This window comes from Lissotriton helveticus, chromosome 6 (genome assembly GCF_964261635.1).
Source record: "Lissotriton helveticus chromosome 6, aLisHel1.1, whole genome shotgun sequence".
Lineage (NCBI taxonomy): Eukaryota > Metazoa > Chordata > Amphibia > Caudata > Salamandridae > Lissotriton > Lissotriton helveticus.
This window is the reverse complement of record NC_136067.1, coordinates 182,196,829-182,268,917: the sequence shown is the minus strand read 5'-3', so window position 1 is coordinate 182,268,917 and position 72,089 is coordinate 182,196,829.

The following is a 72,089-nucleotide window of genomic DNA, read 5'->3' as shown; positions in this document are numbered from 1 at the left end:
TCACCACTGGGCTGACTCATTCTGTCTTCTGGAACCCCCCGGCCTGTCACTCAAACTCCAGACAAGGAATACACAACCTAGAAGAGGCAGGCTTGGATAGTTAGACAAGAAAATACCTACTTTCTAAAAGTGGTATTTTCAAACACAGAATGTTAAAACCAACTTCACTAAAAGATGCATTTTATCAATCTGAGTCCAGGCATACTAAACGTGAATTTCTACCATGTTCCCTGATTCAGTTAGGATTATAAGATTTAATAATCTAACTGCCCATTCTGGCCTACGGAGAACAGGTAGCCTTGCAATAGTGAAAAATGAAAATGGCTGTAATTCACTATTAGGACATGCCACACACACCAGGTCATGTCCTAGCTTATACTTACAATGCACCCTGCCCTTGGCCTACCATAGGGATGTCTGATATTAAGAAAAGGAAAGGTTTAGGGACTGGCAAGTGGGTGTACTTGCCCAGTCAACATGGCAGTACCAGACTGCACACAGGATCTGTAATGGCAGACCTGGGGCACACTTTTACAGTCTGCTTCGGTGGGTGGTACAACCAGTGCTGCAAGCCCACCAGCAGCATTTGGTTTACCAGCCCTGGGCACCAAAAAACAGAAATACCCCCCAAAAACACATTTTGCAACTCAATCCAATGCCATTCATGCCCTAAATGATGTTTAAAATAAATTCAACATACACCAAATAAACAGTTGCTTCCTCATGCACCCACCCATGACTAGCTCTGGGCCTACTGGCTACCCACAACAATTTAAAAAATAGATAATGATAAGTACCAAAATTGTAGTTGCAGCAACTGCAATGCCCCAATCAAACACACAACAACAAGACCAACTTACTTGTAAAATATTAAATTCAAAAGTCCACAAATCCAATGGTAATGATGCAGCAGACACAAAGAGTGATCATTCCAGCTCAAAATCCAAAGGCAGAATGAACAGGAGATGGACAAAGCACTGGGAGGAGCCTGCTGGACAGGAAGTTAGAGACTCTGTGGCACTTCCTCCCTCTCCCCCAAAAAGATTATTTTTTTAAAAAGGACTCCTTGCACAAAAAGGACAACCAAATGTTAATCTGAGGAGTTTTTTTCATCCAAATCATCATTTACAGAAGGTTTTATGCTGCTAGAGATATTATTCTTCTCCAGATTGAACATTTTGCGTGTTCCGGGTCACGAACTTCACCACACTTCCGCTGGATGTTGATGGCGCATCCAAATGACGTGTTCGCTATCTCACGCTCTCTCTCACGGTGGAGAATGACGTGTCTGACAGTGAGGAGAACGACGTGATCGCGATCAAGAACTCTAGCGGGATAGCGCAATCGGCTACCAACATCTTGTGGAGCACACAAACGATCGGAAAACTCGTCAGCGAACGCAGGGATCCCTGTAAGGCGAGCGTGCGAGAACACATTTTCAAAGCGCGAACATGAAAAACAATTCGACAATCCCGCGATCTCTGCGGAACGCAAAAATGTCAAAATAACGCAAATTCTGCAAGCGGAATTTAATTTGACGCCCACCCTTACGGATTACAATGCGACTGAACACTGTTCTGTCAGTTTCGCCTTGTTTCCTAAGAGAGCTCGTGTGACGCCTGACAGCCGGCCGCAACACAGGTTCCTTTGGGAAAATGGGGTGTGTGCGCAAAACCCTGCACCCTGTCGCAGGCATCCCACGGTGCCTGCCACACAGTGCAGGGTTTTCCAAGGACGTCCCTTAGGTACCTCCTAGGCCCCCAACTGGAAGCCGCAGGATGGAGGGAGCCTTGCCAGGGGCCACCAAAGTCACTTTCTGACAGCCTTTCCATGTTGGACAATTAAATGTGGAAAGGCTGTTGGAAATCGACATCGTAATCCCGACTACAGAAACGCTGGCCATTGGGGTGTATGATGCATTTCCGACCAACACGAATAAACCGTGATTCGGCTAGAACTGAGTAGGAATGACCACGTGGTTTACGTTTCGACCATGAATATCGTAACCTAGCGGTCAGAATGTAACCCGACTGAGTCAGTCAGAAGGACTTTGACGCTGTCGGGGAAATTCCGACTGACGGGAGGAGTCTTTCCGCTCAACATTGTAATGAGCCCCACAGTGTATTAACAATATTGTGCCATAAAGAAACTGCAAATAGAATAAAAAGGGAAAACAAATAAACATACAATCATAGGAAAAGAGAGAAGGAGGAAAGTGGAAAGAAAAAAGAAAATAGACAGAAGAAAAAGAGGAAGATGAATAGAATAAGAAGAAAAGGATAAAGAGACAGATCAAGGATAAAAATCCAGATCTGAAGTGAAAGAGAAGATGGCTGCAGACTGACAGAGCTCCGCGGCGGCTCGGTCGGAGTGTCGACTTTTGCACACTCCCAGAACCGCTCAGCAACATACCTTTGGAGTTCTTCTTGATGTGAAGATGAAGAACCCCGGAGGTCTTCTCTATTACGACGCCGGTGAGTGTTTCCTACCATTTGTTGCGGTGGGCGTGTTTTTCTCCTCACTGGGCTCGCACCCGCCATTTTGTTGTATGTGTTTTTCCCTACGCACATTTCAAAACACTGCAATGCTTCATATTTCAGCTCCCAGCTGCATTTTAATTTGTATTTGAATCCAATAGCTACACTTTTTGTTAAGAAGGGCTGCATCTGTTTATGGAAATACCTTGACAGCTATAATAGCTGTTCATTTTATAATACTATATAGCAGCAGCGGTGGTAAATAATATATTTTTATCTGTGTGAAGGTGCAGCTAATTTGAGAAACTGGGCCTATAGAACTAAAGGTGACGATTTGGAGTCTTGTAATGCTTGATTCCTCAAGTGAAAATATACGTTCACTGCAACTAAAGGTAGGATTTTTCTACCCATTTTTGTGTGTCAATCATATTTCTAATGGAGATGGATGATAAAGACACGCGTTCTGGCTTCTCGATATACACTTAATCTGCATTTGCTCTGTCTTTCTTTTTTTTAGGGAATGTTTCCATTATGCTGAGTGCAGGCTGAATACTTTTTCTTGGAGAAGCTCTACATCTTCTTCAATACTGGTTCCCTCTCCACGTACAATATTTCTGCTTACATATGATTTTTTACGGTGGCTGTACTCTCATCATCAGAACGTTTTTGGCTGAAAGTTAATGGGGAGAACAAAATCTAATGGAGTTGGATGATAAAGACACACGTTCTGGCTTCTTGTTATACACCCAATCTGCATTGGCTCTGTCCCTCTTGCTTTTTGAGGGAGCTTTTCCATTATGCTGACTGCAGGCTGAATACTTTTTCTTGGAGAAGCTCTACATCTTCTTCAATACTCTCTTGCTGGTTCTCTCTCCACGTACAATATTCCTGCTTACATATAATGTTTTACGGTGGCTCCACTTTCATCATCAGAAAGTTTTTGTTTGAAAGTTTATGGGGAGAACAAAATGTGCAGTAAATCTTCAGCGTCCTCATCTTTGGTGGATCGTAATCCTTTCACTATCCTTCAAACAGCTATGGAAGACTCTGAATGCAACACAATGTCCCCTCTTGTAGGTCCAACAGTGCCTAATATTCCATTCTCCACCAATAAACTTTTTGGAATATACTGACTTACGGAAGTTCTGCAAGCAGCCAAACTTAAGAGACAAATTCATTGGCAAGGGTCCTCTTTTCTTTGCTCAAGATTACGCTAAAGAAACAGCAGATAGAAGAAAGACATTTTGGGATATGAGATCAGCACTTTAAAATCTGAAAGCCAGATTTGGTCTCTTTCATCCATGTCTTTTTAAATTTACTTAAAACAATAAAACCAAGACTTATGAAGATCCAGTTTAATTATGTTTTTTGGATATTGCAGAGAAGAAGATATGGATGTCTCCAGGCTCTCTAATGTTTAATCAACATTGTATTGATTGTTTTAGCATGCTTTGTTGTCCTAGTGGTTTCCTGTCATTTCATATTATATTGCTTTGGCGTCCCTATGTGTTATTTATCCTTCATGTTTTTCTCTTTTTGTTAGGTGGGGTTTTTCGTACATGATATTTGTAACCTTTTACACATGAACTTTGTGGTTCCTGGTCTGCATTGGATGGTTTCCTCCCTCCCCCATCCGCCCTGGGTTGCCTGGTTAGTTATCTTCCTTATGTGGCTTCACCACACTCGTCTTGTCCATGTTAGTTGTAGTTGTTTAATCTGTTCTCATAAACTATGGTTTGTATTCCTCCTTTTTTGTCCATATCTCTCCTTTCCTGTGTTTCCTTCTCTGTCTTATTTCAGATATTCCTTTTTCCCCACTATGTATTTTTATTTTTCTTCATTTTTCTACACCTTTTCTCTTCAATGTATAACCTTATATTGATTTGCTATATTTTCCTATTTCTTTCACTGTGTTATTCAGATGTTGCTGGTATATTTTTGTAAGTTCTTTATTAACTATTATTGCTTATTCACCATTATTGACTCTCAATTGCAATGTTTTATATTATTCACTATTTATATTATTTTGATCATTAAATGGCTTTAAAAGTTATTTTCTAGAATGTTAAAGGTTTGAATTGTGATGTAGCTTTTTTTACAAGAAACTCATGTAATTTCTAAACTCAAAAGACAATGGGTTGGTCACGTGTTTGCCTTTCCGGGTACGGGGATACGTAATGGAGTAACCATTTTATGTCATAAACTTCTTGATTTGCATGTTGTTATACAAAGTACTGATTATTTGGCTAGGTGGGTTTCTGTTTCTTTGTTGATTAATAAGATTCCTAGGACTTTATTTAATCTATATTCACCCACTGCCCAGACACTCTTTTCTGGCCCTCAATTTTATATAAATTAATGTCCTTTCAAGATGAATAGTTATTAGTTGGTGGTGACTGTAACATTGATTATGACCCCATTATTGATTGCAATTCTAAATCTAAATTCATCCCCTCCCAGATGCACGCTCAGTTTACATGTACAACACCGATCTCTGATGGATGCTTGGAGACTATGTAATCTTATACTTTTAGAATATACCATCTTTTCCCCTGTCCAGCTATCGCAATCTTGCCTATACTATCTTTTTATCTTGAAAGCGCTTACACAGCATATTACTCATTCATATATTGGTTCTATACTTATTTCTGATCATTCTCCTGTCACTTTAGTTTTGGATCTTCTTTTGCCTTCTCAAGGTACCCAAAGTGGAGATTTAATAATTCTCTGGATTCCAATTTCAACCAAACATTTGAAGTTTTCATGACTACTTTCTTTCTTGAGAATGAAAATCCGTCCTTGTCTCCACCAATTATATGGGAGGCCTCTCCCATTATCTCTTTTGTATCCCATAGAAAGAAAACTTCTCTACATAATTTAAAATCACTAACAGCACACATTAAACATGTAGAACAGTCTTATTACACACAAATTCTAGGACCTGTCTTGATATGCTTATCAAATCTAAATTTAAATTCGATCAATTAGCCACAGAAAATGGCAATTCATTTTTACTTAAATCCTCTGCCAAATATTATGGTGGTCAAAATAAGGCACAGAAACTTTTAGCTAACTATCTCAGAGTAAAAAAAGAACCCACTACGATTAAATCTATCTTAACCTCAGCATGGGCTTGTGCATGGGCTAGGGCGGGACGGGGCGGGGCGGAGCAGGAGCAGCCGCTCCTCTCCGACAAACCATGAATGAAAACACTGAATCCCACGACTAGATACCGAGCAAATCCGGGACAAATGGATATTTAAAGACATCGGAAGGACTCCCACAGCCAACGAGAGTAAACTCATGAAGAACACCGCAGCAACGAAGGAGATCTGAGAGGCTCCCTCCTGCAGGCCGGCTCCAGCGAAGGAAAACGGCGCTGCAGGAGCAACCCCACTAACGAGTGGGACCGCGATCAGCCACACTGCTCACACGGTAAGAGCCGATCGCTCCAACAAACAGACCATGCAGGGCCTATGCTCCCCCACACCCCAGCCCCAGAGTCATAGTACTCCCAAAGGCGAGCAAGCAAGCAGACGAGTACCGGGAGACGGAGAGGGGGAGGAGCAGCGACAGAGCACAGAGCCCCAAACGGCATGCGCCCAAAATAAGTGGCACAGAAACAAGGGAGCAACAGATGAAAGAAACATCGGCCCGGGCCCGTGGCGGGAGAGATGAAAAGGGGAGCCGAAAAGCCCGCATATTTGATTAACCCCTAACCAAAACTGAAACCAGGCACGACTACACAACAAAGATGCGCCTCCATTTTAGAACTTAAAACCACGACCAGCGAGAGGAGCTGTGTCAGCTGCACCACACAGACGGCGAGAGGCGACAGTCGCATAAAATGATTCGCATGGCGCCTAAGAGCCTCCAGACCCCTGCCAGAAGCGGCACTCCCAGGGGTGATCACACGAGAACCGGGGGATGTAGAGAGACAGGAGTGGGGCAGGGAAAAAGCCTAGTGACACTAAGAACCAAAACGAACTGGAAGCAGAACAACAGAGCGCCACAATTTTAGACCTGCGATCAGACAACCGCGCACGGAGAAGGGAGAGGGCACTAGAACAGCACACAAACTGCGCAGCCCCTCAGCTCCCTAGTACCAGAAGCACCACCTACATTGCCCCATTACCCCACGTCTGCAGCAGCCCCTGCAATTCTGGGCCAGTAGAGAGGGCCAGTGCGGAGCAGCCCTCGGGGCACACACACCCCTCCTCAAACCAAAGCAGCGGGGCCATGAAAAAAACCAGTTGTAGGCAGCAGCCCTGCAGCCTCATTTGAATGAAAGAAACTACGTCACGGACTCTCCTGGACTTCTTTACTTTTTCTTTTGTGCTGGTCGCCATTTCGCTGCTGCTCTCGGCCGCTTTACTCTGGAACCTGACCCGTCATCTTGCCCATTCCCTCGTCCATCAACCCTTTTCCCTCGTCCCCCCCTGCCCCCCCCCTGGACGATCCTCAAATGTTTCTTCCCTTTTCTGATTTGCCTTTTCTCCATACCCGTGTATCCCTCCCACCCTCCCTTGGTGCTGTGACTGCATCCCCCCTCCGACCCCACTTAATAGAACTCTGCTTTTCTGTATATAGAGATAACTCTAATCACTAGTATATGCAGTAGACCTTTGTACTCTCTACCATTCCTATGTTAATGTTAATGTTATTTTGGAATTTGTAGAGCGCAAAACTGTCGCTCCGAAAGGAGCATCCTGGCGCTATGGAGGTGGGGGATTGAACAGAAGTGAGATCTAAATGGCAGCCAATACATAAGCATCTGACAGATTGAAAAACCAGGTTTTAAGTTGGTTACGAAAAGGAGCTTCTCGATCATGTAGCCTCAGCTCCTTCGGCATTCCATTCCAGGCCTTAGAAGCCAGGACGCTGAGGGTTATTCCTCCTTTAGTTTTGTAATGAAAAACGGGGATGTTCGCTAAATTGCCGCCTGCTGATCTTAGCGCTCTGGTGGGACAGTAGCGTGAGTATCTTTTTGAGAGATACTTAGGGCCGATGTTATTTAATGCTCTGAAGGCGGTCAATAAGATTTTGAAAATAATCCTTTTATGTAGGGGGAGCCAGTGTAGCTTCCTAAGAGCCGCAGAGGCTGAAGAATTTCTGGGCAGTTTCAGTACCAGGCGAGCCGCTGCATGTTGGACACTTTGCAGTTTTTGTAATGTCATTTTTTTCTACTCCGGCCATTAAACCATTAAAATAGTCTAGGCGGGAAAGTATAAGGGCCACAGTCAAAGACTTTCTTGACTCAATAGGAAGGAAGTCAAAACATTTTTTCAATGATTTGATGATATTAAAACAACTACCTGCTAGACTCCTCACTTGATGATCAAAAGATAGCGCCGAATCAAAAATAATGCCCAGATTCCTGGCCGTTTCCACCGAATTTGGAGGCGGGGAGGCTCCCCTGGGCCACCATTCATTGGGGCTGAAGTTGACATTTTTCCCAATGGGCAGTATCTCTGTTTTTCCAGAATTGCATTTAAGACAGTTGTCATTCATCCATTGGAAAACTTCGGTAAGGCAATTCTGGAAGTTTTGTTCAGCCAATCTGACGTTTTTGTCCAGAGATACAATCAATTGGGTATCATCATCATATGATGTTACCATTATCCCTTAGGATTCAATTAAATAGATGAGGGGCACCATATAAATATTAAAGAGTAAGGGACTCAAGATGGAACCCTGCGGAACTCCTGAGGTGACACTTTTCTCCTTTGAGCGAAAAGACCCTAAGACGTGAAACTTGACATCGCATTACCAGAGCGTCCATACCGGCGCTATTAGTTTTTAAAATCCCGTTTTTCATTTACTTTGCGTATAATTTGAATTTGCCCTGTTTTTAATCTGCCCTTCCTACTGGCCACCTACCTGCATTGTAATTGTGACTCCACCGCTGGTCGAGCGGGTCCTGGTTCCCGGGGGTTTGTCTCAGTGCTCGCCATCTTGGGGGCGGAAGAGACACTTGCAGGACGCTATTCTCGAGCGCTCTAGCGTCCCAGCGCTCTGCCAGTTAGGGAAATGCCTATTTAAGGCGCTCTACACAGCGCGCAGCGGTGACGCGCAGCGGACGCGCCTTTTTCTGCGCCTGAGTCGTGCCAGAGTCCTGCCCGTCCGTGCCAGTACGGGCCTAGGGACTATATTGATTTTACCATTTCGGTCGGCTGTACGAATTATGCCTTCTACACCCCTATGTTAATCCGGTGAGGCCCTGAAATCTATCCGCCCTCTGACTTCCTTAGATTGTACCACCTGTACTCTACCGACCCACAAATTCCAATGTGCTGGCTGCGAGTTCTACACTAGTAAAATGTCTACCTGTAGGGCAATGAACCAGGTTCGAACACGAGGCAGACGGAGGAATAAAAAAAAAACCTCTACATATTCCACTCTCCAGTTTTGGAGCATCAACTGTAGGTCCTTCCCAAAACATAAATCAAATATCTTTGATTTTCTTGTTACTGAGCAGCCAGACGCTTTGTTTCTCACTGAGACCTGGCTCCACGAAAGTTCTGGCCCAGACATTGCCGTCGCAGTCCCTAACAACTACGTCATGCTGAGGCAGGACAGAGCCTCCGGAAAGGGAGGGGGCATTGCTATTATTTTCAAGTCCTGTTATTTTTGCAAACTCGAGGCCTTTCCCTTGTCGGGATGTGAAGCGGCACTTTTTAAACTCGCAATCAATCCCCAATTCATAATGTCTAGCCTTTTGATTTATCGCCCCCCTGGCAATGCCCACGCATGGACATCTTCACTTGCCGACTCCATTGCTCCGCTGCTTCTGAGGGCAGCAAATTTTACAATTCTTGGAGATCTAAATTTGCATCTTGAAGATCCCTTATGCACTATTAGTAAGTGTTTTTTAACCGATCTTGAGGTCCTTGGCCTTACATTGTGCAACTCGGGTTCCACTCATTCGGCGGGGCATCTATTGGACCCTATTCTTGCTACCCTTCCTTTTGATTGCTCCCAGAGTGCTCGCCCACTAGAGTGGTCAGACCACTTTGCAGTCCATTTTGCTCTAACATCAAGCAAACTGCTGAGAGCAGCCACGGCATGGGAGATTTAATTCATCGGTGGGGTAAACTCGACGTTATGAAGTTTAACCAGCACCTTTCTAACACCTGCCCTGAGAACAACGATGTCCCACTTAGGGATTTGAATTCTGCTGTATCTCACTGGCTTACCAATGCGGTAAATACTGTTCTTCCCCCTATCCCGAAACTCTCCAGATCTCATCGCTGCCCGGCACCCTGGTTCTCGGCCGATTTAAAGGCCTTACGAACCAATTGCAAGGCTCTTGAAAGAAAATGGAGGCATTCTTATTCGGCTTCTCGGAAGATTGCCTATAAAGAAGCCTTGAAGGGATACCATTCCCAATGTAAAGCTATGAGAGCTGCGTATACTGTAAACACAGTAACACAAGCACAGAACTGCCCCCGCACCCTTTTTGCGGTTGTTAAAAAACTGACAGGAGCAGATACCATCCCGACTCCCCCGGCCTTGTAAGAAGCCCAGTGCAATGCTATTGCGGAATTTTTTATTGCCAAGGTTGAGCACATATATAAATCTATGAGCGCTCCCATGACAGACAGTGAACATCTACTGGGACCAACCATTGTGAAAGATCCTCTGAATCCAAAGGCAGCGGTAACTCACTGGCAACTATTTGATGACATCTCACTTGCCTCGTGCCTGAACAGCGTCAGATCCGGCTCACCGCATGATCCGGTACCTGCAAAGATCTTAAAGCTGTTGGATCTTGAACCTCGGCGAGTTCTTATGAGACTTTTGAATGCTTCATTAAATGAGTCCCATGTGCTACCTGATTGGAAGCACGCTATGGTGGTCCCTCTCCTAAAAAAGGCCGGAGCTGATATGTCCAACCTCGCTAACTTCAGACCGATATCCCTGTTGCCTGTTCTATCTAAAGTGTTGGAGAGGCATGTGAACACACAGCTTACCCATCTTGCAGAAAATCAGAACTTTTTACATCCTTCTCAGTCCGGCTTTCGTGCGCATTATTCCACCGAGACTGCGCTACTCGGGGTAACGGAGAGGCTACGACACGGTATCGATCACGGGGAAACTCTTGCCCTCATCCTTTTGGATTTGAGCGCGGCGTTCGATACTGTGTCTCATTCCATCCTATTGAACTCTCTCCGGTCCCTGGGAGTAGATGGTCCTGCGTTGGCCTGGATTGCCTCCTTTTTAAGTGAGCGCACTTTCCAGGTCTTTTCCACGAAAGCCGCATCTGAGATTTGTCCTTCGGCGTATGGTGTCCCTCAGGGGTCCATCCTCAGCCCGTTATTATTCAATATTTATATCAAACCACTAGCTTCCATCGTATTCCTCCTTTTTTGTCCATATCTCTCCTTTCCTGTGTTTCCTTCTCTGTCTTATTTCAGATATTCCTTTTTCCCCACTATGTATTTTTATTTTTCTTCATTTTTCTACACCTTTTCTTTTCAATGTATAACCTTATATTGATTTGCTATATTTTCCTATTTCTTTCACTGTGCTATTCAGATGTTGCTGGTATATTTTTGTAAGTTCTTTATTAACTATTATTGCTTATTCACCATTATTGACTCTCAATTGCAATGTTTTATATTATTCACTATTTATATTATTTTGATCATTAAATGGCTTTAAAAGTTATTTTCTAGAATGTTAAAGGTTTGAATTGTGATGTAGCTTTTTTTACAAGAAACTCATGTAATTTCTAAACTCAAAAGACAATGGGTTGGTCACGTTTTTGCCTTTCCGGGTACGGGGATACGTAATGGAGTAACCATTTTATGTCATAAACTTCTTGATTTGCATGTTGTTATACAAAGTACTGATTATTTGGCTAGGTGGGTTTCTGTTTCTTTGTTGATTAATAAGATTCCTAGGACTTTATTTAATCTATATTCACCCACTGCCCAGCCACTCTTTTCTGGCCCTCAATTTTATATAAATTAATGTCCTTTCAAGATGAATAGTTATTAGTTGGTGGTGACTGTAACATTGATTATGACCCCATTATTGATTGCAATTCTAAATCTAAATTCATCCCCTCCCAGATGCACGCTCAGTTTACATGTACAACACCGATCTTCAATGGATGCTTGGAGACTATGTAATCTTATACTTTTAGAATATACCATCTTTTCCCCTGTCCAGCTATCCCAATCTTGCCTATACTATCTTTTTATCTTGAAAGCGCTTACACAGCATATTACTCATTCATATATTGGTTCTATACTTATTTCTGATCATTCTCCTGTCACTCTAGTTTTGGATCTTCTTTTGCCTTCTCAAGATACCCAAAGTGGAGATTTAATAATTCTCTGGATTCCAATTTCAACCAAACATTTGAAGTTTTCATGACTACTTTCTTTCTTGAGAATGAAAATCCGTCCTTGTCTCCACCAATTATATGGGAGGCCTCTCCCATTATCTCTTTTGTATCCCATAGAAAGAAAACTTCTCTACATAATTTAAAATCACTAACAGCACACATTAAACATGTAGAACAGTCTTATTACACACAAATTCTAGGACCTGTCTTGATATGCTTATCAAATCTAAATTTAAATTCGAACAATTAGCCACAGAAAACGGCAATTCATTTTTACTTAAATCCTCTGCCAAATATTATGGTGGTCAAAATAAGGCACAGAAACGTTTAGCTAACTATCTCAGAGTAAAAAAAGAACCCACTACGATTAAATATATCTTAACCTCAGCATGGGCTTGTGCATGGGCTAGGGCGGGACGGGCGGGAAGGACTCCCACAGCCAACGAGAGTAAACTCATGAAGAACACCGCAGCAACGAAGGAGATCTGAGAGGCTCCCTCCTGCAGGCTGGCTCCAGCGAAGGAAAACGGCGCTGCAGGAGCAACCCCACTAACGAGTGGGACCGCGATCAGCCACACTGCTCACACGGTAAGAGCCGATCGCTCCAACAAACAGACCATGCAGGGCCTATGCTCCCCCACACCCCAGCCCCAGAGTCATAGTACTCCCGAGGGCGAGCAAGCAAGTGACTGTAACATTGATTATGACCCCATTATTGATTGCAATGCTAAATCTAAATTCATCCCCTCCCAGATGCATGCTCAGTTTACATGTACAACACCGATCTCTAATGGATGCTTGGAGACTATGTAATCTTATACTTTTAGAATATACCATCTTTTCCCCTGTCCAGCTATCCCAATCTTGCCTATACTATCTTTTTATCTTGAAAGCGCTTACACAGCATATTACTCATTCATATATTGGTTCTATACTTATTTCTGATCATTCTCCTGTCACTTTAGTTTTGGATCTTCTTTTGCCTTCTCAAGGTACCCAAAGTGGAGATTTATTAATTCTCTGGATTCCAATTTCAACCAAACATTTGAAGTTTTCATGACTACTTTCTTTCTTGAGAATGAAAATCCGTCCTTGTCTCCACCAATTATATGGGAGGCCTCTCCCATTATCTCTTTTGTATCCCATAGAAAGAAAACTTCTCTACATAATTTAAAATCCCTAACAGCACACATTAAACATGTAGAACAGTCTTATTACACACAAATTCTAGGACCTGTCTTGATATGCTTATCAAATCTAAATTTAAATTCGATCAATTAGCCACAGAAAACGGCAATTCATTTTTACTTAAATCCTCTGCCAAATATTATGGTGGTCAAAATAAGGCACAGAAACTTTTAGCTAACTATCTCAGAGTAAAAAAAGAACCCACTACGATTAAATCTATCTTAACCTCAGCATGGGCTTGTGCATGGGCTAGGGCGGGACGGGGCGGGAAGGACTCCCACAGCCAACGAGAGTAAACTCATGAAGAACACCGCAGCAACGAAGGAGATCTGAGAGGCTCCCTCCTGCAGGCCGGCTCCAGCGAAGGAAAACGGCGCTGCAGGAGCAACCCCACTAACGAGTGGGACCGCGATCAGCCACACTGCTCACACGGTAAGAGCCGATCGCTCCAACAAACAGGCCATGCAGGGCCTATGCTCCCCCACACCCCAGCCCCAGAGTCATAGTACTCCCGAGGGCGAGCAAGCAAGCAGACGAGTACCGGGAGACGGAGAGGGGGAGGAGCAGCGACAGAGCACAGAGCCCCAAACGGCATGCGCCCAAAATAAGTGGCACAGAAACAAGGGAGCAACAGATGAAAGAAACATCGGCCCGGGCCCGTGGCGGGAGAGATGAAAAGGGGAGCCGAAAAGCCCGCATATGTGCTTAACCCCTAACCAAAACTGAAACCAGGCACGACTACACAACAAAGATGCGCCTCCATTTTAGAACTTAAAACCACGACCAGCGAGAGGAGCTGTGTCAGCTGCACCACACAGACGGCGAGAGGCGACAGCCGCATAAAATGATTCGCATGGCGCCTAAGAGCCTCCAGACCCCTGCCAGAAGCGGCACTCCCAGGGGTGATCACACGAGAACCGGGGGATGTAGAGAGACAGGAGTGGGGCAGGGAAAAAGCCTAGTGACACTAAGAACCAAAACGAACTGGAAGCAGAACAACAGAGCGCCACAATTTTAGACCTGCGATCAGACAACCGCGCACAGAGAAGGGAGAGGGCACTAGAACAGCACACAAACTGCGCAGCCCCTCAGCTCCCTAGTACCAGAAGCACCACCTACATTGCCCCATTACCCCACGTCTGCAGCAGCCCCTGCAATTCTGGGCCAGTAGAGAGGGCCAGTGCGGAGCAGCCCTCGGGGCACACACACCCCTCCTCAAACCAAAGCAGCGGGGCCATGAAAAAAACCAGTTGTAGGCAGCAGCCCTGCAGCCTCATTTGAATGAAAGAAACTACACCACGGACTCTCCTGGACTTCTTTACTTTTTCTTTTGTGCTGGTCGCCATTTCGCTGCTGCTCTCGGCCGCTTTACTCTGGAACCTGACCCGTCATCTTGCCCATTCCCTCGTCCATCAACCCTTTTCCCTCGTCCCCCCCTGGCCCCCCCTGGATGATCCTCAAATGTTTCTTCCCTTTTCTGATTTGCCTTTTCTCCATACCCGTGTATCCCTCCCACCCTCCCTTGGTGCTGTGACTGCATCCCCCCTCCGACCCCACTTAATAGAACTCTGCTTTTCTGTATATAGAGATAACTCTAATCACTAGTATATGCAGTAGACCTTTGTACTCTCTACCATTCCTATGTTAATGTTAATGTTAATGTTATTTTGGAATTTGTAGAGCGCAAAACTGTTGCTCCGAAAGGAGCATCCTGGCGCTATGGAGGTGGGGGATTGAACAGAAGTGAGATCTAAATGGCAGCCAATACATAAGCATCTGACAGATTGAAAAGCCAGGTTTTAAGTTGGTTACGAAAAGGAGCTTCTCGATCAAGTAGCCTCAGCTCCTTCGGCATTCCATTCCAGGCCTTAGAAGCCAGGACGCTTAGGGTTATTCCTCCTTTAGTTTTGTAATGAAAAACGGGGATGTTCACTAAATTGCCGCCTGCTGATCTTAGCGCTCTGGTGGGACAGTAGCGTGAGTATCTTTTTGAGAGATACTTAGGGCCGATGTTATTTAATGCTCTGAAGGCGGTCAATAAGATTTTGAAAATAATCCTTTTATGTAGGGGGAGCCAGTGTAGCTTCCTAAGAGCCGCAGAGGCTGAAGAATTTCTGGGCAGTTTCAGTACCAGGCGAGCCGCTGCATGTTGGACACTTTGCAGTTTTTGTAATGTCATTTTTTTCTACTCCGGCCATTAAACCATTAAAATAGTCTAGGCGGGAAAGTATAAGGGCCACAGTCACAGACTTTCTTGACTCAATAGGAAGGAAGTCAAAACATTTTTTCAATGATTTGATGATATTAAAACAACTACCTGCTAGACTCCTCACTTGATGATCAAAAGATAGCGCCGAATCAAAAATAATGCTCAGATTCCTGGCCGTTTCCACCGAATTTGGAGGCGGGGAGGCTCCCCTGGGCCACCATTCATTGGGGCTGAAGTTGACATTTTTCCCAATGGGCAGTATCTCTGTTTTTCCAGAATTGCATTTAAGACAGTTGTCATTCATCCATTGGAAAACTTCAGTAAGGCAATTCTGGAAGTTTTGTTCAGCCAATCTGACGTTTTTGTCCAGAGATACAATCAATTGGGTATCATCAGCATATGATGTTACCATTATCCCGTAGGATTCAATTAAATAGATGAGGGGCACCATATAAATATTAAAGAGTAAGGGACTCAAGATGGAACTCTGCGGAACTCCTGAGGTGACACTTTTCTCCTTTGAGCAAAAAGACCCTAAGACGTGAAACTTGACATCGCATTAGCAGAGCGTCCATACCGGCGCTATTGGTTTTTAAAATCCCGTTTTTCATTTACTTTGCGTATAATTTGAATTTGCCCTGTTTTTAATCTGCCCTTCCTACTGGCCACCTACCTGCATTGTAATTGTGACTCCACCGCTGGTCGAGCGGGTCCTGGTTCCCGGGGGTTTGTCTCAGCGCTCGCCATCTTGGGGGCGGAAGAGACACTTGCAGGACGCTATTCTCGAGCGCTCTAGCGTCCCAGCGCTCTGCCAATTAGGGAAACGCCTACCTAAGGCGCTCTACACAGCGCGCAGCGGTGACGCGCAGCAGACGCGCCTTTACTGCGCCTGAGTCGTGCCTGAGTCCTGCCCGTCCGTGCCAGTACGGGCCTAGGGACTATATTGATTTTACCATTTCGGTCGGCTGTACGAATTATGCCTTCTACACCCCTATGTTACTCCGGTGAGGCCCTGAAATCTATCCGCCCTCTGACTTCCTTAGATTGTACCACCTGTACTCTACCGACCCACAAATTCCAATGTGCTGGCTGCGAGTTCTACACTAGTAAAATGTCTACCTGTAGGGCAATGAACCAGGTTCGAACACGAGGCAGACGGAGGAATAAAAAAAAACCCTCTACATATTCCACTCTCCAGTTTTGGAGCATCAACTGTAGGTCCTTCCCAAAACATAAATCAAATATCTTTGATTTTCTTGTTACTGAGCAGCCAGACGCTTTGTTTCTCACTGAGACCTGGCTCCACGAAAGTTCTGGCCCAGACATTGCCGTCGCAGTCCCTAACAACTACGTCATGCTTAGGCAGGACAGAGCCTCCGGAAAGGGAGGGGGCATTGCTATTATTTTCAAGTCCTGTTATTTTTGCAAACTCGAGGCCTTTCCCTTGTCGGGATGTGAAGCGGCACTTTTTAAACTCGCAATCAATCCCCAATTCATAATGTCTAGCCTTTTGATTTATCGCCCCCCTGGCAATGCCCACGCATGGACATCTTCACTTGCCGACTCCATTGCTCCGCTGCTTCTGAGGGCAGCAAATTTTACAATTCTTGGAGATCTAAATTTGCATCTTGAAGATCCCTTATGCACTATTAGTAAGTGTTTTTTAACCGATCTTGAGGTCCTTGGCCTTACATTGTGCAACTCGGGTTCCACTCATTCGGCGGGGCATCTATTGGACCCTATTCTTGCTACCCTTCCTTTTGATTGCTCCCAGAGTGCTCGCCCACTAGAGTGGTCAGACCACTTTGCAGTCCATTTTGCTCTAACATCAAGCAAACTGCTGAGAGCAGCCACGGCATGGGAGATTTAATTCATCGGTGGGGTAAACTCGACGTTATGAAGTTTAACCAGCACCTTTCTAACACCTGCCCTGAGAACAACGATGTCCCACTTAGGGATTTGAATTCTGCTGTATCTCACTGGCTTACCAATGCGGTAAATACTGTTCTTCCCCCTATCCCGAAACTCTCCAGATCTCATCGCTGCCCGGCACCCTGGTTCTCGGCCGATTTAAAGGCCTTACGAACCAATTGCAAGGCTCTTGAAAGAAAATGGAGGCATTCCTATTCGGCTTCTCGGAAGATTGCCTATAAAGAAGCCTTGAAGGGATACCATTCCCAATATAAAGCTATGAGAGCTGCGTATACTGTAAACACAGTAACACAAGCACAGAACTGCCCCCGCACCCTTTTTGCGGTTGTTAAAAAACTGACAGGAGCAGATACCATCCCGACTCCCCCGGCCTTGGAAGAAGCCCAGTGCAATGCTATTGCGGAATTTTTTATTGCCAAGGTTGAGCACATATATAAATCTATGAGCGCTCCCATGACAGACAGTGAACATCTACTGGGACCAACCGTCGTGAAAGATCCTCTGAATCCAAAGGCAGCGGTAACTCACTGGCAACTATTTGATGACATCTCACTTGCCTCGTGCCTGAACAGCGTCAGATCCGGCTCACCGCATGATCCGGTACCTGCAAAGATCTTAAAGCTGTTGGATCTTGAACCTCGGCGAGTTCTTATGAGACTTTTGAATGCCTCATTAAATGAGTCCCATGTGCTACCTGATTGGAAGCACGCTATGGTGGTCCCTCTCCTAAAAAAGGCCGGAGCTGATATGTCCAACCTCGCTAACTTCAGACCGATATCCCTGTTGCCTGTTCTATCTAAATTGTTGGAGAGGCATGTGAACACACAGCTTACCCATCTTGCATAAAATCAGAACTTTTTACATCCTTCTCAGTCCGGCTTTCGTGCGCATTATTCCACCGAGACTGCGCTACTCGGGGTAACGGAGAGGCTACGACACGGTATCGATCACGGGGAAACTCTTGCCCTCATCCTTTTGGATTTGAGCGCGGCGTTCGATACTGTGTCTCATTCCATCCTATTGAACTCTCTCCGGTCCCTGGGAGTAGATGGTCCTGCGTTGGCCTGGATTGCCTCCTTTTTAAGTGAGCGCACTTTCCAGGTCTTTTCCACGAAAGCCGCATCTGAGATTTGTCCTTCGGCGTATGGTGTCCCTCAGGGGTCCATCCTCAGCCCATTATTATTCAATATTTATATCAAACCTCTAGCTTCCATCGTAGAGGACGCTGGGCTGACTATTTTTTCATACGCCGATGACACACAAATCGTTTTCTCCCTCTCCAGCACAGAAGGCAGCAGTGTGTCTAAGCTGAAAATTGGATTGTCACGCGTGGCTGAGTGGATGCAGAGGCATCTCCTCAAGCTAAACGGTGACAAGACCGAGATTGTTATCTTGGGGAAACACAAAGAGCTTTGGGGCCCGCAACACTGGCCTGGTGCCATGGGTCCCCTTCCCCAACCGGTCCCTGTGGTTCGCAACCTCGGATTCCTCATAGACGACAAGCTCTCTATGAGGCAACAGGCTACCAAGGTGGCTGCCATCTGTTTTTCCACCTTGAGATGGCTCCAGAAAATTCTTTGGATGTTGCCATATGTCACCAGGAGAACCGTTGTCCAAGCGTTAGTAACATCTCGCCTGGACTATGGCAACGTCCTCTACCTTGGCGCCGATGCTGCGACCATAAATAAATTGCAGGTTGTGCAGAATTCGTCGGTTCGACTTTTATGTAACATCCCTAGGAGGTCCTCGGCCACCCAGGCTCTCCGCGCTTTACATTGGCTCAAGGTCCCGAGCCGCATCAAGTTCAAAGCCTTATGCTACCTTTTTAAAATCAAGCAGGGCTCAGCCCCTCTGTATCTTCGGAACCTTGTTCTACCTTACAGGCCCAGCCGTACATTAAGATCTTCGGCTAACTGTGATTTTGTCATCCCAAGATTCAAACTTGTGAAGATGGGAGGAAGATCCTTTTCCCACCTAGGTCCCAAATCTTGGAATGCCCTACCCACTGCCCTGAAAACCGAGACTAATTTGTTCTGTTTTCGGAAAAAATTAAAAACTTTACTTTTCCAATAGACTTCTGGCTGTTTTAGCTGTTAATAATGCTGCTGTAAATGTCCATTTTCTTCTTCAGTCTATCCCTTGCGCCGGGAAACCCACTGCGGGTAGCTGTTGCGCAATATAAGTTTTAAATAAATAAAAATAAAGGCGATGGTTTGAGTTCTCTCTGACAGGAAAGATCTTATCCAGTTAAGAGCCCCGTCTGTTATTCCACTTAGTCTCAGCCTGTCAAGTAGGATCTTGTAGTAGATGGTATCGAACGACGCCGATAAATCAAAAAGAATCAGGACGGCGTTCTTCCCATCATCCTGGACCTTTTTAATGGCATCCGTTAGTTCCATAAGGGCCGTCTCCGTAGAGTGTTTTGGACGGAAACTGGATTGATGAGGGTGTAGAATATTGTGTGTCTCCACAAAGTTCGACAACTCTTGATGGACCATGTACTCTGTATTTTTACCAAGGACTGGGAGCAGGGATATGGGACGGAGATTAGAAAGATCTGAATAGCTTTTGTTTTGCTTTTTTACCAGAGGTTTGACTATAGCTTTTTTCCAATCCAGAGGAACTATCCCTGAACTAAGTGATTCGTTCACTATTTGATTTATTATGGGGTTCACAACCTCAACTATCTGGTGAAGAATGTAGGGGGTCACGCATCAGAGGGAGAGCCTGATTTACAGGCCATAATGACCTCATGGGTTTGTGCGAGGGTAACTGTCTTAAACCTGCCAATGGTATGCGGCGGGAAGGGGACGGAGCCACTTGTATTCACTCTGATGGAGTGCGCAATGGGTAAAGAGTCATCCTGTAATCATTTTATCTTATCAGCGAAGTAATCGACGATCTGGTCGCAGAGGCTTTGAGAAGGAGGGATTTCTTGTTTCAAAATTGTCGGGTGGGTAAATGATTTAACTATAGAAAAGACGGTTTTCTGTCTTTGCTGGGCATCCTGAATGAGTTTTGTGTAGTAGTTCCTTTTGGCGATTTTGATGTTTGCAAAGTAAGCATTCCCATATTTTATGTAAAGGCTTTTTGCAATTGGGTCATAATTCTTTCTCCAGTTTCTTTCGCCTTTTCTACACTGAAGGTGAGCTTCTGCTAAGACCTTCGTATACCACGGGGCATTTATCTTTTTGGATTTCTCCTTGTTTTTGGCAGGAAGTTTAGGTGGGGCAAGATTATTGGTTGCAAGCTGCATCCAAGTATGGAACATTTTAGAGTCTGGTATCACATCACCGGAAAGGCTAGGGACCTGTGACTGGGCTGAAGCCTTAAGCTGACTATTTTTCGCGATCACGGCCCCGTTTTGACTGATGGAGGAAGACGGAATAGTTTTGACCATTTTCCGTATATGGTCCGTATATACCTCAAACGGAATGAAACAATGATGAGTTCAGATTTGCGGGATAGGAGAATGAGGAACTATATACGGAAAATTAGAACATATCCCATCAAGCGTATGACCGGCTTGATGGGTCATATTAATTACTTTTTGAGACAGACCGAATATTTCGAGTGTCTGGAGGAAGTTAGAAGTCTGTGGATTTGATTTGGCTTCTAGTTGTAAATTAAAATCACCAAGGAGTGTAAAGTAGGGGTAACTCACAAGCAGCTGTCCCAGTGCTTCACCCAAAGAGTCAAGAAAAACCGTCGTACTGCCTGGAGGACGGTATATTAGACCTCCTGTATTAAGACAAGGAGGCGTTAATCCCGATAGAGAAGCCCATACTTTCTGCGCATTTAAGATGGGTAAGACTGAAAGTATGGCACTTCAGGGCATTTCTAATAATTATAGCAACACCTTCGGTCTGTCCGTCCTGAAAATATTATAATCAGGTGGTATAGCAATGGACAGATCAGGATTGCTCCCCTCATTTAGCCAAGTCTCAGTTACAAAAAGGAAATCGAGTTTGTGTACACAAATCAATTCCCTAATGTCCTCACTATGTCTACCCAAAGATCGAGCATTTATGAGTCCTCCTTTGAGGGTCGACTGACCGCAAGGAGTGGTGTAAACCTGAGATGGAGTCTCCGTTGGAGACGCGAGCGTAGTCCAGGAACATAATCTACAGGAAAATGGGCCCCAAACGTGTTCCATATGTATTCGGCCGGGACACTTCTTTTGCTGGCCAAGCTTCCTAAGGTTATCGGCTGTATAAACAGTCAGGGGGCAATTTTGGACAGCGATTCCTGCACCTGTCGCGATCTTGGCGCAGACGGGCGCGGACGGGCTTGCCTTTGGCACGCCGACGGCGCGCCCACTGCACGGTCGCCACATAGAGGGTTAAGTAGAAAACTGGAAGTGTAGGGGGGGAGCCAAAAGTCAGGAACCACCCTGAAACACTACACACTAGAGCGCTAATCATCGGGCGGGTCAGGATAATGGTCTTGACACCGCGTTAGCGCTCTAGGTACAATATCTCCACAAATTAGTTTAGGTAAAAGTGCGCAAATTCCAAATTCACCACATTAACAAATCCCACATATATTAAAAAGAGATTCTGGTCACATTAAAAACAACGAGCTGTGCTGGTTAAAACTTAGCAGTGCCTGTCTGTGCAAAATGACAAGCACGCCACGGGAACTCACGATTCTAACCTGAGCAAGCGCTGCCTCCCACCGTAAATAGAAACAGGAAGTGTAGGGGGGGAGCCAAAAGTCAGGAACCACCCTGAAACACTAGACACTAGGGGCCAGATGTAGGTAATTCTATTTTACCGATTCATAAATACTGAATTTTACCGATTCGGTATTTATGAATCGGTAAAATAGAAGTAGTGAGATGTAGGTAAATTACTTTTTAAATTTACCGAATCGGTAAGATTCGGTATTTACCGATTCGGTAAATACCGAATCGGTATTGCCCATTGATTCCTATGGGCCTTGTAGCCCATAGGAATCAACGGGCAAAACCGATTCAGTATTTACCGAAACGGTAAATACCGAATCCTGCAACGGAGCAGGGGGTGTCACTTTGACACCATCTAGCACCCCAAATACAGGCATGTGTGACATGTGGCACACATACATGCCCTAAGGGCATGTCTGTGTGTCACATGCAACAGTTGCACACCTGAATTCGGTATTTTACCACCCAATAGGATTGGGTGGTAAAATACCGATTCTTAAGGGCCTTTGACACTCTTAGGAGTGTCACCTACATGTGAATTTACCGAATCGGTAAAATTACCGATTCGGTATTTTACAGAATCGGTAAATTTACCGAATCGGTAAATTTACCGATTCTGTAAAATGTTGGCCCCTACATGCCGATTCCTAAATACCAGTCGGTAACGGCCGAATTCGGCCATTACTGACCGGTATTTCCTCTCCTACATCTGGCCCTAGAGAGCTAATCTTCGGGCGCGTCAGGATAATGATCTTGACACCGCGTTAGCGCTCTAGGTACAATATCCCCACAAATTAGTTTAGGTAAAAGTGCGCAAATTCCAAATTCACCACATTAACAAATCCCACATATATTAAAAAGAGATTCTGGTCACATTAAAAACAACGAGCTGTGCTGGTTAAAACTTAGCAGTGCCTGTCTGTGCAAAATGACAAGCACGCCACGGGAACTCACGATTCTAACCTGAGCAAGCGCTGCCTCCCACCGTAAATAGAAACAGGAAGTGTAGGGGGGGGGAGCCAAAAGTCAGGAACCACCCTGAAACACTAGACACTAGGGGCCAGATGTAGGTAATTCTATTTTACCGATTCATAAATACCGAATTTTACCGATTCGGTATTTATGAATCAGTAAAATAGAAGTAGTGAGATGTAGGTAAATTACTTTTTAAATTTACCGAATCGGTAAGATTCGGTATTTACCGATTCGGTAAATACCGAATCGGTATTGCCCATTGATTCCTATGGGCCGTGTAGCCCATAGGAATCAACGGGCAACACCGATTCGGTATTTACCGAATCGGTAAATACCGAATCCTGCAAGGGAGCAGGGGGTGTCACTTTGACACCATCTAGCACCCCAAATACAGGCATGTGTGACATGTGGCACACATACATGCCCTAAGGGCATGTCTGTGTGTCACATGCAACAGGTGTGCATGCACAGATGTGCATGCACACCTGAATTCGGTATTTTACCACCCAATAGGATTGGGTGGTAAAATACCGATTCTTAAGGGCCTGTGACACTCTTAGGAGTGTCACCTACATGTGAATTTACCGAATCGGTAAAATTACCGATTCGGTATTTTACAGAATCGGTAAATTTACCGAATCGGTAAATTTACCGATTCTGTAAAATGTTGGCCCCTACATGCCGATTCCTAAATACCAGTCGGTAACGGCCGAATTCGGCCATTACTGACCGGTATTTCCTCTCCTACATTTGGCCCTAGAGCGCTAATCTTCGGGCGGGTCAGGATAATGATCTTGACACCGCGTTAGCGCTCTAGGTACGATATCCCCACAAATTAGTTTAGGTAAAAATGCGCAAATTCCAAATTCACCACATTAACAAATCCCACATATATTAAAAAGAGATTCTGGTCACATTAAAAACAACGAGCTGTGCTAGTTAAAACTTAGCAGTGCCTGTCTGTGCAAAATGACAAGCACGCCACGGGAACTCTGTGACTCTTAGAGTATATCCATTCGTATCCCTTCCCTATATATATATAGAGATAACTCTAATCACTAGTATATGCAGTAGACCTTTGTACTCTCTACCATTCCTATGTGACTCTTAGAGTATATCCATTCGTATCCCTTCCCTATGTATATAGAGATAACTCTAATCACTAGTATATGCAGTAAACCTTTGTACTCTCTACCATTCCTATGTGACTCTTATAGTATATCCATTCATATCCCTTTCCTATGTATATAGAGATAACTCTAATCACTAGTATATGCAGTAGACCTGTGTACTCTCTACCATTCCTATGTGACTCTTAGAGTATATCCATTCGTATCCCTTCCCTATGTATATAGAGATCACTCTATAATCACTAGTATACGCAGTAGACCTTTGTACTCTCTACCATTGCTATGTGACTCTTAGAGTATATCCATTCGTATCCCTTCCCTATGTATATAGAGATAACTAATCACTAGTATATGCAGTAGACCTTTGTACTCTCTACCATTCCTATGTGACTCTTAGAGTATATCTATTCGTATCTCTTCCTTGAGTGTCTTTACTATTTGTACATTTGCAATTTTTCTTTCTGTTTGCATCTCGTTCATGTGTGACTTTACATCTTGTACATTTGCAAATTTTTTTCTGTATGTATCTTTTATGTAACGCATGTAATCCTTAGTCCTTATGTTTTGCAACTGGTTCTTATGTTAAGCGCTCTGACACCTTCGGCTAAAGTTTGCGCTAAATAAAATCGCATTAAATAAAATAAAATAAAATAAAATAATTGTTTGGTCTATAAAAATGAAGATATTTTGTTAGAATGTACTCTGTTTTTTACAATTTCTTTATACGCCTAAATCCCCTGTACTTCAAGAAGATATTCGTCAATATTTGCCTTCTATTGCTCCACCTACTTCTTCTGATTTAGATTTTTCAGTATTAGATGAGTGATATTAGGGACCTTGATATTCTTACTACCATTCGTACTATCAAAGGTGGTAAATCTCCAAGATCTGATGGTTTTACAATTGAGTTTTCTTCTCATTTCTCCAAATTTCTTGTTCCTAAATTACTTCAACGTTTCCACTATTTTATTGCTTCGCAAGGCCTGTGCGACTCTCTTGCCACCTTCTTCCATCGCAAGATCACACCACAACAGCTTCAATGCCACGACCGCCCTGACAACCACTGAGACCTCCACCCCCACAACGAACATCCGCACCAAACACCTGCTCTCCTGGACCAATATAAGCGATGACTATACCATCAAGACAATGAACACCATCCACTCCGGATCTCCGTCAGACCCTTGCCCACACCACATCTTCAACAAAGCCAGCACTGCCATAGCACTCCACCTCAGGAAAGACATGATCATTTCCTTCGAGACTGCAACCTTCCCGGAGAGCTGGAAGCATGCTGAGAGCAATGCCTTACTCAAGAAACCCAAGGCAGACCCCAAGAACCTCGAGAACTTCCGGCCCATCTCCCTGCTTCTATTCCTGACGAAGGTCATCGAGAAGATTGTCAACAAACAACTGATCCGCTACCTCAAGGAGAATAGTATCCTGGACCTGTCCCAGTCTGGGTTCCACAGCAACCACAGCACCGAAACTGCCCTCATTGCCACCACCGATGACATCAGGACCCTGCTAGACAACGGAGAAACTTCGGCCCTCATCCTCCTGGACCTGTCAGCTGCCTTCGACACGGTCTGCCACCACACACTATGCACACGCCTCCACGACGCTGGGATCCAAGAGAAAGCCCTGGACTGGACCACCCCTTCCTCTCTGGCAGAACACGAAACGTCTGCCTCCCCCCTTCCGTTCCTAAGCCACCGAGATCATCTGCGGCGTACCTCAGGGCTAATCCCTCAGGCCAATGCTGTTCAACATATACATGGCACCGCTCGGCCACATCGCCCGACTGCACGACCTCAACATCATCTCTTATGCCAATGACACCCAGCTGATCCTCTCCCTCACCAAGGCCCCCCTTACTGCCAAAACCAACCTCCACGAAGGAATGAAAGCCGTCGCTGAATGGATGAGGAACAGCCGACTGAAGCTGAACTCGGTCAAGACGGAGGTCCTCATCCTCGGACCCACCCCCTCGGCCTGGGACAACTCCTCGTGGCCGACCGCACAGGGAACAGCCACAACACCCACCGACCAAGCACGCAACCTAGGGGTCATCCTCGACTCCACCCTCTCTACGACTAAGCAGGTCAATGCCGTTTTTTCCTCCTGCTTCAACACCCTCCGCATGCTCTGCAAAATCTACAAGTGGATCCCCACCGAAACTAGAAGAACGGTCACCCAGGCCCTCGTCAGCAGCAGGTTGGACTACGGAAACGCCCTCTACGCAGGAGCCTCGGCCAAACTCCTGAAACGACTTCAACGCATCCAAAACGCCTCTGCACGCCTGATCCTCGACATCCCTTGCCGCAGCCACATCCCACCCCACCTGAGAGACCTGCACTGGCTCCCTGTCAACAAGAGGATAACGTTCAAGCTCCTCACCCATGCACATAAGGCACTGCACAATACCGGACCAGGGTACCTCAACAGGCGACTCAGCTTCTACGCCCCCACCCGCCAGCTCTGCTCCACCGGCCTCATCCTTGCCACAGTCCCCCGCATCCGAAGAGCGACCTCCGGTGGCAGATCGTTCTCCCACTTCGCTGCCAAGACCTGAAACACCCTCCCCATAACCCTACGGCAGACCCAAGACTTGCTGACCTTCAGAAGACTCCTCAAGACCTGGCTCTTCGAGCAGTAGCAGCATCCCCTCCCCCCCCAGCGCCTTGTAACCCTCATGGGTAAGTAGTGCGCTTTACAAATGCTATGATTGATTGATTGATTGATTGAGTGGCTCTTTTTAAGATGTCTTGATATGCCTTCTCCCTAAAGACGGTACAGATCATAGACTGTGTAAGAATTACATACCCATTACTTTAATTAATCTAGATTACAAAAAACTTTCAAAAATCTTAACTCTTCATTTTGAATCTTTTCTCCCTCATTTGATCGGGCAGGAACAATGTGGGTTCATTAAAGAAAGAGATATTTCGGACAACACTACCTTATTCTTTACTGTTCTTAGCATGTCTAAAACCTATAGAAAATCTTTAGCAGCCCTCTCACTTTTGATCGGGTTGTGTTGCCTTTTATCTTTGCGACCTTATCCTGGTTTGGTTTTGGTAATACATTTATACATGATGTCTCTTTCTTTTACACTCCTCTCCTGCCTCTTACATCTTAGCCATTGGTCTTATCTCAACATCCTTTTCTTTACATTGTGGAGTTAGACAACATTGTCCCTAATCCTCCATTTTATTTATTCTTGCTCTTGACGCTTTCATGATCAAACCTTGTTTGAACTCTGTTCACTGGTTTTCAATATATTGTTTGTCAATAAAATATTTCTGTATATGCTGATTATATCTTGCTTTCTCTCACAACCCCAGACTTCCTGGCCAGCTGAAGTAATCTGTTTCACCTCTGTGTCTGGGTACTAATTAAATGTTGATAAATGTGAAATACTTCCTTTAAATAAATTATGTTTTTGGAATTCAGATAAAATCAAATATCTGGGATTATGGTTTAAATTTCCTATTAAAGAGTCCATATTATAACATTTTAGAGAATTATAGACAACACTACACTCTTTTACATCCAAATGGAATCCCCTGTTTTTATACTGGTGGGGCCATCTCGATACGATAAAAATTACGCTGCTGCCTATAATACTTCTTTATATCTCCAATATCCCCATAAACATTTCCACCTCTCATTTTAAGATCATTTATTCCATATTATACAAATTTTTATGGAATAACAAAAAATCCTGTTTGTCTCTTCATCAGCTTAAACATCCTAAACATTTGGGGAGTGTTAACTTTCCAGATTTTCAAATCTAACACACAGCATTTTCTCTTAAGCAATCATCTTTGTTATTACAAGAAGATGAGGAATCATCATTACCGTTATGGACAACTATTTAAAAATCTTTTCTTCACTCATTCTCATTTCAAGAATTTTTATCCTTTATACATAGACTTTTGTCACTTTCCCATTCAATTTTTAAAAATTCTCCACCCTATTTTTATAAATTATCTTTTTGCTAGAGACCAATTTTTGCATTCTTCACTATGGTATAATAAATTTCTTAACATTATTAGTAAAATAATTTTTGGGAAAGACTGGCATTTTAAAGGAATCCGTTTATCTACAAGCTGTGCACACAGACCACAGTACTAGCAGTGGAGTTGACGTCGACATAGAGCAGCATCGTCGGTGATACCAGGGCGGCGCCGCGAGGGGTGCGGAGTGCGGTCCCACAGGTTGCAGTGCAAGCAGCATGTGATATCCTTTGATATAACCTTGTTATATTCTCTATAGTTATTGTTCTTTTCCTCGTTAATCTTGTATGCTCATTGTTTGGAATGACAATAGGTCATAGTGTTGTTGCTACGGGGATTTGATGAATGTTAAATCAGTTGGTGCTGCCTGCTTCAGCTGATGGATGGGACCCTTTTTATGAATAAAACTTCATCTTCAACTTCCATGAGTTACTGCATTATTATGATAAATACTACATTGGCGTAGTCGGCAACTACAGAGGATCCGAACACAAAGAAAGTTTCTTCCTCAAATTGAAATAAGGTGAGATCTTTCATTTTTATTGACTCTTTGAAAAAAAAAAGAAAAAGGAAGGAAATAGAAAATCTTCTACGTTGATTCAATTCAATATTGATCTTCAAGACTCTTTTCTGAGCTTTACACAAAGGAAAATAGCTTTAAATTAAAAACGGATCTTCTCAACACTTGCTAACTGACACATACTAACATCTTTCTAGTTCAAAACTTGGATTTGGAGCTTCGCCACATAGTCCTTTGTAAGTGTATTTTATAAAGTGGGAAAGAGATTGATGTGGGCTCGTCCTGACGTTTATGGATATTAAGGTGTTTATTAAGGTGTAAAGTTTGTACTGATCCGTGAAAATATTTTTCATATGTGTGGATTCATGCTCTGATATGCTGCCAAACCGTCTTTGGTAATCCTGTGCTGGGTGGATTTGAAAATAAACATTCCTGGCATTTTGGCATGCTGAATTATTAAACTGATTTTTCAATGAACCGACACGAGCAAGAGTTTGAATGTAAACATTTGTGATCTTCTTACCTTATGCGACAAGTGCATTGTCCGCATTTTGCAGTTAATTCTACGTTCGGACCTGTCTTTGGAGTCTTCGTTCTGAAGTACAGTCCCTGAGACGTCCTCGGCATCACGCAAAGATTCATCATCACACAGTGCAGTCTACGACGTCCTCGTCATAACGCAAAGCTTCGTCATTGCGTAAAGCTTAAAACGTGGCAGCCATCTTTGCTCTTGTATTGTTCCCTAGCAACAGAGGATTTTTTTTCTTTTGAGTTTGCGATTTGTTTAATCTTCAGTGATTTGCATGCTACTTGGCTGCTCATTTTTAATCGTGAATCGCTTAATTGTGGATCGCTTATTTTACTGTGATTCGCACACAATTTAACTTTTTGAAATTTATTGTGTCATCATTCTGACTACTTTGTTCTTCTTTCAACGTGCTGTTGGATGTTGACTTTGTTGGAACAGTTACAATTTCTATACATACCAGTGTATTATTTCAGTGACACGCATATCTATTTCTTAATCTGACATCTATGTTTATTTTTATTTATCTTCACTATAATATTAAACTACTCTGATAATGTTCCAGGTTTGTATGTTTATATATGTTAACACAATGTCCTTATATTTTAGATTTAGTAGCATTATTCATCACATGTTTGGCGCTATGCAAAACGTAACTGCATCTCCTTTCTTTCTTGCTTCTCCTGGGGATCCCCCCATTAGGTGGAAGAAATGGAAGAAAGTCTTTGAAATGTATGACAGAGTTTGTGGGGCATCCTTAAGCGCAGAAAGAAAAACATCTCTTCTCCTTCATTGTCTTGGCTCTGAAGGACAAGATGTTTTTACCATTTACCAGAATTGCCTTCTTCGGAAGCTGATGTATTAAATTATTATGAGATATGCATTAACAAGTTAGATAAACATTATCTTTCTAAGGTAAGCACAATATTAGAACGATATCACTTTGGCAAAAGGTCACAAAGAGATGGTGAAACTGTGGAGGCTTATGTGACTGAGTTGAGAAAACTTGCCTTGTCATTTAAGTTTGAGAATCTAGCGGATGAACACATTTGTGACCAATTTATGTTAGGTTGCAACATGGACAAGGTAAGAGAGGAACTATGGCTACGTAATGACCCTACCCTTGAGGAGATCCTCAATGTTGCTAAAAGAATAGAACATTCTTTAAAGTGTGTGGCTGTTGTTAAAAAACAGGATGTAAGGAACATAAAGTTCAATCTGTTAAAGATAAAAGTTTTAAATCTCAGATAAAGGATAAAGATAAAGGAAGATACAATAGTGAGAGACCTAGAAGTAATGATAAGTTGAAGGAATTGAAAAGTTATAGGTGTGATAAGACAGGTCACTTAGCCAATGATAGTAGATGTCCTGCATTTAACCATGTTTGTTCTAGATGTAAAAAGGAAGGACATTTTTCAACTGTGTGCAAAACCAAACTTGTACCTAGAATAAAAAAAGTGGAGGTGTATAAAGAAAATAATTCTGACTCTACTCCTGATGATTTTGAATGTGGACAAATTTTTGTTCAAATTCAAGATTCCGCTGAAATAAAACTGTCCCTTTGATGAAATCATCATTGATGCTGAATCTACGAGAGTCCTTTTTGATTCTGGTGCAAAAATAACTATTGTTTCAAATTGATTTTACAATTCCAAACTTAAAAACAAGATTAGGCTTTTCAAGCCTGATATCATTCCTTTAGCTTATGGTAGTGAGCAATGTTCCCTCTAATTTTTTTCCTCTGTGTTCGGCAGTGTAAGTTCTATGTGCGCTGCAACCTAAGCTATGTGCGCCAGTAACCATGCACGCGTGTGGGTGCAGTGCCAAATATCACTCCAAACTTTAGCATAAAAAAGTGAAAAGATGGTGCATTTCCTCACATGCAGATCCACGTGAACGGTGTTAAAGGCAGGTTTGAAACCATCCCACATAGCAATATGAAACCTTAGCAGCTATGTTACTGCATTTCTTTTCTTAATAGAGCTGGGCTGCGGGGTGATTGTGTGCATTTGTTCAAGTTTTCATGTTAATTTCAGCTCATGATGGGCGCTACGATTAACATGAAAACTTTAACAAATGCTCTCTTTGAGCAGGAAAAATAAAATTATAATAACGTTATTAAAATTGTACTTTTCGCAGTTTCAGGGCTGGGTTAGGGTAGGGCCGCATCAGGCTTTCGACTAACACATTTTAATGCTAGTGTCCGCATCACCGCATTAAAATGCATTAGTCATGTATTCTAGCGCCCGTCTGACAATACTGCAATTGAGGCATGCTGCCAATGAGGCAGCACCAGCATGCTAAAATTGTCTACCATATGAGAGCATGCAACTGTGCCTTCAAATTTAAAATGCTATGCGTCAGAGATATAATATTCATGAACAGCGCTGAGCAGGCAGGCCAGAAATTAATAGATCAATTAGCCGTGCCCTAACCAGCCTTCCTGTGAGTCTACTCTGGGGGTAACAGCCATCACAAGGGTGATCCATGAAGCGGGTCTTGCATGCTGTTTTCCCAGAATCACACTCTGCTTTGTTTTTCCTTTTCGCACCCCCCAGCTGAGAAGTCACATTACCTGAGCCTCTGGGGCAGGATGTTATAGTTTTACAGCCTGCTGGGCCCATTCCTTCCTAAGCCCCCGCATCAGCCTGGACAGAGATTGTTGACCAGACAGTCAACTTCTCTACCCCTGCCGTGCCCTCTGAACATGTGTACTTACCTGAAGCGGAGGCACAGTGTTGGTCTTGTCACTTGATTCCTGGACTTGATTGTCGACAGAGCGGCACACAAGTACTTAAGTGTGACCGGCAGAGGTAGGAGGCGTTTTTAAAAACAAGCTTATAATCCATATTTTCAGACATTCTGTTTGTATGACCTGAGTTTAAGCAATAATCGTTTATATGCTTCAAAACACTTTGTTTTGGAAATAATCTGCTTTGCCACACTTTTCGAATCATCGTTGTTTAACTAGTCTCACCATCAATGAAATCCTGCTTTACCTCTCAAAAAGAAAAAGATTTCTTGGAAAATGGACTTCGGGAGATTCAGGTCATTACCCAACCCTTACCTCAGCTACCACGTTCTCCACGAGGATGGGGATCCGCAGTCTTACTGCTTTGTCACACGGTAACTGCTGCTGAGGGTACATCATTTCAGGGGTTAAAAATTAGGTTTTCAGGGAAAGGGAATGGGATTGGTAATTCCAAGTGCCTGTGATTCAGGACCCCAAGAGATAAAAGTAGAGCTTCCATTAGAATACTCTGCATGCTGCATGGAGAAGGGAATTAAGCAGCTTTCAGCAATAGAATGAAAATAAAGCTCTGCAGGGGTTTTTGCCTCTCACTGCCAAATAAACTATGTCCATCAGATCCCTTTCTTTTCGGACTCCAAGCTCAAACATTTTTTGTAGTGACTCTGTCCAATCATGTTGATTCACCTCATGCACTCTAGCTCAGCCATTCTAGTAGCAAGACAATGATTAACCCTCAAAGTAGTCTGCTTGCTTCCTAAAAGCACCACACATGCAGTGGTCAAAGTGGGCGGGAGTGGCAAGGCACAGCATGCCCCTACTTCTTTAATTTGATAGATTCAAATTCAAAAATACTTTATTCGGCTAAAAGTATAACCATAAAAGCATAACATGTGATATTACATACACTATAAAATAACAATAAAGTGCAATAAAAGTATAATTCCATAAAAACAGGCATTGAATAAAGCGGGGTGATAAAGAATTGTTACCATATAAAAAAGGGTTTAAATCATTACTTTTTTTTTTTGTTTTTGTTAAAATAGTGTCTCTGACCATACATTTTAATTCATCAAGGTTTGACCCAAGAGTGGTTCAGAATGTTTGAAAGTGGGGGTGAAATGGCCACTCGAAACAAATCCAATTCTACCCTTCGTGTGATTACTTTGTGCCTATTGACATGGGGACGGGACATATAATGTTCTGGGGTAGAAATCACTTATGCTCCAGGTGGAAATGGGACCATCTCCTCTTTGTGGCCGCCGTGATTGGAGATGTGGGATGACATATTTGCTCCTAAATTTTACCAATATCAGATCTCCTGCAATGTCTTTTGGTAAAGGTCCTAGCCAGCCCACCCTTCTGACAGATAGGATAGTACCATCGATGTTGGTTGGCAGAGGTCTATTTTTGGTTAGCCAGAACGTGACTTTATTTGTTAGATCCTGTTGTCTTTCATTGTTCCCCTTGGTGAATTCTGGTACTCCCGCGAGGACGCACACAAATGGAACGGCCTCCGGTGGCAAGTGTAGGAGATTGGTTTTGTGTAGCGTATTCTCTCTGTTTGCCCGTAGCCCCTTATGCAACCTAGATGCTTTATTCGGCCCTGCTCTATAGTAAGAGCTCCGTGCTGTTGGGCCTGCTTTCGGGAGGTTGAGAGCTGTTTTTTGTGGGTGGGCTAAATGATTAAGGGTAGTCTTGCTTTGTGTCACGGATTCAGTCATTTCTGTGGCGGGTGGGCGCTGTGACTGGGAAGGTCCTACCTGGTTTTTTATGAGTGGCGAGTTAGCCTTAATCGCTTCCTCGACACCCGTGAGCCTATCCCCTAAGCTGATTATTTTTCTATCAGGGGTGATATTAATGTTTCCAACATTCTTTCGATTGAGGCCAATAGAGAAGCCTCAACAGGTGCTGTAGGGGCAGTACTGACAGTGCTGGGAGTATAGTGCAGTGAAGAATTAGGTTTTAGTTTCTGTTGCTTTGCCTGACTCCCCATTTGTATAACCCCAACTCTCTTCCTTTTGGTGGAGGAAATCTGTGGTGGCCCTGTGGGTTTGAGATTTGACTCTGGTCGTACTAGAAGGGGAGTACCCTGGGAGTTTTTAGTTAGTTGGGATTGACTACAGGGCTGGGGACTAATGGCTGCTATGGTGCAAATAGGAGCATTGATTTGCACATTACCTGAATCCACAGGAGCGTACGTGGACTTGCATAATTTATTAAGTTCATCCAATAGCGATAAACCCGGTACTGCATCAGGAGTCTGTATAGGAGAACATATACTAGGGGGACAATCCATAGCGGTGGATCGTTCTATTCTCTCTAGTTCGCTTAAAATGGGAAGAGTTACCCTATTAATGAAATAGTCCATTGTCCCCTTATGAGAGTGTCTCTGGGAGGGAGTATTTCTGGTCTCCTCCTCCTCACGGGTCATAGCACAATGGGTTCTGTCAGTTACAACTGGGTCTGAATCAGTCACCAACGAAACGTTCAGCTGTATTAAGCAGTATTAAGGCTCAGCAGGGGTCTGTAAGGAAACTGGGGAGTATCAGTAGATAACAGTACCTTATGTCTTTTAGTGTGATACCATTCCGAGGTCAGAAATAATGTAATGTAAAGGGGGGTGCCCCGTCCTGGCCTCTTCTGGCCCCTGATGGCCACAGAGGGCCCGCCCTTTGCCCGGGCTTAGCCCGCGCGCGTCCCGCGACGCGGGGGCTCTCGCTGCACTAAGAGCACCTCCGGGGGCGGGACTGGGCGTGCGCGACTTCCGGTTGCAATGGGGCCGCTGGGGGATGTAGTCCCCGATCCTCGTAGGGCTGTCTGGCAAAAATGGGCAGTATGGCGCTGTGAGGCGGCTCGGAGGCTGCTGACCACAACGGATGAAGAGCGCTGCTCCCTGGCTCTCCCCCGGTACACCCAGGTCAGTGTGTGCAGAGTAGATTCTGTTCTCCTACTTTTTTATTTTGAACATGCGTCTCAGGATGGCAGAAATAGCCAAAACCCACAGATAAGGCTCAGTGATCGTGGCAGAGAGGGTGGAGAAGGAAAAGGACTCTGTCTCTTCCTTCTTGCCCAGAGAAGACAAGGACAGTGTCCACTTCTGCTCTGCCGCTGGCAAAAGCACTCACTGATATCTGAATAATTAATGTAAAAGCGTCAAGGTAATCATGTTGTTCCTGCCTACATTTCACATGCTTTACTTAAACTTTCATTTCCTACGAGTGTTTGCTTTTTCCATGATTTTGTTACTTTTTTTTTAGGCACTATATTACTCTCGTTTAATGCTTAATTTGAATTGTGTCAAATTCAGGAGTTTATAGTGTGCCACAATTGGGTTGCAGCTGAAGGCAGTGCAAGTTTCTATCAATCGGGCAGAATGGTGTTCAGTAGAGGAGAGGATGTGGCACTATGGTCAGAGCTGCTGAATTTGGAACTGGGGAACCAGGATCAGCCTTCAAGACCAGTCCACCAGACCACTCTCCTGAGGGAGCACATTCCCTTGCTAGACCTTAGAAACCCTGGTGTCTTTGCACCATCAGGTGTACCCTAGCGGTGGCAACTGTGGTTTAACCTTAAAGGCCTGTCAACCACAATCCAACCCGAAGTTCACCTCCAGTCTTGCAGGCAGGCCCATGAAGCAGGTGGCTCTAGGGCGGTGCCATTGAACCGGGCGCTGACTACGGGTGGGGTGACATGCTTGCAAGTATACTATGTTTCTAAAAGCACTTGCTGCCTCCTTCCTGGCCTCCAAGTTAAATTTATCTGAGCGAGAGTATTGGGTTGGAGACTTGAGGGGCACTGTTAAAGGGTGGTAGTGAGGGAATCAGTGGCGGAAGGAGTCATGGGGGGGCACCAACAAACATTGTCGCACAGGGCTCCTCCAGCGCTAAAGCTGGCCCTGCCCTTGAGGCCAGTCCGCCTCGCCCATTGGAACCTCTATTGGCCTAGTTTCAGCAGTAGTAGCTGTAACTCACCAGGGGTCAGCAATGCAGGACTAGCACGCACACCAAACTAAGGGCCTCATTAGGATGGCGGACGGACCTACGTCCGTCCTTCACCCCCGTGGAAGAGGGACCATCCGCAATGGCAGCGGCGGTCCCTCCATGCAAATTAGGATGTGACCGCCACCCTGGCGGTCACATCCTGGATCTTTAACCTTGCGGCAGGTGCTGCTTGAAGCAGCACCCGCCGCAAGGTTAAAAAAGCATGTTTCACATTTACATGCACAAAGCGGCAGGCACCGTGCGGTGCCAGCCGCTTTGTGCATGCAAATGCAGGGGGGTACCATAGGTACCCCCCATGTGCACCCCCACCCCCCCTTTACCCTGGGGGCCCGCAAGGGCCCCCCAGAAGCAAAGGTCCACATGCTTTTCCACGGCGGAAAACCGCCGCGGAAAAGCATGTTTACTCATGCTTCCTAATTTGGCTGATGGTGTCTTGCAGACACCGCCACCAAATGGCCCGGCAAAACCAGCGGATCAGCGGCGGACGGACCTGCCGTCCGCCACTGATCCCACCACATTCCAACCGCCGTCCTATTCTGGGGGTGGGTGTTTGATGTGGCCGCGGCGGTGAATCCGCATCCTCTGGGCCGGCGGTGGCTTCCGCCGGCCCGGAGGATGCGGATTCAACGCCATCCTAATAAGGCCCCTTGTTCACAAACTTCACGGTCTCTCTGCTTCATGCACAAGCACTTTTAACATGTGCTGCCTCCTTTGGGGCCACTGGAATTATGAAGCAATGAAGCAAAAAAATGTACCACAGTGTTGACTAAAATATGCAGCAAAATGGAGGCTGCAGCGTAATGCAGTATGTTTTCTGATACTTTATTATTTTTACTGATAACAGTCTCTGGAAAAATGTTGCCTTATTAGTACCAGTGTAACATACAAATCCAGCAGTGACAAAGGTGATCAGACAACCTTTGCAAAGGGCCGTCCACCTCGCAGAAACACTAGTCACATGTTTTTAGTAACATTTGATCCATTTGCGCTACAAACTATTTTTTAGTTAAAATCATCAAATTATGCAGCATATGATGCATTATGCGGTAAATATTGCAGAACCAGAATTATATAGAAAACATTTGCAAACTAGGATATTTTGCCATTCATGCTTGAACTGCTCTTGTTGAAAAAGGGAGGAGAAGTGTTGATGTCAGAAGCTGCATGGCTCGGAGACAAATGGTTTGTGCTTCCACTTTTAAGCTTATGTCACCTGGACAGAGACATTTTAAGGCATGGACAAAGTGGGCTCTGGCCCTCTGATAGAGCCAGCTCTGTTCTGCAAGGCTTGCCCTGACGACCTTGAATAATTCATCGACGACCTTGAATAATTCATCGACAGATTGTTTTAAATGCTGTTTCTCTTTAATTTAGTTGTGATGTGAGTGGTGCGTGAAAGTCTATTACAAAGATTTTGCAGCAAAATGTTGTGTTTACATAGTGAATGGCGAGCACTTTATACTCTCCCTTCATTGGTGCAACAAACATGTAGCGAGAGCTGGATTTCATATTAGAACGTGAGGAACACTTTGGCATACCTAGAGTGCAGGGAGAGCTGCTGGTTTCCCCCAACAGCGGGGGTCCATTGCTACTGATCACATAAGTTTGGGGAAATCCTCAAGTAGTGTGTGGTGAGCGCTATGGTCTCACAAAACTTGGTGGTTGCAGCTGCTCTGGGTCTCTGATGAGCAGGAGCAGAACCAGCAACAGTTTCCCAGGAATCCCCTCTGTGTCTCTCCTGTCCCCCCCCTTCTCCTCCCACCAGCAAAGAGGAGGTGACGGACCGTGTGGACAGGAGCAAGGTGCCATTCCATGAAATTCTCTTCTGGCCAGTAATTGTAAGGACCCTCTGGAGCACCCGTCAGCGCGGTCCCCCTCCATGAAGGGAGAGGCAGGGAGCCTTGCACCGAAGGGCATTGCCCGTTTGACCCAGCTGGGGCCTGATGGGCCCCGGAGGGCTTTAGACTCAAAAGAATGTAGGGTGAGTCATTCTACTGTTGGCAGCTGCACTGCACGCTGGTGGGAATCTGCATTGGGGCACCAAGCAGATGGGGGTTCCCAGCGAGGTCTCTCCCAGATCGGTGCCGTGCCGTTCCCCCCAGGAGTTCGGAGGCTGGACCTGGGGGCCCTGTTGTTGTTTATTTTATTTTTATTTTTATTTATTTAATGCGTTTTTATATGGCGCAGACTTTACCCGAAGGTGTCAGAGCGCTTCACTATAGGAACAGTAGTGATATATGAGGAGAAAATTACATGAGAACAATTTACAAAAGCAAACGTTCCATGAGGCAAAAGTGACTATTATGAGCAAACAAAATACAAGAGGTGGCAAACAGTACATTCATTACAGGAGGAAAAAGTGACATGTGTGCAAGTTACAAAGGCGTACAAAGTACAAGTAGAGGTATAATACTGCAATAATTGGCAGATACTCAAACACAAGAACAAACGTTACGTTACATGAGGCAATGGTGGCACTTGCGCATGTATCAAAAGCAAACAAAATAAAATACATTAGCCCTGCCCCCTCTTCACACTGCGACATCAACATTTGTATTTGGCAGGCATGGAGTGACCAAATCATAATATTAAGTGCCATTAAACTAATCACTATGCTTACTGGAATTATTTATTTCGAATTATAATACAGTACATAAATAGGAAATTCAGAAGTGTTATTAATCTTGCCTGCCCTCAAGGATGCGTCGCATCTTCCAACAATTCCTGCAGACTCTTGATGCTGCTCTATGCGCATTTTGGCAACGACTGTAGAAAATAGTAACGATAGAAGAGAGGTTTTCATTCACGGTGGGTAAATATCCTCCAGACAGGAAGCGCTTGTGTGGAATGAAATAAAGAGAATCCGTTTCCGAGCAGTCTAGAGCCACCAACCTTGGGCAGAGGCATGGTTATCGAAACGGCCGGTATTTTTGATTAAAGGTCGCAAAAAGAAATATGGCAATCCGATATAGCCAATGTTGCTTGCTTGTAATGACTGCCCCAAATATCAAACAGAAAGAAAAAAATCACTTTAAGGGCGATTAGAATAATCTAAACTACTGTTGCATTTTTATTAAGGCAGAAGCATAACTGCTAATTTTAAAAAAAAAAAGATATATATATATACACGGGACATTTTTCTAAGTCACATTTACTTGGTACCGGCCCCTGATTCTCAAAGCAGGTATTTCTCTCTGAGAAAGGCGGCAGCTGCTGGTGAAGGACAGGAATATACAGCCACCTAAATCCATCTCCACGGCTAGAAGCACCAGTCCGCTGTGAGCTCCTTCTTGGGTGCAAGTTTGTGTGCACTCCCTAACTGCTCCCTATTCATGCCCTCACGATTGTGGTGAAAGCTTACAAACACATCGTGTGCTTTTAAGTGATTCTAAAAGCACACACTGTTTTTGGTGCTGCATTTCTTTTGTTTTCTAAAGTGTGGCTGCGGGCAGATTTGGGCTCCCACAGCCGCACTCTAGAAAACAAAAGATATTTAGCAAGAGGGAGCACTTGCTAAATACATCGGCGGCGCAAATGCTCTTGGTCATGTGTGCGCGCCACAGACACAACAGTGCGCGCTCCGGGGCACGGAGGTGCGCGGGCGCCCAGGCGCGCGGGTTCGTGGGAACACAGGTGGTGAGCCCATTAAGTTACATGGATACTTTTTAGGAACGATTGAATACAAAAATATGTTGATTGCGGGAAATATTTATATATCCAAAAAGGGAGACAGTATTATCAGTTGGTTACACCAAGGGGATTTAGGAGTATATCATGATCCCAATTCTGATCCTCCTATCCTTGTTAAAGATAACTTGTCCGTCATTGAGAAGTCTGATAATGATGAATTTGTTCAAACTCTCACTAAGGAATTTCCTGAAGTGGTTAAACAAAGCTTAGGTTATTTAAAAAGGATACCAGCACAAAATTAAATTAATTATATTCCTGCAAAGTCAGAAATGCTCTATTATCTGTTAGGGATGATAAGGAGAAGGAGATTGACAAATTAAAACAAAATGGCATAATAGAAGTAGAGGGCACACAATGGTTGGCTCAGGTGGTCGCTTCACCTAAACCCAATGGAGATTTACGTTTATGTATAGATTTGCGCCAACTAAATAAGAATGTTATAGTGGATAGATATCCCCTTCCAAACATAAATGAACTACTAGTCTTATTGGGTGGAGCCAAGGTGTTTAGTACCATCGACTTGACATCTGCTTATCACCAAATAGAATTGGAACAATCCTGTAGAGACCTAACATCATTCAGCATTCAAAAACTCCTGTGATTCTGGGCAAATCACTTAATCCCCCCGTGCCTAAAATGAAAGTGTGTCCTCATGTAACGTAACTGGTGCTATGTAAAGCGCTCTGATACCTGATTCGGTTCGGGTCTAGTTCGCTCTATATAAAACTGCAAAACAAATAAAATAAATAAATAAAAAATCACGCCATTTGGTACCTTTAGGTTCATGAGAATGCCTTTTGGCCTTCTGTCAGCCTCTTCAGTGTTCCAGCGGGTCATGGAAAATGTTTTAAGATTTGCCTGGGGTTTCCATCTACCAAGATGATATACTTATATATGCTAATGATATGTGTGATCATGATTCTCAATTGAAATCTGTTCTTCATCGCTTATGTGAGTGTAATCTTACCATAAAAATGGAAAAGTGTACATTTTGGTCAGATTCTACAAACTACCTAGGTCACAAAATAAAAAGGAAGAATTTATTACATTTCTGGCCATGCTTGTGTACTATGCGAAATTTGTAAGAAACTTTGCTGAAGTGACATCAAACATGAGATCTTTATTGAGGAAAGGTGTGTGTTATATTTGGTCATCCGAGTGTGAAAAAAAATTTTTATGTGCCAAAGAAAGTTTAAAGAGTGCTACAGTGCTCCTTCTCTGCAGAGTTTCGATGCGAGATTTAAGTCAGTACTTACCACAGACGCTAGTGAGAAGGGTCTAGGTGCAGTGTTGCAACAGCAAGATTCATCAGGTATGAAAACCATTATGTTTTTGTCTTGTGGTTTGAAAGATCCAGAGACCCAATATTCTGTAGTAGAAAGAGAATCCCTAGCTGTCTTCTGGGCGATAAAAAAATGTAAGAAATGTTTGCGGTGTGCAGACTTAGAAGTTAGAACAGATCACAAACCTTTAGTTGAGATGTTTTTTTAAAAAGGCTTGGATTTGATTTCGGGTCGCATTACCAAGTGGATCATGGGTTTACAAGAACGCTCATTTTCTCTTAAATATATTCCAGGGGAGGAGAACAGGATAGCAGATGTTCTTTCATGTCTGGTCTCGTTTGAAAATTGCGAGGGCAATGATGTAGGTAAAGATAATGATTGGGTGTGTGTATTGGATCAGGTGCAAGTAACAGAAGATAGATGGTGTGGTGAAGTTGAGCAGGATGTCACTTTAACTGAAGTGATGTATTTGCTGCATGGCAACTGGAAAAGTGCTAAATTGGGATCTGGATCTACGAGACCATTTTGGTATGTGAGACATGAGCTGTCAGTTGATAAGGGATTACTATTTCGTGATACTAGATGGATTCCCCCTAATAGTCTCAGGACGGAGTTAGAAGATTTGGCTCATGTCACACATTGTGGTATCACTAAAACTAAAGACAGATTACGTACAACTTACAGTACAGGTCATAGAAAGAGAAGTACGTGAGTGTGTTCCGTGTAGTCTAAGTGATAAGTGCAAATCTCCTAGAGTACAACCTATGATATTGAGGAGACACCCTAAACATCCCTGGAATGATATTGATTTTATATATCTTGGGTCCTATTCACAATAATGGTTCTCAGACTTTTCTTTTGGTTATACTAGATATGTACTCTCGTTGGCCAGAAGTATTTTTCTTAGCCAATATTGAAACTGGAAGTGTCATTAGATGTTTGAAAGAGTTGTTTTCTAGGGAAGGAATGCAAGGGTCAAACTTAACTGATAATGGTGTTCAGTTAGTTTCCAAAGAAATGGACGAGTTTCTTTTCTCCAATGGTATTTCCCACAAGACCAGTGCTCTCCATCATCCCGAAGGAAATGGAATGATTGAGTGGTTTAACAGAGTATTGAAAGAGACCATTAAATTGTCAAAATCTTTGTTTCTTGAATGGAAAGGTGAAGTACTCAAGAAAATTGAGGAATACAGGTTAACTCCTCATTCCACAACTGGAAAAACTCCTTTCTTACTCTTTCATGGTAGAATTCCAAACACTTGTTTCGAACCATATTGGGTCAATAATTATTGCAAATTCAAAGGTAGAGATAAAGGTATTAATGGGGAAGAACTACAGTCACGAGAGGACTTCAAAGTTCTGCAAAGGAAAAAACATTTAGATTTTAAAAAATCTGTGAAGAAAACTGTGGTGAAGGTGGGAGATTGGGTGGCCATTAAACGTCCTGGTGTACTTGGTGGTAATACTTTTAAGTATCTGAAGCCAATCTTGGTCATCAAGGTTTTTAATAATGCTGTGAAAACACAAGACCATCGCATATGGAACCTCAATAGGGTGGTTGTTGTAAACGGTAAAATCAGTGATGTATGCGATAAAAACGGTGATGGTGGTTCAAATTCTCTTGATCCTTCTTCTTGCAGTGACAATGGGGCATATTATCAAGGGGGTTTATCTCCGCTTTTTTGGCTTTAAAAGCCAAGAAAGCGGAGATAAAATTATCTCCCTATTACCTAGCTGTCGCTAACACCAGTTAGCGACAGCTAGTAGGAGATAGCGACCATCTTGGGCCCCACTTTGCATGTCAGTGATATTTATCACTAATGACATGCAAAGTGGGCGTGCCAAGATGTTAGCGACTGAAAACAGTCGCTAACATCGCTATCTCCTATTACCAACTTTTGGAGATATTCGCACTAAGCGCGAATATCTCTAAAAGCTAACACCTACCCTGAGCAGTTCTTAGCCATGTTATCCAATGGGAGGTGGATAACATGGCCAAGAGCATTAGCTCGGTAATGCATGAATATCGCTGACTTTTCAGCGATATTCATGCATTGCCGCAGTTTTTTATCGCATTTGCAATAAACCTCGGTAAAAATCGCCGCAGCTCAGCGGTAAAATTTTGTCTCTAACCAAGCAATAGCGATAATTATCGCTATTGCTTGGTAATATGCCCCAATGTTTCTCAAAAGAAGGATGACAGGGAACATGGTCGTCGTTCTTTAAGATCTATCAAACATCCTAAATATCTTGATGATTATTCATAATTTCTTTAAGACTGACCGAATGTTCCAGAGATCTGGACAATTATCTTAATTTGTTGTTATTTGTTAATGTGATATTTATATAGTTTGTCAAAGGAGGGAGATGTGTGATATCCTTTGATATAACCTTGTTATATTCTCTATGGTTATTGTTCTTTTCCTCATTAATCTTGTATGCTCCAGTTACATCATTGTTTGGAATAGCAATAGGTCATAGTGTTGTAGCTAAGAGGATTCGATGAATGCTAATTCAGTTGGTGCTGCCTGCTTCAGCTGATGGATGGGATCCTTTGTTATGCCATTCTTTGCCTGCAGTGAACCGGACCGGCCAAGGGAGCCCTTACCTGCTGCTGGACGCCACTTCGCTCCTGGGGCCCTGACGCTGTGGTCTCGCCGCTGCCGCTCTCCTACATCGCGGCTGGCGGCGGCTGGAGACTACAGCTCCCAGAGGGCTTAGCGGCCACTTCCGGCCACTTCCTGCCGCTGCGCGCCCGGAGGCGCTATTAAAACAGGGCGCTCCCTCGGTGGAGCGGGGGGTCATTCTTTGCCTGCAGTGAACCGGACCGGCCAAGGGAGCCCTTACCTGCTGCTGGACGCCACTTCGCTCCTGGGGCCCTGACGCTGTGGTCTCGCCGCTGCCGCTCTCCTACATCGCGGCTGGTGGCGGCTGGAGACTACAGCTCCCAGAGGGCTTAGCGGCCACTTCCGGCCACTTCCTGCCGCTGCGTGCCCGGAGGCGCTATTAAAACAGGGCGCTCCCTCCGCGTCGCGGGACGCGCGCGGGCGTCGCCGGGCTGAGCCCGGGCAGAGGGCGGGCCGTCTGTGGCCGTCCGGGGACGACCAGGGACGGGTCGGGCCAACCCCCTTGGCACCACATGTGAGTACGCCTAAACTGTGTAATTAGGAGTTAACCTCATTGCTTTTAAATTTGCTGATTGTGTCCTCTGAACTACCACCCATCATGTCTATTCAATCCACCCTACCAGATAACTACTTACTGAAAGTGGTTAATAGAATCAATACGGACAGAAGGAAATCGCTAGGGAAAAGTCCTATTCGAAATTCGTCTCTGGTTGTGCCCGTGGATCTTAATACTGATGCTACCAACACGCTTAATGACAATGTGGCAACTGTTACAGCATCCGAGCCTGATATCACTATTATTAATGCTGAGTCCAATGAGCCACCTGAAAATGTGATTGGATCGGAAGCTGACCAGAGTGAGACGTATGAAGGAACACCTAGACAGTCCATTAGGACCACAAGACTTATGAGAGCGTGCAGGAAAACAGCTCCAAAACGGGGAAATCATTATTCTGGCAGGAAAAATAAAAAGGACAATATTGACAAGGAGAACATTGAGAACACAGGGGAATTAATGAAAGAAAGTTGTGTTACTATTAAGTCAGACCAAATTGATCTATTAGTGAATAATATTGATGATAGACTTAAGATGATTGTAGAGCCCCTGATAACTAAGATTGAGGGTCTGTGTGCAGAAGTTTTGAGATTGCGAGATATGGTGGATCAACAGTCTGTTACTTTGGATAAAGCCCTGTCAATTATTAATGATTCAACGCGCCCAATCATAGTACCAACACAGGAAAGGGCGCAGTCATGTAGTTCCCATGCTATTGCTACCACTAGTGAGCAACTATCCAAAGAGTTACCTGCCTCGACAAGCCCACTAGTTCAGGGCATGGGTCAACCATCTCAGTTGCAGGGAGCAGGGCCAACTAGTTGAGCCAAGGCCGTCCCAAATCAGACGATTAGATCATCATCTTCTATAAGTAGGGTGAAAACTGTTCGGGGGCCAGCCCCCTCAGCTATACCTGCTACTGGGGGGACCAATAGGGCACCAGTGAGGAATAGTAAGCGCCCCGTAGAACTTCCCCCCGAATGTGTACCCTATGTTGTAGTATTAACAAATGTTCCGACTATAACTCAGGCCCCATTTACCCAGGAGTCGGTGGACTCCCTAAAAAACAACGCAATCTCCTGGCTTCATCGACACTGTGGCTACCCAGTTAGCTACTCTGATCAAATCATTTCTATCAGAAGAGTCAACTGGATAGGTAACACAAGAAAGACCTGTGTGGGTGACTGCGTGATTATTAATTTTAAACATCCGCAACACGTTGCAACGGTCCTACTTAGAGCGGCCTCAATCACGCAGTCCGAGACAGATGTCGTTGCCAGGCCACTGGGATATTTCTATAATCATCTTAATAGGCCGACACCTGTATATAACGGGGATGGCTTACAGATTTTTAATAATCGTCAACCCACTGTAAATAGACCCGGGTTACCTACATTCTGTTTTGGCCCCCAGGAGGGCACACCTATTACACCGATGTATATGTTGAACTCGGTGCACGGTGGGAATAGATTTGTAACGCATGCCCCTAATTTCCCTTCTGCATGTGAAAGTACCCTGTCACCAGTTAATGGGATGTTTTACCAAGTTCCAACCCAAAATAGATACCAGTCACTGAGTTGCTTGGATCAAAACGACTGACATAAGATCAACCCAGTACATGGGAGCGGTGATACTGGAGAACAATCTATTTCTATTTCTGTAAATGAATTGGATAATAATGCGACTGTGGATTGAATGACTATGGGGGGAGTGGAGGAGAATTCTAATAACATAGAGCTTTTTAATCTAGATGTTAACATGTCCGTAATTTATGACGAAATGCCTGTCGTCAATCATGATAGGGATAGGGAAACTTACTATATTGCTAGCTGGAATATTGCAGGGGTGATGGCCAAGGTGGAAATGCTGGGATGGAAGGATTTCATTGATTTGACATCATTTGCCTACAAGAAACTTGGTGTAAAAATTTCAGGGGCATTGAAGGCTTTGTATCCTACGAGCTTCCTGCCACGGCTTCACCACATGGCAGATCCAAAGGAGGGCTGCTAGTTTTGATTTCAGTTAAATTACCAGTTTTAGTGAAAAAGTATATAAAAGTAGGGGTCCACTCACAAATCCTATGGCTATCACAAGAAACGGGTAGAAATATACTTATGATCAATTTCTACAATAATATATTTGATGGCACTAGGCATATAGTCATTAAGGAGTTAGATAAAGCTGTGTGTAATGTTGTGGAAAATTTTAACGGTGTTTTTGAATTTATTTTTGTGGGGGATTTTAATGTAGCTGTTTGCCCTTTGTCTTCACAGAAGTTATGTGGTGTGTATAATTATTCAGGGGAGGCTGAGGTTCATTTCCCTCATCATATGTATGGAGAAACCCTGAATAACTTTCTGATAGATCATGACATGGAAATCATGGAAAATGCTAAGAATGATCTAGGAGAAAGTATACCAACGTTCAAAGGGAGGGGGGCAAACACAGTTATCGATTTTATATGTATGTCCTCTAATCTAATCCCCATGTGCTCTGAGCCCAAGGTGGTTGACGTAATGCTTAGTGACCACAATTGTTTAATTACTGAAACCAAAATTTGGAAACCTGCCACCACAACCAACATGGGTACTGTTGTTGTTAACATCGAGCCCCATAGGTCAAATGGAGTTAGGTTGAGGTGGAAAGGAGAAAAAGCCGTTGTTACATCAGACTCCATCATTAATAGCTGTTTGATGGATATTTCGGCAATTCTCGAACAAGAGGAAATTGTGGTTGCCAGTATTGACCATTTTGACAGTATTAACTCAACTATCAATAAGAAGTTCACAAAAGAGACAGGGCACAAGACTAAACAAAATAGGGGGTGGTTTGATCATGCTTGCTCAAATGCCCGGAGTAATCTTAAAGAAGCTCTAGCAGTTAAACCTGGAGATAAGAGTCTAGTGATCCAACTCAGGCTGGATTTTAATCATGTTCTCAAACGCAGAAAGGCAGAATTACAGCAGGAAGCATGGGCCAAGTTAAGCCAAGCCGCAGAACTAAGGGACTGCACTTTGTTCTGGTCTACGGTTAATAGCCCATTCCTCAAGGACGAGAGGGCACCAGAGCTCACATCTAACGTGAGTATGGAGTTATGGATTCAGCATTTCTCTAATATATTTGACTCCGGTAAAAGATCGGTTTCCGTTGAAGATGGCTGGCCTATCGTTGCTTTAAATATTACTTTGGATGAGGTTATGGCCAGCATAAAAGCCAGTAAGGGAGGGAAGGCCCAAGGACCCGATGGGGTACCCATAGATGTATATAAGACCGCCCCGGAGATCTGGGGCCCACTGCTGGTTAAGATTTTTAATACAGCAGTTAGTTCCAAAATACCTTCTACCTGGGTAGAATCAATAATTATCCCTATCTATAACAAGCATTTGCAATGCAATAGGTCTCGCATTAGGAAAGTTTGAGCTATTGGTATTGTAAATGGCAAAGTTTTTATTTATGTTTCTTTTTTTTTAAGTAGCTAAATTAATAGCTTCGTCATTTACAATGCCAATAGTTATAACTTTCGCAAATGTGATACCTATAGCATTTGTAATGCAATATGTTTTGTATTTACAAACCGCGAGAGGACAAAAAAAAGCTCCGGACCACCGCCTCCTCCCAGGCCTTCAAAAGGGACCTCAAAGTTCTCCTCCTCCAGAGACACCTCCAAAAGTAATTCACGTCCTCTTGCTATTTGTGAGGAAGACTTCCCACTACTGATAATTTCTATTTTCCATGACCATGTAAGTGCCTTCCCAGTGTATGCCTGTGATTGGAGGGTCTGCCTTTTTGCAGTATTTTCCATGTACTGGTGTTCGGTGCCCTTTTGTAACATGCACACACCACTCTGCCCTTGCAACACACGGCTGCTACCTCTCACATGTCTTTGCCTTTGATACTTGCACAAGTGCCACCTTGCCCATGTAACGCTTGTTCCTGAGCCTGAGTGTCTAGCACTTATTGCAGGACTATACCTCTAATTATACTCTGTTTTCTCTTATAACTGCACACTTGTCACTTTCATTTCCTCTTGTGCACTTTTGACTACCTCATGTATTTTGGTTGCTCACAATTTTTACTCAAGTATTTTGTTTGCTCACGATTGTCACTATTACCTTTACTACCCATGTATTCTGGTTGCTCACAATTTTTACTCAAGTATTTTGTTTGCTCACGATTGTCACTATTACCTTTACTACCTCATGTATTTTTGGTTGCTCATAGTTTTTACTACCTCATGTATTTTGTTTGCTCACAATTGTCACTATTACCTTATGTAAGTAACGTATGTTTTTGCAACCTGTTCTTTTGTAATGTTCTCATTATGTTTCATTTCTGTTCCTAATGTGAAGCGCTCTGACGCCTTCGGGTAAAGTCCGCGCTATATAAAAATGCATAAATACATAAATAAATAAATACCGCCTTCGGGTAAAGTCCGCGCTATATAAAAATGCATAAATAAATAAATACCGCCTTCGGGTAAAGTCCGCGCTATATAAAAATGCATAAATAAATAAATAAATAAATACCGCAAATCAAACGTCCTTGTCACTCTGCCGGCCTGCAACCAGGAAGTCAGGCAGGCCGGCGCGACAACCGCAAACAGGAAGTAGGAGGGCGGGAGCCTACCCCGCCTCCCACGGAAGAGCCGCGCTTGTTTTTGGAGCACCGGAGCAGGCAGGAGCCTACCCTGCGCCCCGGTGCCGAAGGAGGGAAGAAGAGTCCTGCTGCCGGGCCCTGCAGCTGAGGAGAGCCGCACGAAGGAAGCCGGTGAGTGGGTTGCGGGGGGGGGGGGAGCATGTGTGTGCGCGCGCGCGGGGGGGTGGGGGGGGCTGTGTATGTGTGTGTGCGCGTGTGTGTGTGTGTCTTGGAGTGCGTGTGTGTGACTGTGGGGGAGGGGGTGTGTGTGTGAGCGAGTGTCTGTCTGCGCACGCATGTGTACGGCGCGGGACGCGACGTGCGCGTTCGCGCACACGAATCCAGGCTAACAAAGCTCGTACACCCTCTTGTCCTCCTTCCCCCCAGACTGATCGCTATACGTCTCCAGCTGGACACATGCATCCGCTTGCGGATGCATTGCCAGCGAGACCCAAAAAAGGAGACCGGGGCGACGCAAAAAATTATCGTCCAATATCCCTATTGGACTCATCGGTAAAAGTTATGAGCCGGGTCCTCTTAGTCAGATTAGAGGAATGGGTAGAGTCCAATGAGATTTTAACTAACAGTCAGTTTGGGTTCAGAAAAGGACGAGGCACAATTGAACAGTGCCTCAATCTAGAACTCTTAGTCGGGAAATACACCCAGGCTAAGAAAGGTCTCTATATCTTTGCTTTGCTGACTTAAGCAGTGCTTTTGATATGGTAGACCATGCCATATTGTGGGCTAAACTGATCGAAATGGGAGCTCCCGATGGTATAGTTTATTTTTTGGCCCGCTTGTATGAAAAACTTAGTACCAGTGTTCGGTATGGGCCTAATGGGGAATGCACGAGTAAATTCGGCATTGGGAGAGGAATCAGGCAGGGGTGCGTTTTAGCACCCCTACTTTTTACACTCTTCATTAATGAGGTGGATTCTGTCCTGAAGACAGTTACGGCTGACGCACCTAGAGTTAACAATCTGAATATCCCTGTGTTACTCTATGTGGATGACGCTGTGCTGCTGTCCAGGACCCCGTTGGGTCTCCAATGCTTGATGGATAAGTTTGTGCATTTCATCAAAAATAGGAAGTTGGTGATTAACAGGTCTAAAACCTATGTGATGGAGTGTGGGCCAGGTCGAGCTAAACCGAAAGTTAATTCTCACTATTATATCGAAGGCGAACAAGTTTTAAAAGTTGACAATTTCTGCTACCTAGGCATTAACTTTTCAAAAAATGGTAGCTGGGATATTGAACATAAAGCAGCTAAAACTAAGATGATTAGGAGTGCCAATGGGGTTTTTGTATTTGCCAGGAAGTTGGGGAATAGACGCATCATGGATATGTTAAAAATCTTTCAATCCAGATGCTTATCTGCTGCCCTGTATGGGGCAGGAGTTTGGGGTGTGACATCAGCCGGGTGCCTCCAAGTGGAGGAGAACAATTTCCTGAAAAGGCTCCTGTGCTTACCCAAATCTACCTCCAACATCTTGGTTCATAAAGAAACAGGGATTCATTTTCTGAGTGATTTAACCATGTTAAGACCCCTATTACTCTGGCGCTCCGTCTGGCTGAATGAAGGCACCTCATTGAATAGAGCTATCATAGAGGATTGCCTTTCTATGGACCAGCACCTGATGATCCCGTGGATCAAATACAACATTGATAATTTTCAAAATGTTTTTGGTTTTAATGTGATTAATGATCGGTACTGTGCCTCCGATATCTCCAAGTCTAATCTGAAAACTACGTTTTTTAACTTTTGTGTGGAGAAGCGTGCTCTGGAAGAATTAAACCAATCTTCATGTAAACTGTACAATAGTATGAATGAGTTCATTGGATTTCATCCATATTTGACAGAGGTGACCAGAGTTTCACACCAGTTTGTACTAACCAGAATAAGGATGGGAACTGCACATTATCTGGTTGCGTGTCCAATTGTAAAAGTACGCCCTACTGGTCCATGTGCTTGTGACAACAAAACGGAACAGAGCACTATGCACTTTCTCTTGTCTTGCCAATTGTATAGCGAACTACGGAAATTCTTCCTTAAACCCATCCTAAAAAGATTTGGAGTAAGAACAATTACTGACTCGATGAAACTGCTTTTTAATTTGCATCATCCGGACATTTGCTTTTTTACAGCAACTTTTGTACTTAAGGCCATAAGTGTTAGGAAAAGCATGTGTTTTTAATCATTTTAATTATTTATTCCATCCCGCACTGGATAATTAATGTATCATGTGTCTTTGTTATTTTCTTACTATGAAATGTTGGTATATGAAACTGTTTGTGCTTTTATAGACATGTTTTTTATGTTCCAAATAAAGCTTTACGAAACGAAACAAATAAAACTTAATCATCAACTTCAATGAGTTTCTTCATTATTATGATTAAGACTATACAGCGGCTTGGTGGCGGCATCAGGTGGTGGCGTCGCTGAGACCAGGGTTGCACTGCGAAGTTTGGTGGTGCCCTCTGTGGTGCCTTCAGGACATGGAGTCGGCAGCAGCGTCAATGATAGAGTTGGGTTGCTTTTTCTTCTGTTGCAGCACAAAACACACAAACTTGAACTCTTTGCTGTTCCTGAGACTTCTCGAACAGGAGGGAAGCTATAGCTCAAGCTCTTGAATAAACTCACACAAAGAAGTTGCAGAAAGTTCAGTCCAGTCCTTTCGCTGCCCAAGACAGAAGCAGCTACTGCATGCCAACACAGCAAAGCACACAGCAAAGTTGTAGTTCCTCCTCACAGCTTCTCTAGCTCTTCTTCTTGGCAACCTTCTTAGTTCAAAAGAGCTCTCTGAAGTCTTTTATCTCCCTGAGTCTTCCAACAAGAGGTAAGCTCTACTTCAAGCCCTTGGAGAAAACTCTAACAGCAGGATGATGAAAGTACCATCCAGTCCTTTCCCTGCCCAGGACAGAAGCGGCAAGCAGCAGGCAAGTAAAGCAGAGCACTCATCAAAGTGGCAATTACTCCTGACAGCTTTTCCAGCTCTTCTTCCTAGCAGGTTCCTTAGTTCAGCAGTAATCTAAAATACTGGTCTGGGCCCCTATATTTATACCGCAAATTCCTTTGTTCTCTTGGTGCAGAGAGGCTCTGTGCTCAGCCAAAACCAGCTCTCCGGTCCAGCTTCCCGGCAGGAGGTACATACAGCATTGTCCAAGGCAGACAGGGCCTATTCAGGTGCAAGGAAAATCTCCTCCCACCACTCTAAATGCAGACCAGGCCTATTCAGGTGCTAGTGCAAACTCCTCCTACTATGCTGAATGCAGCCCAGGTCTATTCAGCCCAGGCCTGATTCATTCAGGAAAGGCAGGACACACATCACATCCCCCAGTGGTTGTCTGAGAGAATGCACACCCTCAGCCCCTGTCACTCCAAAGCCAGACAGTCAATCCACAAACCAGCAGAGGCCCACAGATTGGCTAAGCAAGAAAATACCCACTTTCAAACACACAATATAAAAATCATCTTTACTAAAAGATGCATTTTTATATACTGAGTGCAGGTATAGTAAACTCAATCTTTCTATCTTGTCCCAATGGAAAGTTATATTTATAAGGTGTTATAAATAAACTCCCCTCTTTTCTTATGGGACAGATAGCCTTTCAATAGTGAAAAACAAAATACACTTTATTTCACTATCAGGACATGTCACACACCTCAATACATGTCCTACCTATCACATACACTGCATCTTGCCCATGGGGCTACCTTGGGCCTACCTCAGGGGTGTCATACAAGTAAGAAAAGGGAAGGTTAGGGCCTGGCAAGTGGGTGCACTTGCCAGTTCGACATGGCAGTACCAAAGTGCGCACAGGCACTGCTAGATTTACTGGCTGCTCATGTGGGTAGCTAGCATTTGATTTACAGGCCCTGGGCACACACAGTACACTGTACTAGGGACTTAGCAGTAAATCAAATATGTCAATCATGGAATCACTAATCCATAAACACAATTTACAGGGAGAGTTTATGCACTTTAGCACTGAATAGCAGTGGCAAGTTAAGGTCGGAGAAAAGGTTTACTAAAGAAGAGAATGTGCTTTCACGATACGAGTTCTACACTAGGTCACAAAAACCAGAGGAATCTGTGGAAGATTTTGTTTCAGTTCTGCGCGAGTTGTCTATCCAATGCAACTTTGGGCAAATGGCGGATGAACTTATTCGCGATCAATTCATCGATCCAAGCCATAGCAAAGACACAGGAGCGCTTATGGGCAGCTAAGAACCCAACACTTAAAGACGCACTTTCCATTGCAAAGGTTGTAGAGGAGTCTGAGCAATGTATGAAGGTCATGAAAAAGAGAGATGAGGTTGCAGAGGAGGTGGCAGCCTTGGGGAGGAAGGATTACCCTGTGAAGTCTACGAGTGAATCGTCTAGTTTAAAAGTGCAGAAAGGCACAAAACAGAGGGGATGTGCAAGCTGTGGGAGTTCAGTACATAACAGTGATTCTAAATGGTGTTTTGCGAGCAAACAAGATTGCAGAAAGTGTGGACGTAGAGATCAGTATGCAAAGATGTGTAAGACACAGGACTGGTCAAGGGTTGCTGTAGCGGAAGAATCAAGTTTGGATGGAGATAATGAAGAATGATGGTCCTTCCAGGCAACGCAATTGAAGGGAAAAGGCAACGTCCAAAGGCAACTTTTGACATCCAAGGCAAGTAGGTGGAACTGATGGTGGATTGTGGATCTTTGTATACAACTGTGTCGAAATGGATGTGGGAAAAGGAGTGGCCGCAAGTCCTTCTTGTACCAAAGAACATTGATCCTAGAGGATACCAAGGAGAGACCATCAATGTCTTAGGCTTCTTCACTGCTTCCATCAATTTCAAGTCAAGAAAAACAATGGGGAAAGTCTACGGTGCCGAGGATGGACCTCCTATTTTGGGGTGAGGCCATCAGTTGATCTACACATCATCATAGATCCACATGCTGATGGGCAAGTTCTCAGTTTGTCTGGTGCGTCCACTGAAGAAGTATGAGAGACATGGAGGGAGTCTTTGCTTGGGGACTTGGAGAATTGAAGGAGTACAGCAACAAAAGTGTTTTGAAGAAAGGCACTGTCCCTGTGAAGCATAGGATGAGGAGGGTACCAGATGTGGTGAGAGATGAAGGTCAAACAATTGTTGTAGGAAATGCTGGAAGAAAGAGTCATAGAATCGGTTGAGGCCTCAAAATGGGTCTCTCCCGTAGTTAGTAGCAAAACAAAGTGATGGGAAGTTGAGATTCTGCGTGGACGTGCGCAGTCTTAACCAGCATATCATAACTGACACCTTTCCCCTCCCTAACAAAATGAAATGTTATTTTTGCTTGGGGGTGGAAGTACTTTTCAAAACTTGATTTGAAGAGTGCTTACCACTAGATCAGGTTAGATGAGGAGTCCAAAGATCTCACATCGTTTGTCACCCTGGAGGGAACCTTTAGATTCAGGAGACTGCAGTTCGGGCTATCCTCTGCATCCAGCGTCTTCCAACGCATCATGTCAGAGGTGTTGTGGGATTTTGAATGAGTAATACATTTTCAGGATGACATCCTTGTGTTTGGGGAGTCTGTTCAAGGCCACAACAAGAGATTGAAGGAAGTTTTGGGTAGACTAAGGGATGCTGGCCTGACCCTGAGGAGAGAAAAATGCTACTTTTTGGTGGAAGAAATTGAATACTTGGTGCATACCATCTCAGGTCAGGGTGTTCGTCCCAAAGTTGACCTCATAGAAGATATACGCGATGCGCCCATTCCAAACTACAAAGATAAACTTAGGTTGTCTATGGGCTTAATCGAGTATTACACTAAGTTTGTTAGTTCCTTTGCCACCAAAACCGAACCATTAAGATTACTGTTGAAGAAGGGATGTTCATTTTCATGGGGAGAGGAACAACAGGTAGCTTTCAAGCAAATTAAAAGAAACATATGTGATGCTGATGTACTTTCACCTTTTGACACCCCACTTAGCACCTTTTTTACTGTTGATGCAAGTGCGTGTGGACCGGGGGCTGTCATGTCCCAAATCCATAGGGGTGTGAACGTACAGTGGCGTTTACCTCCCGTACTTTGACTGAGTGCGAGTGCAACTATTCAGTCATAGAATGGGAGGCATTGGCTGCAGCGTGGTCTGTAGAACACTTCAGGACCTTCTTGTGGGGTCTTGATTTCTGTATCCGTATGGACCACAAGCCCCTGGTGAAAGTGTTAAGCCCAGGTGGTGCTGGTAAGGGGACAGCAAGATTAGCCAGACTTGCATCTTGGCTGCAGGAAAACAGGTACCAGGTAACACACATTCCGGGTTGGAGAAACGCACAGGTGGACTGTTTGTCACGGTTGTCATTAAAAAATAAGGATGTAATGAATGGAAGCTGTTTGTGGAAGCAAGAATGTTCTGTTGCCTCTTTAGGGGACGAGACTGAGTGTGGGGAGGTGCATTTTCAAAAGAGTAATGGAGGTATGTTAGACCTGGCATTTTTGGCGTGGTTTCCCCCTATCTTTTTGCCTCTACCTCCTGTATTTTTGATGCTGTGCTGAATTTCGTTTTTGCTGGTTTAGATGCTTTGGAGACTCTGCCACTGCTGATCAGTGTCAGAGCTCCTTGTGTAAATTGTTATTATGATTGATATATTTGTATCACCATGGAGTCCCTAGTAAAGGGCACTGGGTGTGCCATGGCTGGTGATGACAAATGCTACTAATGGGCCTGCAGCACTGATTGTGCCACCCACATGAGTAGCCCTAAAATGGTGTCCCAGGCCTGCCACCGCGCTGCCTGTGTGCAGTCTGTGAACTGCCATGTCCTCCTGGTCCGTGTCCCCACTGACCAGGCCTAACCCTTCCCTTTTTGTGCACATTGGTCACCCCTATGGAAGGCCCAAGGTACCCCCCTGGGCAGGGTGCAGTGTATGCGAAAGGTAGAGCATGTACTGGTGCAGGTGACATGCTCTGGTAGTGAATTACAGCGATTTTCGTTCTTCACTGCTGCAAGGCTATCTTGCTCCATAGGCTATCATGGGGGATGCTGGCTACTGTGGCTACCAGCATATCTTCCCATAGGAGCAAGATAGGACATAAAAGTCTGGTATCCCTGAACTCAGAATTTAATAACACATCTTTTAGGAAAGGTGGTTTTTAACTCCTGTGTTTGAGAACAGCACTTTTAGAAAGTTGCTGTTATCTTGTCTGACCTTTCTGTGTGCCTTGGCCTGTTTGTGGATTGACTGTCTAGTTTGAGAGTGACAGGGGCTGGGGATTCCCCAGGAGGCTGGCTGAGTCAGCCCTAGGCTGAATGACTGCATTTGCAACTTGAGTGGTGGGAGGAGATAGCACCTGGGCCTGAATAGGGCTGTGCCTGCCTTCCACAATGATGGCTCCACCTCCTTCTGGGCGGCTGACGACCCTGCCCCTCACTCTGAAAGCAAAGGAGAAGCCAGGAAAACCAAGTGCTCAAGGAACAACCAGAACTGGTTCCGACCGGGCTCAGAGCCCTCCTGCACAAAGGGAACAAAGACTTTTAGGGGTATAAGTGCAGGACCCCTGACAACAGAAAATTAGATCATCCTGGAATCAAGAAGGAACCTCTGCCAAGGAGAAAGCTGAAACTGAAGAAGGAAGACTGTCCTGCTGTTGCTCTGCTGGACTGACCTGCTGTTGCTTTGCTGCCAAGGGAGAGGGAAAGGACTTTGCTTTGGGCTGTGTCCCCTTGCTTGAATGAATCTCCAAAGGGCCTGAGAAGAGCTGGCTCCCTGTTATGAAGTCCCAGGATCAAAAGGACTCCACCCCCAGCTTCCCTGAGCTCTGGTGAGAGAACTCTGTCCTTCCTGGAGGGCTTGGGTATAACATGGATCTTGACTCCACCCCTAGAGAGGTAGAACCTATGTTGGTCGCAGGCGGAAGAAGAGAAAGTACTGTTGTACCCATTGTCAGACCATACATAAAGATATTGGATGAGTTGAGCATGAGCGAGGGTAAGGTGTTAATGAGAGGTGACAAATTTGTACCACCAAGTGGGTTGAGGTGTAAGATAATCGCACTTGCACATGAGGGCCATCTCGGCCAAACCTTGACAAAGAAACGCGTGAGAGAAAACTTTTGGTGGCTTGGTATGGACGAGGAAATTAATGCGTGGGTGGTTGATTGTGAGGTGTGCTTGCAGAGCACGAAAAGAGTCAAGACTTGTCCTAAGTATGCCATTGGGCAGATTGAGGATCCAGGATTATCCTGGAGTACAGTCTGCTTAGACTTCATTGGGCCCATGTGTGGCGTTGATGAGGAACTAAAAAATGCGTTGGTCATGGTAGATGTTCACTCCAGGTGTCTCATCGTGCACTTTATGCCTGAAGTCACTACTCATAGCACCATTGAGCAACTTAAAGCTATTTTCAAAGAGGAGGGTCTACCACATGTCCTGGTCACTGATAACCGGACCCAACTTGTCTCAAAAGAAATTAGAGATTTCCAGGACAAGTGTGGGATCACTCATCATCATACTGCTTTGCACAACACCCAAGCTAATGGCATGGTTGAACGGCAAACCGTCTGGTCATGGGTACTATTTCCATGCCCATCCAGAGTGGGAAGAATGTGAGAGTGATGGTGAATGAGATGGTGTGGGCGCATCGAACTACTGTGCACAGAGTAACTGAGTCTTCTCCGTTTCAAGCTCTAATGCTTCTATGGTCTGTGCCGGCGACTTAGTTAAAATCAGGCATGGAAGGACTGTCGGAGGTCTGTCAAAGTTTTGGGATCCATTCAGGGTAAAGCAAGTGCTTACAAATTACGTTGTGCTCAATAATGGTGACAAGTGGAACAAACGCAAGGTTGCATTGTTTTGCAAAGGTGGAGGAAGTTGGAATAAAGCCGACAGTAAAGACAATATTGATTCTAAGGACATTTCAAATGACTTCTGGCTTTTGAGTGATGTTGAAAACAGTGTTAATGACAGTGTTGTGGGTGGTGACGGTCGTTCTGGCCAGCCTCAGGTGGAGCACTAGGCGATACAAAAGGGGATGATGGACGGAGCGTTTGAGCAAATCAAACACTCACCCCCAGTCAACTGATCTGGGTTTAATCCATCACCATTCTTTAGCTCACTCGGCCACCCCAGTTCAGACATGGCTATATGCAAATCAGTCTGACCCTGTGCCTCATGGGAACAGTCCAGCCCGAACTGCCAAGCCATGTCTTCCCTGGACCGGAAACAAGCATCCTGGGACCGGTTTCGGATTCATAATCCTCATCAGCCAGGCTATCTTGAATCCAGTGGCCAAGTGAGCAAGGGACTCACGTCTGAGCATACCCCGCCACACTTAGGGCGAACAAAGCGATACAAAAGGGGATGATGGACGGAGCGTTTGAGCAAATCAAACACTCACCCCCAGTCAACTGATCTGGGTTTAATCCATCACCATTCTTTAGCTCACTCGGCCACCCCAGTTCAGACATGGCTATATGCAAATCAGTCTGACCCTGTGCCTCATGGGAACAGTCCAGCCCGAACTGCCAAGCCATGTCTTCCCTGGACCGGAAACAAGCATCCTGGGGCCTGTTTCGGATTCATAATCCTCATCAGCCAGGCTATCTTGAATCCAGTGGCCAAGTGAACAAGGGACTCACGTCTGAGCATACCCCGCCACACTTAGGGTGAACAAAGCGATACAAAAGGGGATGATGGACGGAGCGTTTGAGCAAATCAAACACTCACCCCCAGTCAACTGATCTGGGTTTAATCCATCACCATTCTTTAGCTCACTCGGCCACCCCAGTTCAGACATGGCTATATGCAAATCAGTCTGACCCTGTGCCTCATGGGAACAGTCCAGCCCGAACTGCCAAGCCATGTCTTCCCTGGACCGGAAACAAGCATCCTGGGACCGGTTTCGGATTCATAATCCTCATCAGCCAGGCTATCTTGAATCCAGTGGCCAAGTGAGCAAGGGACTCACGTCTGAGCATACCCCGCCACACTTAGGGCGAACAAAGCGATACAAAAGGGGATGATGGACGGAGCGTTTGAGCAAATCAAACACTCACCCCCAGTCAACTGATCTGGGTTTAATCCATCACCATTATTTAGCTCACTCGGCCACCCCAGTTCAGACATGGCTATATGCAAATCAGTCTGACCCTGTGCCTCATGGGAACAGTCCAGCCCGAACTGCCAAGCCATGTCTTCCCTGGACCGGAAACAAGCATCCTGGGACCGGTTTCGGATTCATAATCCTCATCAGCCAGGCTATCTTGAATCCAGTGGCCAAGTGAGCAAGGGACTCACGTCTGAGCATACCTCGCCACACTTAGGGCGAACAAAGCGATACAAAAGGGGATGATGGACGGAGCGTTTGAGCAAATCAAACACTCACCCCCAGTCAACTGATCTGGGTTTAATCCATCACCATTCTTTAGCTCACTCGGCCACCCCAGTTCAGACGTGGCTATATGCAAATCAGTCTGACCCTGTGCCTCATGGGAACAGTCCAGCCTGAACTGCCAAGCCATGTCTTCCCTGGACCGGAAACAAGCATCCTGGGACCGGTTTCGGATTCATAATCCTCATCAGCCAGGCTATCTTGAATCCAGTGGCCAAGTGAGCAAGGGACTCACGTCTGAGCATACCCCGCCACACTTAGGGCGAACAAAGCGATACAAAAGGGGATGATGGACGGAGCGTTTGAGCAAATTAAACACTCACCCCCAGTCAACTGATCTGGGTTTAATCCATCACCATTCTTTAGCTCACTCGGCCACCCCAGTTCAGACATGGCTATATGCAAATCAGTCTGACCCTGTGCCTCATGGGAACAGTCCAGCCCGAACTGCCAAGCCATGTCTTCCCTGGACCGGAAACAAGCATCCTGGGACCGGTTTCGGATTCATAATCCTCATCAGCCAGGCTATCTTGAATCCAGTGGCCAAGTGAGCAAGGGACTCACGTCTGAGCATACCCCTCCACACTTAGGGCGAACAAAGCGATACAAAAGGGGATGATGGACGGTGGAGCACTAGACACCCTTCCCAGTACCTCTTCCCTCCCTTTGGGGGATGAGTCCACTCGTCCTGATCGTGACCGGAGAACACCTTGGTATTTGGCTGACTATGTACTTACATGATTTCTTTCGTTCTTTCATTTCATGCATTCTCTTCCTTCTCTTTTTCTTCACCTTTATCTCCGTCTTTGCTCTGCTGTCCTTTCAGGTTAAGGGCGGGGGGTGTGTTGTGATGTGACTTCTTTTTTGACTCTGCTGCGTCTGGTCCCTGCATTCCGCAGTTTCATGTTGCGGTGTTCTAGGAGCGACAGTTGGTGTTAGGCTGGCTTGAAGTAACACGTCTTTCTTGCTGCTTAGGGGGCCTTCTTTGCTGAGTGATAATAAACCGCTTCTGTCTTGATCCTGTCTACAGGTGGCATAGGTTCCACTAAGGTGAAATGGGCATTATAAAATATTTGCCAAGGCGCAGTCACGTGTTAAGTAATTCTTTAAATAGTTAAATATTTCATCCTTTACTAATAAATTAAATATACATTAAGAAAACAGCAGTCACTATGTAATTAATTCATTAATCAAATATATAAACTATAATCCTTAACACAATTCCAGCAGACAGTTGTATTCCACACATATCCTATAGCTGTATCCCAGTATTGTATTCTGCAATAGGGAAATGACGCAGGAGGAGAAAGAACATTCAACACACTGATGGATGGGTGTTTGCTCATTTATTAACCTAACAACAACAAACGCTATTCCTGTCTATAGCCCCCGTGACCTCACCCCTGGGCCTAAATTGCAGTGGGCGATAGGAGACAATGGCCCTTCCCACGGCCCAACACCTTTTTACATCAAGCTGGGCTTGGTCAATATTCTTTCAAAAACACAAACACATAGAAAAACACCCACCCCCTCATTTCTTAGGATGTTATATAGTCTTGGTAATTAAAAAAAGCTCAGGCGGTTTGGTCTCAGATCCTATGGGGGTTTAACCAACCCAAAGCCTCCCCAGTGGTACTGCCTCCTTATCAGTTTTTCTTGGATGGGCCTTATCCAGCCTGGCCACCATGTCAAGTGACTTCAGGTTGGGGTCACCACAAGCCCCACAGGCTCCTCCAACTCAACAATGCCTGATCGGCTGACTTCCCTGACTGATCACTTTGGGAATGTTGTACTGGGTAGTGGAAAAAACCTCCTAAATCAATTCACATTTTGAGTCACTGTGTCCCCAGGTTGAGTGGCTGTCATTCTACTCTTAGACTGCACCCCCTGCCAGAGTTCGACTTCAAAAGAAATGTAGAATTTGCTTCCTGGGTTGCTTTTCTCCACCTTCTCCAGAAAAGCTACTTGAATGTCGAACATAAGCTCTCCTTTTCTGACTTGCTGTGTGGTCTATCACAACCATGTCATATAACAACTCAGGAACCCAGGTCAGATGGTAGGGTACCGTATCTATGATGGGCCATCTGAAACACAGCTAACTTTGTAAGCTCTCAGTGGTGGCATGTGGCAGTGCCAGCCATAAGGAAGGCTTCTGAAGTCTGCGCTCACTCTGACCCAGGGTTGTTGGGGGATTTCTTATGTGATCACAGGTGATGTGGTATCTTTTACATAACAATGCAGTTTAAATAGCTACCTAATGGTTCATTATTTGATCCACATGCTGATATTAAAGGACTAAAAGGGAGGTCCAGGAGATCCTTATGCAGTATATACAAATTTGGTCTGTGCGGAAATTATGTTGATAAATATCTCTTGTTTTTTTTCTAAGATCCAATCCATTTCCATGACTTTCTCTAATAAGGATCTTGTGGACCCCCATTTCAGACCTATAGTATCATCATGTGGTTCTATTCATGAACTATTAGGTAAATATTCAGAAAATATTCTTCAACCAATAGAATGTAAAAGATGCTACATTGTTTCTCAACAAATTTTCTGAAATTGAGCTATAGAGTGAAAAACAAAGGTGTGCAGTTCGTATGGAAGGTAGGTTGGAAGGGTCCTGAGTGATCAATTCCGGGGGATCTGATCCTTCAGGAGCAAGAGCCCTCACACACCCGAGTGGTGTCATGCTTCATCATTGGGCAGCGGCTCCTTGGGCCGGTGCTGCAATGCCCAACGGGCCCTGCGAGGGGGCTCTTTGCCGGAGTTCTTCTGAGCTGCCGTCTGTGAAGTGTATATGTAATGATGAGGGTGTTTTGTGTGAGTAGAGTGCAGTAAAGTGTTAAAGGTAACTCTAGGTATTCGTCAATGAAATCTTTCATGTGTTGCACCCTAGGTTATATTAAAAATAAGTGTGAGCTTGGGTGGATATAACGGTCCACGTTAGCTCAGGGTGTAGCAAAATTATGCCACTCCTACCCGCATATGCCCGGGCAACGATTGTCAGGTGTACTATTCTTAGTCGCCTTGACTATTGTAACGCGCTGTTACTTGAGTCCCCAGTCGTGTTGCTGGATCGGCTGCAAAGAATTCAGTCGGCAGCTGCTAAACTAGCTCTCGGCTGGACCAGGAGATCTTCGGCCACAGCAGCACTAGCCGAGCTACACTGGCTACCGCTGAAGCAGCGTGTGGCATTCAAGGCCCTTTGCTTGGTCTTCAAGGCCTTGCACGGAGTCGGACCCAAACCTTTGCAAGCCTTGTTTTCTTGGCATACTCCCAACAGAACCCTGCGCTCTGCATCTGCCTGTTTGGCAAAAGTGCCGAATTACAATAAAGTTAGAATTGGGGGCAGATCTTTCAGAATTGCAGCGGCTAAATTATGGAACAGTTTGCCTATCGATATCCGCCAAATTTCCCATCTTCTCCCCTTCAGGAAACGCATTAAGACCTGGCTTTTTCCTTAAACCCTCCCCCTCTGCCCTCGTTCTGACTTTCCTCAGTTAAGAGTTTTCTCCAGCGCCAGGAAACCTGCAAGGTGTCAGCAGCGCTCTATAAATTCTTTAAATAAATAATAAAAATAAATAAATAGGTGGTGGTCAACATGTTTCTTGCCGATAATGTCTGGGGAGATTAAGGCAATTTGTCAGGAGCATGTGCAAAACTTACTAAATGGCTCATAAAGGGACCGAAACAAACACATGTCTAGCTAAGTGCTGTACTATCCCATGTGCAAGAAAGATATAGAGTATACCTTAATGCATATAACAATAATGTCAACCGTGGTGGTTGGAGAGAAGTCTCCAATGAGCCGATGCGGAGTTGCGCTTTAGCGTCCTCCTGTGATTAACGATCGCCCTGAGAAGCATGCCACCTACCCGTATGCTCTGCTCGGCTCGAGAAACATGTTGGCCACCACCTATACCCTGACCCAACGTGGACAATTATATCCACCCAAGCTCACACTTGGTGTATATCCCATTGGACAGTAACCCAATTTAGGCCCCAGTAGACGTCAATGGGAGAAATACATTCTCCCGATTTTTTTTTTAATCTTCCACTTTTCTCTTCTAAAGTGCTCATTGTAACTCAAGTGCTCATTGTGATCAAGCCATACACATACATGTGTGACAGTCTAAGTGCCCACCACTGCCACCAGGGATATGACCCATCAAGCCATATACATGTGTGACATGCTAAGTACCTACCACTGCCACCAAGGAAATGACCCATAAAAAACACAGGAGAGGAGGGCCACCATAATATTAATACAGGATTGAAGTGAGCAGTGGCAGTCAAATCTTTAATTTGTAATAATTTTTATTGTATTGTTAGGGTTTGCTTTTTGATTCTCTGGTATCTTTTATTATTGTATGCTTTGATAATTATGTTGACCGAATAAAGTACAATTAAGACTGAGATGTGAGAACTGTATCCCCTACAATAATGTCATTTTGTGGAATACTATCACCCATCCACTTCAAGGAAATAAAGTATTTTTGAGACACTGAGCGAGTTGTGATAGCAACAACTGCACATATGGTTTAAAATGTCCAAGTGATTATTTTTGTATATAGGTAAAGCCACACAAAATATCAAAGTGAAAATCACTGAACACAAAAATAACATTAGGAATAATCTCAAAACTTCCAGCTTTACAACACACTGGCATTACTATAACCACAATATCAGCAGCTTGTGGAGAAGTGTGGCTCAAATGGTTAGAGCGGCAGACCCTGATGCAGAGGTCTGGCCTGGGACCAGGGTTCAATACCCGCCTTGGCGGGTCTTGGGCTCAATTTCCTCGGACCTGACAATTCTCGTCTCGGTGCCGATTCTAATCATGGGTCCCACTCTGCGACTCTGGGCAATAGCTTGCTTAATCTCCACAACGGCCCCAAAAGCGCTGGGATGCCTGGTTTCACCCTGGGGGGTGCCCAGGAGTGGACACTCACAGGGGAAACCAGGAAGGGTTCCTAAGCGGTATACGGACAGCGCCGGGACACTACGTCAGGGAAGTAGCTGTGCGCTCTATAAATACCGGTACATTTACATTTACATTTACGTTCCTCTAAACAGAAAACTATTACACTGAGAGATCTATTGGATAAAACTGTTAAACTCAATGCAACAAGATGGTTTGAATGAGAGACTGGAATTGGCATGCTTTTTGTAAAGGTATATTTTTGTAATATTTGCAGACATTAGGATTTCTGTTTTGTTCAATCATGTAATATTCATCTGTATCACCACTTGCATTCAAACAGTTAACATTTTGCATCCAACAGATTCATATGAGTAACATCAATTGTTTTTTTTCAAATTGGTCCCAACGGAATTGTTTAATGTAAAACAGTCAATTGTACCCAAGAAAAAGGTAAATGGCACACATTTTTAAATAAATAAATTCACAATTTTTCATATTAAATTTCATTAGTAAATACATTTGTACATACACTATTTAAAGTGGAGTTGATCCACAGTGAGTAGAAATAGAGTGTTTGGGAGAGTGCTTGCGAGTAGATAAGGAAAACTGGGAGCCAATATAAACAATATTTCAAACAATTAGGTAGATGCCTGGCTGTAATTAATATGCATCTTTTTGCTCCGCAGTTCCAAGATACAACATATGTTTTACAAGATATCTAGATGTGGACCAAGATCCCAGTGCAGGTTGATATAGTTAGAAATGGCAAAGCTTCGACCCCCAGGTGGTGGACAGGCCAATTAACCCTTAGTATGGGGTCTTCATTAGGACAAAGAGGGAACAACCAAAGAAACCACTGTTATGCAATCAGATATCAAGAATGGGCCATGAGGCTCCTAATAAGAGGAAGACACAGGGGACACTTCCATGGTCCTGATAGGATCCAGATCATAGATGTGCCATGGGGATTCTTATATGTGGATAATTGTTTCTAAGTAGTCTGTGAGTTTCTTAATAAATATTAGTAAAACCAGATTCAGGTATGGACTCTGCAACTCTGAGCTAGAAGTGTCTCCTGGAGCATCTCGCGTCTTTGGAATCATCAGCACTTCATCAGTGATCAGCTGGGTTGATACAGTTCACATTAGTGTAAGTTTGTTTTTTCAATTTCACCGTTTTTTTTCGCAACAGTCTTTTAGGTTCATGATAGTATGGCCTATGAGTGATATAACACATTTTAAGATGGCGCTCGCAACCGGGTGGTAGCATCCTTCACTTACGGTCACATGAACAGAGTAATGTATTCACAGTTAAATGAAGTCCAGGCTGTAATGGTGGCTGTTCCAAAACTTTTGACTGATTTACAAACCACAGATCAGGTAAGATGGGACATGTACACATGCTTCTCTTCCTGTAGGAAGATTTTGTTGTCAGTGATCGGAGTTCATGTTAAGTCAATCGAATTTGCAGTGTGGTAGTGATTTATGGTGACTTGCACACTCACTTTTACACTTTTGCATGCTAATAAATGGAGTAATATTATTGACATCAATCACGGGCACAACGTAGGATACATGGTTCACCGTGGGTCAATATGGTTATGGCACAGCAAGTGGTGGCAGTTCTCTTGCAATTAATGTTCATTCACATTTGATCCTATATGTATTACAGATAGTGGTGGATTTGACCATCCTGCATTGCTTCCTTTGTTAATCTATACACATGTAATTCTTTGTAGCTTCTCCTTGAAGAAGGGCACAAGGTGCCAGAAATGCATTGGATAAGCATGTAACTTCATGAAATACAAGGGGAGAAATCTGCAACTTGCTTTAATATGACAAATTCAGACCATATCATCACTGTAATATGAAAAAGGATTCACCTTTGTTAAGTGTGGGAAATTATTAGAAAAAAAAGAATTTTGGGTTTAAATAAAGACTACTTTTTGAAAAAACAGGTTTGGTTGACGAGTCCGAAAAAGTAAGAAAAACACTCCTTCAGATCTGCTTGTGCCTGCATACTGGTTGGCATGCTGCTATATTTTCAGTTTTCTTTGATGTGTCAGAGAGCACACCACTGCAGCACAGATGTTTGTTTACATTTGAATTACGCAAGAGAAAAAAAGATTGAGATTTGGTTGACTTTGGAATGCAATCTTGGAACTTTCTATTTTTGAATTGTATTCCTAATAGCATGTTATCAATCCCTGAGACAGTGGGAGAAATGTAAAGAAAGCTAAAACCCAGGGACTCACCAGATTAGGTTTGTATTGCAGGGCAGCCTAAGGTGTTGGGGTATGTTTCTAGGGCCAGGGTCTTGATATTATGAAGCAGCAGGGAAGGTGTGTTACGAGTGTACTTTCTCATGCCCGCCTTGCCTAATGTCCTCCTTGATTGGTAAACTCCCTAAACATATGGCACTGTATAATTATAATTTTGGTATTACGTTGGTGAGCACTTCTATGTTGTTTGCATATGTTTTCACAGCCTACACATTTTAATTGTAAATGTCTTTTACAAAAAGAACATAATGTGAATGTAGTTGGAAATCTGTGCTAAAACATGTGCTCAATGAATATTCAACAAGGAGTGCGCTCGTGCGCTGGCATAGACCTTGTAAAGATAAACTTTGGTAATGAACAGTTGAACTCATGCATAGGCAAAGACATCCCCAAGTGTGCAGCCACGGGTCCTGTAAATAGTTTTGGAGAAGACAGTTGGGCTCATTAATATGTTAAGCAAATCATAAGTGTTAACTGCCAAAAAACATGTGAATGTAAAATTCCCTTCAACGTGAATGAGAGGGTATTTTATACCGCTCACATTCACACTCAGTGCTTGGTCTCGTTTTTTCGGTCTCGCTGAGTCAGCGCGTATGCGCTACACGGAGACCTTTAGAAAGTGAGTTTTGGAAATGCTGCTGGCTGGCGACAAGCTTGCGTTCATGCGAGCGTGCACTCGCGCTAGCCTTTAGCACTGATCCAGCGCTCCGTTTGAAAAACTGTCTCAAAAACGCTACCTATCACCTAAGTACTCACCATTAATCATAAATCACATATAAAGGCCCATAACACCAATGAGACAATCTTTGAGCAACTGAATCATGTGGCCTGATTAATAAAGACTACTCATATACTAATTACACTATTATATACAACTGCAGTTTAACTGTTTTCACCATGGTTTTAAACATTTATCACTAATAATCAGGCCACTAAAGGCGATTGGATTAAATGATGGAAACTAGACCATGATAAACAAGACCAGCTTGTCATTTCAAATCTAATTTTATTAACTTTAATTTTCATAAAGAAGAATAGCAATTACGTTTTAAAATCTTTATTTTATAAGCAAATAAGAAAAGCAGCATTTTAATAAGGAAGTGATTTAATAATCTGACACTTTCAACGCAAGCTCAGAAACATGAAATATTAGCAGAATAACAGTTTCCATTCCCTAAATCTATTTCCCTGTCTATTTCTCACATCACCTAGAAATGTGGAAAAATCATTTAAAGACTGCTGTCCTTACGTGCGCCAAAAGTCCAACAGCATGTCACGTCATTCAGGAATCGGAAAGCACGAAGAATTTTTTCCTGCTCATGGTGTCAGGTTTTATACCTTTCTTTCTAACTAAACTTTCTACATTTTACATTATTTTGAGTAAATCCAAGCTTTTCATTGGCTGACCTGTGTCAGTCCACAATTAGGTCATTTCCAATTCTTGACCAAGACCAGGCTTCACATAAGCCCTATTGTCTCTCACTTCCACGTCTTTCAGCTTCCTCAAGAAAGTTACTTTTCTCCGAGTTTTGAACATATCACTTCCTAGCCTTGGCAGACACTTTAAGTTCCTGTCCTTGAGCCTTTACTTTCTGAGCACGTTCAACTCAGCCAGAGAACTGCTTTTTCAATTATCAATGACGATGCAGTAAAAATCTTCACAGCTACGCATGTGCAAGGGCTCCACTCTGGACAAGCTTAGCGTCTGCAGCCATGTTTTCTGAACCACCTTTAGGCCTCACTTTGGAAACTATTATTAAACAAACACAAGACATCAATTAATTAAAGAATTGAGACCCATTCTGTTACCCACCCCCTTTACTAAATAATCCTGTTAATTATGTTACCTAGCAAAAGCACAAACAAGCAACATTATATTTACTTCTCCTTCAGGAACTGAACGAACTCCTCGAGCTTTTGTCACAGAAAGGACATAACATAAGCACAAAAAATAAGCACATGCCATTAGTTAAACAGCCGCATTTAATACTGACAAAGACAATAGACAAGGTTAGTTTATTATTTTTCTTTTGCGTTTGCAACAAAAGCACATTCGTTTATCCCGCGTGTATAAATGAATGTATTTCTTAAACTAGGTTGATTAGTAATTTCACCACATGCTTATTAATTCAATTACTATTAAGAGAGGTTAACTTCACAAGTTTGAACAAAATCTTGTTCTGCAACTTGCTTCATCAACTCCCTCATCTGGTGATTTCTAAATCACCAAAAATACCCCAAATTTATACATTTTCAACCCTTGAACACGTTTTGGACTTTCTTAATATTAGTATTTCTAAAGTTTTGATTCATTTACTTTTCTGCAACTTTCATATTGAGTTCTCCGAAACTCTTCTAATTCTATTTCTTTTTCTTTCTCCTTTCTCAGTTTGTAAATTCTTTTCTTTTCCATTATATGTTTTCTTCTCTTGTGTAACATGCAACTAATTTTTAACAAAATTATCACTATAGCTATGACTATTAAAGTAAAAACTATTTTACCTATAATTGAACTACCAATCTCTTGAAACTAGTGTTTAATTGCTGTAAATCTTTTACTTAAACGTTCTGAAAAACTGTCGTCTTCTAAAGGTTCTACCTCATCATGTAATTCAGTTATGTTTCTAATATACATTTCTATATTCTGACTTTTGTCAGGTATGTAAGTACAACAATGTTGAACATGCAAAATTCCACAGACTCCACCCTCTTTTGCCAGCAAAATGTCTAAAGCAAGACGATTTTGCATCACCATAGTTCTCATAGCAATAAGCTCTGTATTCACTAATTGAAATGCACTAGCAGTATCTGTTGACAATCTATCAACAATTGTAGACATTTTTCTGATTTTGTTCGCATTCAGGGTTATTCCTACCATAGGTATTAATGCACCAAATATGTCTCCCATTATTTCTGAAAAGCTTTCCCTTTTAAATCTATTCAGGTGATTGCTAATTTCAAATGAACCTTTTGCATTTCTATCTACATGAAAATTTTTGGGAAAAACTAAACCTACATAACATGTCCCATACCAGTGGTCTGGAAGATTTTAATAAGCTTTATTTCCACAAACAAAATTCCAGGAAAAATTGGATCTTTGCCCCCTTTAAATCCCCAACCCCCTAAAATACGAAAAGTGTCTTCACATTGACTTGCACCAACAAAATAATTATCAAACAAAGTATTATCTCTCCTTATACATAATTTTCCACTAACAGGTTTATCTATGTGAATTGCAACATTTTCATTTCTACCATTGAGCTTTTCATCTTCCATCTGCCAAAATTTAGACTTAGTATGTTTCTGCACCTCATTTCGCTTATAAATTGCCCTTCTATCTTCCACCATATTTAAGAACGTTTTCTCTTCTGTTCTCAATTTACATGTTAAATTATTTCTAAAAGCATACTCATAAGTGAGTTCATTAGTAACTAGGAAAAATTCCCTCATCTGTTTAGCATGTTTCACTTTATTCAGGCTATTTTCAACTTTTAAATTTGCAAAAATCTCATCGAAATCGGAATAATAATATTCCAAATGTCCAGTTTTATAAAATAAGCTAGCTATTACACTACAAGTTACGCCATATGTAAGAGGAAGCATATTATATGTAACACCTTCAGACACAGATGTAGGTAATTTCACACAAATGTAGCAATCTTTTGCGTCCATCACCTTGACATATTCAGATAAAAGTCTTGAAAAGGTATTACTAGAAAAATCTCCCACAGATCTATCTTGATGAATCTCTGGTTTATGTACAATTATTTTATCAGACTTATCAACTTTATCATGATTAACCACAACTTTACTAGTCATGTTAGTTTTATACATCTCTTTATCTATTCGCAACATCTTTTGAAAATTGAGCATCTCGAATTATTATTAAAAGAAGGCATCTTTACTTTCAGGCAAGAGCCTTACAAAAAAAACGAAAAATTGAAAAATACTAAATATGCTCCCCTCTTTTTGTTTTTTTTTAACAGATAATTTTATTTTCTAACAACTTTTCTTCGACCTTATGTCATACATCAATGTGTTTTCCAGCTAACACAATTTCTTCGACCTTGTGTCACCTAACACAATTTCTTCAACCTTGTGTCACCTAATGAATAAAATCAATCATTATCACTTGCATCATCAAAATTTCTTTGACTAGTATTTACTTCTATCACTGGTGGAATTATGATGTAGGTCCACTCAGGCGATTTATACTTCTGATTTGGCTTTATTACTCTTTTTGCTCTGCTGTTTACCACTTCTATTTTCTTTCCTGCTTGTTTTTTCTTATTTGAGTCTTCTTTCTTTTGACTTGTGATCTCATTCACCTGCTCTTTTGCTAATTTAAATTTTAGGCCTTTGTTCTCATTTGGCCAGTTATCTCCTTTTCTTGATAATTTCTTTTTCGGTTCCGCTAAATTATACTCCACTCTCCAAGCTCTTTTCCTTGATCTTTTCACTTTCGATTCATCTCCACTTTCATCTGTTTCACTTTCTGTGTTATCAGCTGATTCATTAATAATCAGTTTTATTGTATCTGATTCTTTTTTAGATTCAGGAACTTCTTTACTCAGCAGTTTCACTCTGTTAGGAACATCATCCTTATAGCTGGTACTTGGAATTTCTTCTTCTTCTTCTTCAATTACTTCCAATTTTCCAGTTTCAGAATTTTTGTTCCTGCTTCCAGAGTTTTCAATCTGCTTTTCAATACTCTCCTGATCTTGATCTTGAATCACTCCTTGTTCAGTTTCCTTTTCTGCTTCTTGATCTAGCAGATCTTCATCATTTTCATTTTCTTCAGAATCTTGTATCACAATCTCTTCACTCAATGCCTCATTCGCATTTGAATTTTCCAGATGTCGACTTTCTTGTCGATCTTCAGGATCTGGATTTCTTTCAGGTTCTTCTTCTGAATCTGAATCAGCTGTTGTATCACCTTCGTCAGGATTCTCAGGTGCTGGCACACGAATGGTGTGGCTAGCATGAATCCATCTTTTCAATCCCCTACACTTTACTGCATTCATTGTGACCAATATCACCTGTCTTGCCTTCTGCCACCTTGGTACTAGGCAATTTCTTCTTCGTGAACTTTTGTCCTCACCCAGTCTCCTGGTAACAGATCATGAGCTTGTTCTTTCTCTTACTTCAGTTCCCACCTGATGGAACACAGAAGTCACCACATCAGATAGATTTTTGCAATAATCCATAATGATGCTATCATTAATGCTCAACAGTTTATCAACTGGAACAAATGCTTGCCTCATGACCCTACCCATTAGAATCTCATGAGGGCTTAATCCTGTTTTTCTATCTGGAATGCTTCTCAAAGACATCAAAACAAGTGGAAGAGCATCTGTCCACTTCATTCCTGTTGCTAAACACATTTTTGCTATTCAGTTTTTTATTGTACCATTCACTTGCTCAACAACACCTGATGCTTCTGGTCTGTAAGCACAATGTAGTTTTTTCTTTATATCCAGTGCTTCACAAATCAATTTTAGCAATCTGTTTTCAAAATGTGTTCCACGATCTGTCTCGACCGTCACTGGAAATCCATACCTTGGTATGATTTCTCTCAAAAGCAATTTTGCCACAGTAATTGAGTCATTGCGACGTGTTGGGAATGCGTCTACCCATCTTGAAAACAGACAGATTATCACCAAGACATATCTGAGTTTGTTGTGAGGTGGCATGTCAATGAAGTCAAGCTGTATTCTGGTAAATGGACCATATTCCCGTCCTATTGTTCCCATGCTCACAACAGTTTTTCTATTTGGATTGATCTGTTGACAGATAAGACACCTCTGGCAAAAAGATTCTGCAATAATTATAAATTTTGGATTGTACCATGTTTGTCTGAATAATCTAATCATTGAATCTCTTCCAATATGTCCTGGACCATGGTACATGTGTGCCATGTCAGAAATCATACTGTCTGGCATTACTGGTCTGTCATCCTTGT